The sequence below is a fragment of the Pinus tabuliformis genome, chromosome 3_2 (assembly GCF_031772625.1).
Source record: "Pinus tabuliformis cultivar Carrire ecotype Pingquan chromosome 3_2, CPIR1, whole genome shotgun sequence".
Classification (NCBI taxonomy): domain Eukaryota; kingdom Viridiplantae; phylum Streptophyta; class Pinopsida; order Pinales; family Pinaceae; genus Pinus; species Pinus tabuliformis.
Window position 1 is genome coordinate 5,085,607 of NC_142302.1, and position 72,089 is coordinate 5,157,695.

General features: G+C 37.4%; 1 protein-coding gene and 2 long non-coding RNA genes across 3 annotated transcripts; all 3 read left to right on the plus strand.

The window, feature by feature from the left end:
* Positions 1-13,987: 13,987 nt before the first annotated feature.
* Positions 13,988-14,528, plus strand: LOC149179529 (uncharacterized). The gene is made up of 3 exons (XR_016257388.1): positions 13,988-14,120; positions 14,210-14,287; positions 14,411-14,528. It is a non-coding gene; the product is annotated as an uncharacterized LOC149179529 (long non-coding RNA).
* A 7,180-nt stretch (positions 14,529-21,708) lies between these two features.
* LOC149179530 (uncharacterized) lies at positions 21,709-22,174 on the plus strand. The gene is made up of 3 exons (XR_016257389.1): positions 21,709-21,766; positions 21,856-21,933; positions 22,057-22,174. It is a non-coding gene; the product is annotated as an uncharacterized LOC149179530 (long non-coding RNA).
* A 37,606-nt stretch (positions 22,175-59,780) lies between these two features.
* LOC149179531 (heat shock protein 90-1-like) lies at positions 59,781-62,523 on the plus strand. Its single transcript, XM_089418009.1, has 4 exons — positions 59,781-60,082; positions 60,300-60,441; positions 60,565-60,845; positions 60,952-62,523. The coding sequence occupies exons 1-4, from the start codon at positions 59,939-59,941 to the stop codon at positions 62,521-62,523; spliced, it is 2,139 nt and encodes a 712-aa protein (XP_089274135.1). The 5' UTR covers positions 59,781-59,938.
* The last annotated feature ends 9,566 nt before the right edge of the window (positions 62,524-72,089 follow it).

The window sequence follows — 72,089 nt, forward strand, 5'->3', positions numbered from 1 at the left end:
CAAGCCTAATTCAATGGTTTCTCCATGTTCATCATGTCCCTTAATATAAGGGGGTTATGGGTGGGAACTAAATCCCATTCTCTGAGAGGTCTCATTCTCTGACACAAATCGGATGTTATTATTCTTCAAGAAACTATTATTACTAAGGAAAATTCATGGGAAATCCTACCTAGAATATGTCCAGTGTGTCCTGTTTGTGCCACTAATTATTGTGGTCTCTCTGGAGGTTAAGCAGTGGCCTAGAAACCCTCAAGTCTCAAGTTTCTGGTTTTTTTTTCACCTACAAGTATCCTTCTATCGACTCAACATCATCAACATGTACGCACCATATACGGGAAGGAGATATTATTAGGGTCAGGTCTCAGACCTTCGGTTGTTGGATTTAACCTCCCTCATTGTGGCCGAGGACCTAAATTTAACACTTGATAGTAATGAGATTTGGGGAGACAAGGCCAAGTCTGATAATTTGGGCTCTCATTTCATCTGTTTTTTTAACATTTTGTTACTACATGATATCACCCCACCTAATATTGCTCCCACCTAGAACAACAATCGGTCATGGATTGAATGCATTTCAGAGTGCTTGAACAAGTTTTTGGTGAAATAACACCTCGTTATGGGTATGGTGGATTTTAACTCTTTCACCATTCCTTCTTTTGCCTCAGATCACCTCCCAATTCTACTCACTTGGGCTAGGGAATCTTGCCATAAGGCTCCCCCTTAAAATTCAACAAAACATGGTTGGTGCATAAATATTTTGTGGATATTGTCCATCGAGTATGGAAGGACCCTATTTTGCAGCAGAGTACAAATTCTATGTAAACAATTTGCTGCAAACCTAAAATCTTAAGGAGAGAGGTTCGAAAATGGGGAATGACTCAGAAAAAAGTTGAATCACATAAGCTGGAATAAATTAGTCGCTCTGAGTGTTCTCCTCAATAGGGATGATCCATATTTCTCCTCTGAACTTCGGAAACACCAAATTTTGGAGCTAGAAGCCAAGAAAATATTAATTTACAGAGCATAAGAGGAGGCTTAGTGTCTACAAAAATTTGGGCACTGTGGGTAGTAGTTGGAGATAAGAGCTCTAAATTTTTCTGTATATTTGGCTTTATGAGGAGGAATGTGAATGCCATTTGCAACATCTGTGACGAAGGGGATACATTATACACTTCCCAGTCACGCATTGAACATGTTCATGTATCTTGAAGGGTCTTTCCTCTTCCAAATATCTCTCGTTCCAAGCTCAAATGGACTTCATTAATAAATTTCATATGTTGATACAAGAGCCTGAGAATGATAATTTTAGTAGATCGGTCTCCAAGGAGGAATTTCATAATGTCCTCCTTGCATGTGGCAATGGAAAAAATCCTTGGACTTGATGGGTGGGGGGTGGAACTGTATATTAATTTATTCGAGCTTATGTCCTTGGATCTCCTAGCCGTGGCTGAAAATTATAGGGTCAAGGGAGACATCACTAGAACCATTAATGCAACATTTATCACACTAATTCCTAAAAATAAGCTTCCTATTACATTTAAGGACTGTCGTTCCATCTCCCTCTACAACTATGTCTTTAAAATGATCTCTAAGCTCATTTCTTGTAGCCTTAAAATTTATATGATGGATAGCATTTCACCAGAGAAATTTGGGTTTCTCAAGGGGAGACATATTCAAGATGTTGTGACCATTGTGTAGGAATGCCTACATTCCATTAAGGTGGGGTACCACACTGACTGGGAATTCTTATGATTAATTTTACATAAGATCGGTTTTTCTCAAGTGAACATCAATTAGATTATGGCATGTCTAATTACAACCAATTTTATTTTTATTATCAACGAGCTCCCGAATTCCTTTTTTAAAGCCTCCAAAGGTCTACTACAAGGATGTGCATTATCACCCTTACTCTTTCTTCTCATCATGGAAGCACTTAGAAGAAATATATCTGATTACAGGGAACGAGGATTGATTAAGGATATTGAGATGACTCGACAAATCAACATATCCCACTTGATGTTCGTTGACAATCTCCTTTTTGGTGGAGTGATTTATGTTCCCAAATGGGATTACTTCCATCTTATCCTTTTGTCCTTTGGCTCTGCATCGGGACTTGTCTTGACTAAGGGGAAATTTAAATTGATTTTTTCACATTTGGAAGATGATGTGACTTCACAGATATGTGATATTTTTTGAATCACACCTCTGCCATTGGATTTTGGTTTTGTTTACATTAGGTTTTAACATAAAGACTAATCATTATTTCAACTCAGATTAGGGCTGGATTATTTAGAAATTAGAGCACAAATTGGTGATTTGGTCATACCACGGGGGATTAATCGAGTGAACCTCTGACATATCATGTGCGTTCGTGGCATATTAAACAATACCCTTAATTTGGCTACATATTGGAAAATCCCTCTAAAAATCACATTATTTAACCGCCTACCAATATGAACCCAATACATCTTCCCAATTTAGAAAACCCCTACTTTCACTAGATATTGTAGGTATCCATTTTTTCATTAACATTTTTTATACCCCTTTATATTTTTTCATTAAATTTAAGCTCCCTTTTTTATATTTTCCAATATAAAAACCCTTTACCCCCTATATATCCCCCAATATGAACACACATGGTATGATATTTCTCCCCCAGTGAAGCCCCCGTGGGTCATACAGGTGGCTTACAATTGGAGGTAGAATTATTCTGATAAGATCTGTCTTGAAGTCCGTATCGGTCTACTGGAGGCATTTATATATGACGCCGATGGAAATCATACATAAGATAGATGCAATTATGGGCAAATTTTTGGGGACCGACAATAATCAAACTGGGAAAATCCATCTGGTTCGCTTGCTCCTAATTGCTAAAATTGTTGAAAGGGGGGGCTACGGGTAATGGACACACTCTCTTTCAATATGGTATTAATCTACAAGAGTTATGGAGAGGCCTGTCTGGTAAGGGCATCTGGTCACAGATCATTAGAGGTAAGTATTTGGATTATAAGGAATATGATGTCTGGATCAAAGATGGCTCGGAATTTTTACATACCTAATCCTTCATCTGGTGTAGCATGATGAGCAAGTTACATTGGTTATTCAATGGCCCTTTTTGGGAGGTTGGGAATGGCACAAAACTTGAAGTTGGCTTGGATGCCATCTAGGGCTTACAAGGAAATCATTTTTTATCTATTCCTATGATCCAACATCTTCATGGAATAGGTATGTTTTTCTCTCTCATATTGCTAAAGGCATAGGTACACAGTTGTTTATGAGAAGAAACAATAGGGGTTTATACCGGCACAACCTATTCAATTAATGTTTATGCAAAACTTTCCCTTCGTGAACATTTTTCACTTGTCAAAAAATATGGGGTTGAATTCGATAAAGTTGCGCAGTCTTTGAGAAAAATTATGGTTCCATTAGCCCAGAAAAATGTTTCTCTTATGGTGGAGTCTCTGTTAGAGCTTTTGGATGAGGAGAGCTTGTGTAAAGACACAAGTCTTCCTTCTCACGAGTGGTCATATGATCATATTGCACTTTTGGTAGAACTTTGATGTAGGTCCAGGCCTCGTGGCCAGCATAACACTGCCAACAATGATGGTCAATTTCTTCGCCCGAGAAGAACATAAAAGTTTTTCAGTTTCAGGGATTTAAGTGAGTTGTCACTTCACCTATGTGCAATGTGTTCACGGTTTTGGATTTGTATTCTGCAATTAACTTTTCATCCCTTCCTTGTCATTTTGTGATCGTGAAGATGGTAGTTCGTAACATGAAGAATTGTTAGCTACATTTTTCTTGAGTGTTTCGGATCCCTATAAATTGCAAGGATAATATGATAGAGGATGGGGTTCGAGAAAAAATTTAGTTGTAATGTGGCAATCAGAATTGGTCAAAATTATTTACATGTATGACACACATTAGTTTTACACTCAAACATTTAGCAATGGAAGAGAATTGGGGGTTTCTTTGAGATTTTTCCATCTAAAAAAATGTAAGTTAGGAAATTAAAAAGAAAAATTAATATGGTTTTATTTTTTGGCTTTTGCTAAAATGTTTTTTATTTTTATTTTTTCCAACTTTATTTTCTTTAAAATAAATTTTCTGATCATATATACAATTAAGAAAAAATTTATAATTAAAAGATACAATTGTTACTATAATCAAAATCATATATAGAACACTCTTATGCGATGAAGAGTCAGGCCATCTGAGGATGGAGTCGTGGACGAGAAACCTGGTGCGATCGCATCCTAACACAAGATAGGGCTTTTGCAGTACAACTAGTACACGCATTCCTTACTCCCCACGACCATGACTAAAACCCTACCATTTATTGGATATTTGCAGCTGTTGATCCCCTCCTGTGGTGATTACTCCAGAAAACTGTGGCAGTTGGCGTAACCCCTGGGTCAACAATGGAGATTGACCTAATAGACTACTCTGAGGACCCCCTCAAAGGTATATCCATTTTCAACAGGAACAATATCTCTAAGGTATTCTTCCCTTTCAGTAGAGAGATAACCGAAGTCATTGTTTCACTTCTGCCACTCACAAGTCCATCTAGTGCAGTCATCAATCTACCTAAAGTGCCATCCTCTTGGCCGCCCTACAAAATTCCTCCCCCAATGCCGATCTCCCTACAATTTGCAGCCAAGAACATAGGCCCTGATCCAGTAGCAGGTTCTTCTTGACTCTCATCCCTCCAACCCTTTGTCACCTCGCTTTACCCCTCACAGTCTCACCAGGGAGTGTCTCCACCCCTTCTAACTCCCATCATCTCGTCCTCAGCTCTTGTTCCCCCCTCTGGCTGCTATATGAACGTTGCCCCTCTCTCGGATGCCTTCCTTACTGGCCTTGACCTAACTCCCCCAAACCCTAACCCTAATCCTGCTACCCCTAATTTCAATGGAGCTCAAGAGTGCGCAAAATCCGCGGAGCTGAGGCCTGGAAAGAGGTTAAGGTGAGTTAAACCTAAGGCGTAAGAGGTTTTCATTAACTAGGAGGAGGACTTCTAGTGGAAATATACCATGGACATGGATGCGACAGTCCTAGTGGGCAGAGTTAGGGGACATAATTACTCTACCACAAGACTAAAGTAATGGGTCGTGGAAATATGTGGCCAACATCTGGTTGATCTGCCTTTCGTACATACCTCTGTTCGTGGATGGTTTTTTCTGCATTTTTCACAAGAAGAACATACAAATTGGGTATTTTCCTTCTTCTGACATATTGAGCACGCCCCGATATTGATAAGAAGGTGGAGTCTACTCTTTGACCCAAACAAAGAATAACTTGGGGCTGGGCCAAGTTGGGTTCATCTCCCCGATCTGCTGCTCTATTTCTAGACTGAGGACATCTTTAATAGAATTTGGAACTCCCTATGCACCTTTTTAGATTATGATAGATCATACCTCTCCACTGGGGATATGGCTTATGCACGAATCCTGGTACATTTAGAAATTAGAGGAGGGCTACAGGAGCAAGTCACCCTGCATTGGAGGAATTACAATCTTACCTAGATCCTTGACTACAAGGGGGTCCCCTTTCGGTGTAGATGATGCCACAGAGTTGGTGACCTCTACAAATATTGCCCTCTTCTAGCGAGATCGAACACTGGAAAATAGGGAAGTCATCACCCACAATGAAAGCTCAGACATAGGCAGATCACTCGGAGGAGGTAGAGCATACAAACACTAAAGCAATTGGATCCAGGCCGGTCTTGACAACACCTAAAGAGGCACAGGAAAACATCTCTCTGGCCTCCTTCACCTCCATTGACCAGTTCTAAGGTGGCCGCTGGAGTTGCGCTATCTTCGGGTACGTCAAATTATGATCCTTTCTCTACAACATTTACTATTTCTTCGACATATAATGATAAAGCTATGGGAGGAGGTGTCATCTTATTTGAAACCTGGAATTGGTCCCATCACCCACCGATACCACCTTCGCTCACATTCTCGGTTCCAGTAACCAGATGCTATAGGCATTGGACTAGTACCTTCCCCCACGTCTTCAAAACTCCATTGAGGTAGACCATCCTCCCTATCAAAAGCTAAACATCATATAGGGATGGAGATTACCATGGTTAAACAACTTACTCTTGACAGGGTCCCTAGAGCACATAATCTCCTGGATCCATCTCCACCATGAAGGTCATCTCTTTCAACTGCAGAGGGATTGCTAGGCCCAAGAAATAACTAGCACTGCGAAGGCTCCTCCAGACTTAGCTGATCGATATATTCTTTATACAAGAAACACTGGGTGCTGTCGATGCTATTTGCCCTCTCCTGGAATCCATGCTTCCCGGATGGTATTTTCAAGCCATAGACGTAAATGGCTACTCTAGTGGCATTTCTATAGGATATAATCCATGCTCGATAAAGTTGATTAGCACATCGGGTGGCATTGGATTTATAGGGGCAGATACCTTCTCTACTGAACTAGGAACTGATATCAGACTGATAAATGTCTACAGGTCTTGCCACCATCGAGACGACTTCTGGGAGCATCTTCTGACATCCAATATCCTGCAACCAGATAATATCATTTTGGATGGAGACATTAACCTCTCTCTTGGTTTTTCTGAGTCATGGGGACACCATGCCCAAGTCAATCCTCTATCAACCTTATTCAAACACCTTCTAGAAACCCACAGTCTCATGGACATCCCCTTGCAAAGTTAGTCCCGACTTGTAGGAATAAAAGGTGTGGGGAGAATAGCCTTACTAGAAGGCTCGATCACTTGCTCATCAAGGAGCAATTCCTAGAGAGAGGATATACATATCGCTAGTGGCTTGGCTCGGGAGGATTACTAGACCACTTGTTGATATACCTTGATATTCGGGGAGATATAATTAAACCACGACCCCCCTCCAATTTCAACTCCACCTGGTTGAAGTATAATTCCTATATCCGCCTTGTCACAGACTTTTGGAAGGCCCACCCACCTGCTGACAAGAGGAACATCACTGATGGTTTCGTCAACAACCTAAAAGAACTGAAGATGCTATCAAAGATTTGGGCTCATAGCAAGACGATACAAGAAGAAAAAAATCTAAGAGACATTAAATTTGAAATTGTTGATATGGAGGATGAAAGTGGGGGACTCTTCCCATCAAATGATCATAGGGATGAGCTCACTGCCTTAGTAACCACGAGGGGAAACATCGTTAAAGAAAAGGAGGAAACTTGGAGATTGAGAAGTAGAGAAATATGGCTGAAGGAGGGAGATGACAACTCAAAATTCTTCCATAAATTTGCAAATGGAAGAAAGGAAATCAACACTATCTGGAAAATGAAAAATGAGTAGGGTATTGTGGTGGACATCTTCCCTCATTTGGCCACTCTCGCCACCTCACATTTCAAACAAGTCTAATAGGCTCCTCCCATTGCAATCCCAGCAGAGGTCATTGGAGTAGCACAACTTTTCCCTCGCTTCGTCGATCAGGAGGATGCTATGGATCTAAATAGAGAAGTCACTCTTGGGAAACTGGAGGCCACCTTGAAATCGTTTAATAGAGACAAGAGCCCCAGTCCAGATGGTTGATCGGTGGATTTTTATTTGGCTTTTTTTGATATCCTAGGAGATTATTTACTCAAGGTCATCGAGGAATGCAAGATATCTAGGCAAATGCATGGGGCTATGAATTCCACATTCATCACCCTTATCCCCAAATTAGGAAATCCCTTAACTTTCAATGGTTTCCATCCCATATCCTTGTGCAACTGCATATACAAAGTCATCTCCAAAATCATTGCAAATTTCATCCATCCCATTCTTTCCACCCACATCTCCTTAGCACAATTTTCCTTCCTACAAGATTGACAGATACATGAAGCTATAGGAATGGCCGAAGAAGTATTTCACTCAATACAGACAACGAAGATCAAAGGTATGATTCTCAAAGCTGATTTGTCTAAGGCATTTGATCGGGTAAGCTGGTTATATATCAGAATGCTCCTAACACATTTAGGATTTCCCGTGGGAGTTATAAAATGAATAATGTTTTGCATCACTAATATATACTTTAGTGTCCTAATAAATGGTGTTGCTTATCCTTTCTTTCACTCTGAAAGATGACTCATGCAAGGATGTCCCTTATCACCCCTACTCTTTCTAGTAGTTATGGAAGGGCTCAACAAACTAATTAAGGATATTCACCTTAGAGGGAAGCTCACAAGAATAAGGATCGTAGACAGATGCATGATAAAACACCTCCTCTTTGTGGATGATGTGTTAATATTCTTGAATGGGGGATTAGGAGATCTGACTACTATAGAGCACTCTATCAACCTATTCCAAACTGCAACTGGAAAGACTATTAATAACTCAAAATCGACCATTACTGTATCTGACTGCTCCCCACATGAGATCCATTTCACACTACAAAGGTTTTCCTTCACCCTGTTCCAGTGGGAAGAAGGCCTCTGGTACCTGGGATACAGGTTGAAGCTGCTCGGGTAAGCTGGTTATATATCAGAATGCTCCTGACACATTTAGGATTTCCTGTGGGAGTTATAAAATGAATAATGTGTTGCATCACTAATATATACTTTAGTGTCCTAATAAATGGTGTTGCTTATCCTTTCTTTCACTCTGAAAGATGACTCATGCAAGGATGTCCCTTATCACCCCTACTCTTTCTACTAGTTATGGAAGGGCTCAACAAACTAATTAAGGATATGCACCTTAGAGGCAAGCTCACGAGAAGAAGGATCAAAGACAGATGCATGATAAAACACCTCCTCTTTGTGGATGATGTGTTAATATTCTTAAATGGGGGATTACGAGATCTGACTACTATAGAGCACTCTATCAACCTATTCCAAACTACAACTGGCAAGACTATTAATAACTCAAAATCCACCATTACTGTATCTAACTGCTCCCCACATGAGATCCATTTCACACTACAAAGGTTTCCCTTCACCCTGTTCTAGTGGGAAGAAGGCCTCTGGTACCTGGGATACAGGCTGAAGCTGCTCAGCTACAAAATAGTTGATTGGACATGGTTGATGTTTAAACTAGAAAGGAGACTTAATATATGGTATCACAAGTATCTCTCCAGAGCCAGAAGACTAGTATTTATCAAATATGTTCTTGAGCCTACCGTGATATACTGGATGTCAATAGCTTGGATCCCAAGGGGCATCCTTACAAGAATACAAAATATCTACTGCAGATTCTTTTATAAAGGAAAACAAACAGGGAGTATTTTTGCATGGGAAAAATGGGATCTGTTGTCCACACCAAAGAAATGGGGAAGCTGGAGCATTAAAAAATTGGAAGATTTCTCCACAGCACTAGCGACCAAGTGAGGATGGCGATTAATCACTTCTAGCAGTCTCAAGACCAAAGTGACCTCCTCAAAATACATTGATTCATTAAGGTCGATGGATTGGCTAAGACAGACAAGATGGAAAAAAACAAGGATCTCAAACATTTGGAAGGCGGTACTGAAATCATTGTCACTAATCCGTGACGGGCTTACCTGGAGAATTCATGATGGGACATCTATTCGTATCGGCCTTGGCCCTTGGATAGGATGCAGGAATGCACATTTATTACTAGAAGGACTAATACAACACCTCAAAGAGTCTGGCATCACCCACATCAGTCACATTACTAACCAAGGGAGATCTACCTTCCTACACCAAGCTTGAAAATCTACCCACAACCTGCCCTTATCACATCAATGGAACCATCTGTGGATAGCATCAAAGTGGCTCTAACTCAATCTCATATCCGAAACTTGAAAGGGGGGGATGAGATTATATGGGAAATTGAAAAAATGGTTGGTACTCTCCCAAAGATGGATATCTTCACCTCGCCAATAGGCATAGACCACAACATATTGATACATGGTGGAGAGGTATGTGGAAGCTCAAAGCGCCCCCTAGAAAAACATTGCTCATGTGGGCAATTATAAAAAACAAAACCCTGACTGGAGAAAACTTGATCAAGAAAGGGCAACGTGGGCCCTTTTGGCACTGCCTAAGCAAATACAGTTCAAAAATAGTGGATCACCTATTTCTCACTTGCCCCATCACTATTGACGTCTGGAATACTACGCTTTCACATACCCCTACACCTAACTCATGGAGAGGTCAAGCTATCAGGTAGGTTTGGGCCAATTGGTGGACAACAACATCCCTGCCGAATGCAAGGAACCTCCCCCTCCTCATTAGCTGGGAAATTTGGATTGTTGGGAACTGCATCGTCTTTCTAGATATCACCCCTCACTGGTCCTCCATCTCAGCTCGAATCCTAGTTGACTATAGTAATATACCTAAATATGATGATAACACACCACCTAGACATATCATTCCTAAAACCATTTATCACTCCCAAACTTGGGCTTATTTTGATGGATCAGTGCAAAAGGCAGGATGTGGGAGGGGTGGCGTACTTTACTTAACTGACTCCCATTACTATCACATACAAATGGGACTTTGAGGAGGCATAAAAAACTATGCAGAACTCATCACAACCAAACATCTCATTCATTTTTCTATTGAAAAAACTGCAGGAATATACAATTGTTTGGTGACTCAAAAATTGTCTACAACTGGATAAAAAAAACATCAACATGTCATGATTACACTCTGCAACAAATTTTGGATTAGGTTCATAGATATATATCATCTTTTGATAGTTTTGCATGTTGTCATATCTACTGGGAATGAAACTCACTCGCTGACCAACTTTCCAAAGAAGCAGCGATCCGGCCACGCGACATTTGGATGATATAGGAACAAAGATATGGGGAGCACTACCTGTATTACCAACGCCCTTATATGGACCATGTTGTACAGGATCACCGGGAGCTTGATATCATATGATATGCGACTTTTTTCCTGTTTATATTTATTTTCTTATATATCTACAGATTCATGTTACAGAAAATACTCTCTTTGTAGAGTAGTTTACATTTTGAGAACTAAATAGTACATATCTAAGGAAATGTCTCCATGCATGAAGAAAATATATATATCTTCTTTAATATTTTGACAGGCTTACAGCCTTTTAAAACTGCATATGCACACAACATCTATAACATGCAACTTTCCTTAATATTAATGAAAATTACGATTTTTCCAAGGGGAAAAAATCAAAATCATATACAAAATTGTTCCCAATAAACTCTTGGTTTGATTTAATAAATCATATATAATGTTGTTGTGGATATAACTCATTAGTTTGATACAATAACCCATATATTTTAATGGAAGAAAATGACACTATCACTTCAAATTCCATCTGCTTAGAATATCTTTACTAACCTACTTTATCATAAGTTAATTTTCTTTATATAATACTATTTGTATTAAATTAAACAAAATGACAATTTTACTCAAATATCCTACCTAATTTGTTAACAAAAACAACCCAAAAAAAGGTATTTTACTAGTGCTTAAATGTACATATAGCACTCATTTCAAAATCAATATACTCTTATGTATAGGTAATAAAAATGAAAATTATATTTTTATTATTAAAAAAACAAAAACTTATATTTTTAGATAATTAATAGGAGTAAACTGTTAGTGAGTTATGGATTATTAGAGGATGCATGATGGTGTAGTTTTCATAAATAGTAAAAAAATTGTATAGTATTGAGTAATGGTCATCTTGAATATTAACTTAAATTTAACAATAAAAGAATTTTTTATTATGTGAAACTAAGTAAACAATAATTTTAGAGATGAATATTTCTATGTAAAAATACATATAAAGTAAATAAATAAATAAATTTAGATTAAAGATGATGTCTCATACCTTTTAACTTAGTATCACATACAATTGATAAATATATCATAGAAAGATAAGCCATATAGAGCATATGCTTAGACACTTTATTACCGTCTCTAGTCTTTATTAGATCTATTATTTACATTTTTCTTATCATTTCAATGGTTTATATATTAAAAATTTGTAATTATATTTTAATTTTCATTTAATTTTACATTATATTTACGTAGAGATAAAATAATTACAAGTAAGAAGTAAATATGTATTTTTTTTCAAGATAGAGAAGATATGTAATTTCTTGTAAAAATAATTTTTTTTGTTGGTCGGTTTTGGATAATTTTGAACCTCATGGATTAGTAATTATTTCATAACAAGGCATTCCCCAATTGAATTACACCCCATCAGCTTGTAAAACTAATATTATTCATATTAAATAATGTGTAATTAATTTTATGTTTAATTGAAATATAATGTTTAAAACAAAAATATATTAATAAAAAAATATTATAGTGAAATATTTATTACATTCTAAATATGGGGTTGATGTATATCTTTTAAATAACAAAATATATATATGTGTGTGTGTGTGTGTGTTATAAATCAAAAATTTCAATATACATATTGAGTAAAAGATCATATATATCTATATACATATCTATATATATATATATATAGAGAGAGAGAGAGAGTTCTTATTCCATTAAGAGATTATTTCTAAGTTGGGAAAGAATTCATTTAATATTTAATATGGAATTGACATGTAATATTTAAAATTATATTATTAAGAAAATAAATACATGTGTTATAAATGCGAATATGAAGAAGCATGTGTTAACATTTAAATGTGGAGAATATGAACCATAAATAAATAAATATTTCAATGTCAGCTATACATATATTATTCAAATCCATATATTATTCAAATCCTCGTGGTTAAAACCACATTTTCTATTAAGAAGTGATGAGCTCAATACGATGGATACTCGTGTTGATGAGAACTGAGTCGACCTTCCGCGACCTTGTCCCCCATAGAAATAGGATCTACAAAATTGGTATGGCATGTTCAGCCAAACAATAGACTTTATGAAGCTAGGTTCCTTAAAGAGAACCACATTATGGGGGAGTAAATAGGACAATAAATTGTGGTTTATAGAGCCTGAATGTAGAATGTAAACTAGGTATTTAGCACGGAAAATTTTAGGGGCAAATTTTCACCCTTGGGCTAAATTAAGGGGTTTTATTAGGTACGGAGGTTAGCCCATTTTATTTTAAGGGAGAGGGTAAAAAAAGTAAATTTAGCCCTTGAAATTAGGAGTTACAATTTTCAACAAAATGTATTTATGATAGTTATAAAAAAAAATATAAATACATCAGAGGTATGGTAAATGAATAAAAGCTCTTTTTATACATACTCCAAAGGTATGGTAAATAAATAAAACCTCTTTTTATATTTAGTCCATAACCCTCTTTCTATTTAAGAAGGTTGAAAAACGAGGTTTCATTTAAGTGAATCCTATGGGCCAAATACCATATTTATAAAAGAGGTATGGTAAATTAAAAGAAATATAAATAAACAAGAGGTAGGGTAAATTAAAAAAAATATAAATAAACAAGAGGTATGGTAAATAAATACAACATTTGTTTTTTATATTTAATCCATATGTCACCTTATATTTATGAACAGGCAAGCGTGTAAATAAATAAAAATATAAATAAAGTGGATGTCACATCTCTACCCATTTTAACTTTAGGTAATATAAAAAAATTTCTTGGTTACGGTAATAACACCAACTATATACATATAATTGTACACATAGTCGATATGATTTGCTGAAACACTTTACCATAACATATGTCAATGGTTTGATTTAATAAAGGCTGTTCAGATTAACATTGTTATGAAACATCCGCGCCTTAATATTTTGCTGCGAATAATTTAATACTACGCAACTACGTGTTTTCGATTCCGTGCTGAATGTAAGAGCTGGCAAAGCCATCTCATAACACCTGGACTTGACATTTAAGTGGACTGACCCGTTCACGTGATCGGGGTATGGCTTCCCGTGTTGGGAACTTTCCCGCTTCTCCTCTTTGGTATTCCCACATTGCTCAACGGTGGGCAAACGTTGCTAGAGATCAATGGAGGAAATAGCTCCACGTCTCCTAGGTTGGCTTGATGCGTTTATAAAGCGAATTCCTCCGGATACTTCGCGATTTCCTTTGGTTTTGCTCGGCGTCTCATTGCCTCCGCGCCATACTGTCACTGCTGCAAGTCAAACCCTCGACTCTGTTACAATTCCTTCAGCATGTATCACTGCCATGGCGCCATCGTTCCAGGGATACAAGTTACCTCGCCGGTTCGGTAAGATCTCTAACTGTTTGATAAAGATTACAAAGTTTCCTATATTTAATCTTAAGGAACGATAATTACTGAGCTTCCCTCTTTGACAGGTTATGAATGGCGGCCTTTGGAGCTTATCGGCGGTATGCACATTCAATCAGATGTTAACCGGTCGAAACTCTTCACAGGTGCATAATGAATCTTCTCCTACACCCGGTGTATCTTATGGTTAAACAGTATTTGTCTTATGCCGTAGGTTAATCTCCGAGCGATTCTGAGTTTCCAACCCTACCTCTTCATGGTTGGTGCAGATGACGGAGAACCAGTTTCTTTATGACTGCTGGGTTAAATCCCTTTGTTTAATTACCGCGGACCAGAGGAGGGTCAGTCTCTAGTTCATGAGACTGTACTACTCGGCCGCTATGTAAATGGCTACCTGAGCCTGGTTTCTTTTATGTTATTGAGCTTTCAGCTTAGGTTAATATACTTTATAATTTCTCCGCATATGTACCTAGCTCTGGACCCATTATGGGATGGCGGCCCTTTGTTAAAATGCGGCATGATTATATTACAGTTAATGACTACCATATTTTGTACAATACTTTGAAGAACATATCTCATATATTTCTTGTTTATGTAATATGATTTTCTCGTCATGATATGCATTTATCTTGTCCATGGATTACTCAGATCAGTACTCTGTTGTGCATTTGCTTATTTCCATTCAGTCTTGGAACGCCATAAGAGATTGCACCTGCATTCGATTCGATGGATGCATGGTCGATCTCGGCTTGAATTTCTGCGGATATTCAACTGCTCGGACCATCTACTTTCAACGCATAAGTTATGGTTGTTTCTATTTTTACCAATCCGAAATTGTTCCATATGAAATGTATATATAGCTGGTTCTACAGATTACATATGAATGTCAGGGTTTTATCTATATATATAACATTTGTTTGTCACAGTAAGACTTATCTCACGCCCTTACTGCTCTTAGAACAGGACTATCGTTGTTATTATGGAGTGATTTCCACTCGGCATCACGAGGGTTTATCATTTACGTTGTTTACTGTTCTGTTCAATGCTTTCATTTAAAGTCCATATATGTATATAAGTGCTGTTTGTTTGATCTTATCTATTTCTACAAGGAACAGAGCGGAATGCTCTCGCATGCATTGCATCTTTTGAAATCGAACCCGAACCTTTTGGCTCAGGGTTACGATGCGAGGAAAATATATACTATGCTTCTGTGATAGTCTTCGAGCCTCTGCATGAGGGTTTCGAAGAGAATACAGGTCACTGATGGCTATGCCGGTTACGGCGCTGATGTATTTTAACTCTTGGTTTATTGGTTTACGTTCTTCTCTTTCTACTGAGCACGAATCCGTTCAATACCGACTCGGTTATTCGTTCCAGACTTCTGCTTGAAACCCCGACTTAAAGTTTGATATCACGGCTCTCTATCTTCTGCCTGTTTGTTTTACAGTACGAGGTCGACATACTCAGTCTTGAGATTATCAGTTACTCAGGAAGTAATGGTTTATTCTTTTCTTTAAAAAAAATAGGTTAGAGTAACCATACTACCGCAGAACTTCCACTGTTCGTTGTTATTTAGATCCCTTGCCTGGCCTAACTTCCACAGGGACAGGATACATTTCCAGAAACCCCTATCGATGGCATTATAGCTCTACTGTTCTACGAATAATACACCATTTGACATAAGGCCCTAGTTTCTAAATATCACTTTAAATTCCCAAATATTAGGTCTTATAGCCAAGGTAAAAATTCTACTGTTCGTTCAATCTTTACATGATAAGAGTAATAGAGGTTTGCAAGTGTTCTGGTCTAATAGCCTAATATCGGCAACAGAAAATATTTAATCTACCATTCTGATAAAAACCACTACAGGTATAGTAGGTTCCGGTACTTACCTGGTCACCGTGCGTAATGTATTTCTTGTAGCAAGCCTCCTGCAATTTCCTGTGTTAAGCTCATTAACCGCCCATCCTTGAGACTTGTCCTTCGGGACCTGAGTCTCCCCCCGAGCTTACTCTTACCGGATCCCAATCCTCAGTAAGACAGCACCTAGTGTCTTGACTATCTGGTCTTTACCAAACTTAGTTCAAAACCAGGTATGTTTATTTTCTCTTGTTTCTCCTTTCTGTCTGTCACTACAGCACACCTTTCTCCATCCACCTTCTCTCCCCTGTTAGGGTGCTCCCTGATCCATTTAACCAATGCCAAGAATTAGTTGTAACTGATATGTAATTTAAAATTACTTTTACGCAGGTTTGATTAACTGATTGGTAATTTAAAATTACCTTACGTGGGGTTAATCACAATAGGTATATTACATACTCCCCCCCTTAACAGGAACACCGTCCTCGGTGTTCATCTTTCGTCGGAACTTGATATTTTACTCGTGCTATTACCATCCAATCCACACAAAGTGTGATCCTTTCTCTTTGAAATCAATGATTTCATTCCAAGAAAAGACGACAACCAAAATAGTAATGATATAGTCTTAAGAAATATCATTAGTTATAAGCATCAATAGTCATAATCATTCGTAATTGCAAAAATATGCAACTTCTAATCACCACCACCTGGCCCTTATTCATTCATAATAAACAATTCTCTGTGTCAACTTACCATAACTTACCATCTTATGCTTGAAAATCATGAATACTTTCATGTAAGCCAGTTAATAGAGGTTGGACAATTCTTCAACCTTCCATGGTAAGTAGTTCCTGCAATATATGACTAACAAATTCAACCACATTAGTCACTATATTTTGAGTCAAATGAGACACTTTTGACTAGCAATCAATTGTGCAATGTTAGATGCTTTCTAAATCACAGTTCTTTTACAAGTACTTAAAGAGCACTAACACTAATCATCAAATGATAAATCACTGCTCACGTGCACACTGAACGAATTCTCACTAAAGACATCCGTAAAGTACTTCAAGAAGTACCAAAAGAGCACCTAGCTCTCTAATCATCAAAACAGTCAATCACTGCATCAAGCAAGAATTGTCTTAGCTCCCACTAAGATGTTCACAACATTAGTAACACAATAAAGGAATTAACATTTCCATTTATTCTTTATTGAGCACTAAGCTCATTTCTTATTAAATGTGCATAACATATTTTACACAACTATATGTAAAATTCATTTTTAACATAACATATAGCTGATTAGTTAATTCCTTTAGCCATGAGTCCACAATGGACTAAAGAATTCCCAACCCATGGAAACTGGTTCTCACAACCAAATCGAGTCATTTTCACATCCAGACAGTTTCTTTGATAGAGACCTTACCAGGTCTAACATGGAATTCCACTGGCCAACCAGCTCAAAAATTCCAGGGAGAGTAAATCTGGGCAGACAAGTACCATCAACCCCTCCGGGCAGGTAGCTGCCATCAACCCAACTCCGGGCAAACAAGTACCATCAACCCCTCCGGGCAGGTAATTGCCATCAACCCAAGGCATTCCAGCCTTTCACAATCCGGGCAGACAAGTACCATCAACCCCTCCGGGCAGGTAACTGTCATCAACCCAAGGCATTCCAGCCTTCCACAATCCAGGCAGACAAGTACCATCAACCCGTCCAGGCAGGTAACTGTCATCAACCCAACTATCCGCAACTGTCTGGCATGTTAAATTTCTCTTTTATTACTCTTTCTCAAAGTAATTTACACAATGAACCATATGAACATTATCATTAGCACAACAAACATGCATGTATACCATGCATCTACACTTAACCCTCAACATGGGTCCACAACATCAAGTTTGATGGGAAACATATCCATCATCCACGTTGTATGCATGCAAATTTTCCAAATAACATAATTCATGCATATCATATAACATCATTCTTTCTCATTTATAACTGCATTTCACATTGCAGCAATTTATGTGATGAGTTTTCTTGTTGCCATTAAGCTACCACTACTTAATCCCATCAGCAACGTTAGTTATAAATATGCATCAGTTAACACGTATTCCATTTCCCAGAATGTTCATGCATACAATATTGTCATGTATAAAAACATATGCAAATACTCATTAATGTATAAATGTCAACAACAGTTGAGTTAATACCCTCAACATTCCCAATTTTGCCATAGTCTGTTGTTCCAATTCAAATCATCATTAACGGAGTATTATCTTACCTTTACTATGGCTAGCTTTAGTCATGCATCGTTAGTGTAATTAAACATAATTTCTCTAACATACAAGAACATAACTCTTATGTCACAATGACTAATCTTTGTGCATACTATTGCTTATCATATAAGCCCTTCTTTAATGTATGCAACACTTATTCCCTTCACTAGAAGACCACCATCATTTCATACGACAAACCACATACCTCTTTCTTAAGGAAGTCATTTTAATCCTCATTTCTCTATCTTCCGATGTGAGGATTTCGCAAGATTCCCTTTCAAGAAATTATTAAAGATGTCTATCTTTCGGCATAAAAACCAAGATACAAAAACAAGGTTTACTTATCCTTTATGCATCAAATCAAGCAATCAACACAGCTCTTCCAACAAGACAATCTCTCCAAGAGATTATTATTTTCAAGGAAACTATCATGACCACTTTCTCTAAGTACGCACAGTCTCATAATTCCAAAGTCAAAATAGCTACCAATATGCAACATGTGTTCTCCTAACACAATTACTTTACTTTAATGCACATAGTTCTTTTCATGAAACAAGTAAGGATTTTGGTTCTTGTATGAACACTATTCTAATGTGTCTTTAAAGGAAAGAACCTCTATTCCATTTTCAAGAACTCTCATAAAATCCTTTATCTTCATACATGAAGTATGCATACTCTTAGGATGAGACTATATTTATGTATATATGTAATATACTCTCTCCTCAAGAAATTAGGGATAAATATCTATGCGCCTAGAAGCACATCCTTAGTTATCTTTTATCATGCATGTAATGCATAATCATTTCACTAGAACTTAGAGACTAACTAGAATCATAATGCAATTAGCATATATATATATATATATATATATATATTTCAAGAAGCTTTTATCAAATAAAGATACATATTTTAATTCAAGCAAGCTTGGCCACCTTCCATGCTATGTTCTCAGGACATTTATATACCTCATCCTCTTTCTCAAGAAGATACTTGGCTATATTTAACAAGGATTTTATAGACCAGAGACAAGCATTTCACACACAAGACTCACGTGGAGTCTTTCTAATAGGAACTACCTATTTTCTTTACCAAGAAAACATACAAGATAATCAATCTTTAACTGCATGCCTTAACACATTTTCTTTACCAAGAAAATCTATAAAAGAACCATTCTTTTATTGCATGCATTCAAATACTTTCTCTACTAAGAAATCATATAAAACATTCATACGTGTTCTTCAAGTAAGTGAACAAGACACTTATCTTATCCTTGGATCAACATGTATAACTTAACAAGTTAAACCACCCCTACCGGAAGCAATTTCTCTACTTATGCAATTAGAAGCATAATCTCGTAAGTGTCACACATGCACCAGAGTTACCACTTGATGCTAGATGCAACAACTATCATAACACTACTATGTGACCATTTCAGAATAATGAGTTCAAGGAGACATTATGAAAATCATTAACATCAACACTCTATAGTTATCATTTTCCAACTCCTTAAGCATGGTCAAAGGAATACTCACATGCACATCGAGCGCTTATCTAGTCATCCCAAGACTTAGAGTCTTCCGCAAGATTCTAACACTCAAAGCTTGCTTTATCTGGTCATCACCAGACTTAGTGATTTCTTTTTCCCATCTCCGTCTGTCCCTACAGCACGGTCTTCTTCCTTCTCCTTGCTTCCTTTTCCTTTGGAAGCATCTATGGTTGGGGAAGGTAATTAGAGTTTACTGACAACTGTATTAACACAGGTAGTCTATTTATGAATAATTATCACATGTAATTATACCATGAATGGGTCCTAGAAATGTTACCCACTGAACATGCCTCTACCCTTAACTTCACACTGGAATGCAACATGCATAAGAAATCCATCATTCCCATAGTAGAGATAAATTCAACCATCATTTAATCGAGGCTCCAATGGTTTTTGTCTCCCAACAAGTAATGATTAACATCAGCACATACCATGCTAATGGATTTCAGTCAATTAGAAGGTAATCATCATTAAAACTATTAGGACATAAGCATATACTATTCATCATGCATTCTCATGGTGAATAAAATTAAGACTCTTCTCAAAAACAACTAGGACTATAGCACAGAGAGAGTAAGAATCTTCACACACACATTCCATGCATGTGACATCAATCAACTTTACTTGTTTACGAATTGTAGCAATCTTAGTCCAATTCAATTAATGCATATAAGTTCTATGGGTTAGTCATACAACACTAACCAATCTCAACTACCAATCACCTTCATGTATCCATGACAAGGCTAAATCAAAAGTTAGTTATGACACTCAAGTCTCGCTGTTTGACCCATTGCATGTTTTTTTTTTCCAATATCTAAAGGGGTTCTTCTAATGTCTTTTTTTTTTAAAACAATTTTTTCATCCTATTCAAGGATGTTCCCCCTGATTTATATTCATGCATTGGCCTATTAAGTTTCGTTCATTGTAATTTCAATCTAGTTCAATATATGCATTGTTGTTATTGCCATATGTGCAAATCAAAAGTTGGTAGTTGATCGTCACTTCCTCAATGAGTGTTCAATATTGTTCTTAAGTGCGACAAAAGTTTCATTGTCTTTTATCCTCATCAGGAATCCAACGTTATGAACGTAGTTATGCAACAACTTATCACCTACTTTTCAAAGAAGTTATAAACATGAATCACACCTGTCATGCCAAAAGTAGTGTACGACATAAATGAATATACGAATGATTAAACTCATACCTGAGTTAATGCCTACTGATGGCGTACTTCAATATCCTTTCCGCTTACCAATTCCCAAAGGCGCCAGTATTGCAACCTTTAGCTCTGATACCAATTGTCACATCTCTACCCATTTTAACTTTAGGTAATATAAAAAAAATTCTTGGTTACGGTAATAACACCAACTATATACATATAATTGTACACATAGTCGATATGATTTGCTGAAACACTTTACCATAACATATGTCAATGGTTTGATTTAATAAAGGCTGTTCAGATTAACATTGTTATGAAACATCCGCGCCTTAATATTTTGCTGCGAATAATTTAATACTACGCAACTACGTGTTTTCGATTCCGTGCTGAATGTAAGAGCTGGCAAAGCCATCTCATAACACCTGGACTTGACATTTAAGTGGACTGACCCGTTCACGTGATCGGGGTATGGCTTCCCGTGTTGGGAACTTTCCCGCTTCTCCTCTTTGGTATTCCCGCATTGCTCAACGGTGGGCAAACGTTGCCAGAGATCAATGGAGGAAATAGCTCCACGTCTCCTAGGTTGGCTTGATGCGTTTATAAAGCGAATTCCTCCGGATACTTCGCGATTTCCTTTGGTTTTGCTCGGCGTCTCATTGCCTCCGCGCCATACTGTCACTGCTGCAAGTCAAACCCTCGACTCTGTTACAATTCCTTCAGCATGTATCACTGCCATGGCGCCATCGTTCCAGGGATACAAGTTACCTCGCCGGTTCGGTAAGATCTCTAACTGTTTGATAAAGATTACAAAGTTTCCTATATTTAATCTTAAGGAACGATAATTACTGAGCTTCCCTCTTTGACAGGTTATGAATGGCGGCCTTTGGAGCTTATCGGCGGTATGCACATTCAATCAGATGTTAACCGGTCGAAACTCTTCACAGGTGCATAATGAATCTTCTCCTACACCCGGTGTATCTTATGGTTAAACAGTATTTGTCTTCTGCCGTAGGTTAATCTCCGAGCGATTCTGAGTTTCCAACCCTACCTCTTCATGGTTGGTGCAGATGACGGAGAACCAGTTTCTTTATGACTGCTGGGTTAAATCCCTTTGTTTAATTACCGCGGACCAGAGGAGGGTCAGTCTCTAGTTCATGAGACTGTACTACTCGGCCGCTATGTAAATGGCTACCTGAGCCTGGTTTCTTTTATGTTATTGAGCTTTCAGCTTAGGTTAATATACTTTATAATTTCTCCGCATATGTACCTAGCTCTGGACCCATTATGGGATGGCGGCCCTTTGTTAAAATGCGGCATGATTATATTACAGTTAATGACTACCATATTTTGTACAATACTTTGAAGAACATATCTCATATATTTCTTGTTTATGTAATATGATTTTCTCGTCATGATATGCATTTATCTTGTCCATGGATTACTCAGATCAGTACTCTGTTGTGCATTTGCTTATTTCCATTCAGTCTTGGAACGCCATAAGAGATTTCACCTGCATTCGATTCGATGGATGCATGGTCAATCTCGGCTTGAATTTCTGCGGATATTCAACTGCTCGGACCATCTACTTTCAACGCATAAGTTATGGTTGTTTCTATTTTTACCAATCCGAAATTGTTCCATATGAAATGTATATATAGTTGGTTCTACAGATTACATATGAATGTCAGGGTTTTATCTATATATATAACATTTGTTTGTCACAATAAGACTTATCTCACGCCCTTACTGCTCTTAGAACAGGACTATCGTTGTTATTATGGAGTGATTTCCACTCGGCATCACGAGGGTTTATCATTTACGTTGTTTACTGTTCTGTTCAATGCTTTCATTTAAAGTCCATATATGTATATAAGTGTTGTTTGTTTGATCTTATCTATTTCTACAAGGAACAGAGCGGAATGCTCTCGCATGCATTGCATCTTTTGAAATCGAACCCGAACCTTTTGGCTCAGGGTTACGATGCGAGGAAAATATATACTATGCTTCTGTGATAGTCTTCGAGCCTCTGCATGAGGGTTTCGAAGAGAATACAGGTCACTGATGGCTATGCCGGTTACGGCGCTGATGTATTTTAACTCTTGGTTTATTGGTTTACGTTCTTCTCTTTCTACTGAGCACGAATCCGTTCAATACCGACTCGGTTATTCGTTCCAGACTTCTGCTTGAAACCCCGACTTAAAGTTTGATATCACGACTCTCTATCTTCTGCCTGTTTGTTTTACAGTACGAGGTCGACATACTCAGTCTTGAGATTATCAGTTACTCAGGAAGTAATGGTTTATTCTTTTCTTTAAAAAAAACAGGTTAGAGTAACCATACTACTGCAGAACTTCCACTGTTTGTTGTTATTTAGATCCTTGCCTGGCCTAACTTCCACAGGGACAGGATACATTTCCAGAAACCCCTATCGATGGCATTATAGCTCTACTGTTCTACGAATAATACACCATTTGACATAAGGCCCTAGTTTCTAAATATCACTTTAAATTCCCAAATATTAGGTCTTATAGCCAAGGTACAAATTCTACTGTTCGTTCAATCTTTACATGATAAGAGTAACAGAGGTTTGCAAGTGTTCTGGTCTAATAGCCTAATATCGGCAACAGCAAATATTTAATCTACCGTTCTGATAAAAACCACTACAGGTATAGTAGGTTCCGGTACTTACCTGGTCACCGTGCGTAATGTATTTCTTGTAGCAAGCCTCCTGCAATTTCCTGTGTTAAGCTCATTAACCGCCCATCCTTGAGACTTGTCCTTCGGGACCTGAGTCTCCCCCCGAGCTTACTCTTACCGGATCCCAATCCTCAGTAAGACAGCACCTAGTGTCTTGACTATCTGGTCTTTACCAGACTTAGTTCAAAACCAGGTATGTTTATTTTCTCTTGTTTCTCCTTTCTGTCTGTCACTACAGCACACCTTTCTCCATCCACCTTCTCTCCCCTGTTAGGGTGCTCCCTGATCCATTTAACCAATGCCAAGAATTAGTTCTAACTGATATGTAATTTAAAATTACTTTTACGCAGGTTTGATTAACTGATTGGTAATTTAAAATTACCTTACGTGGGGTTAATCACAATAGGTATATTACAGTGGAGGTATGGTAAATAAATAAAACCTCTTTTTATACTTCAAAGGTATGGTAAATAAATAAAAATATAAATAAACTATAGGTATGGTAAATAAATAAAACCTATTTCTATATTTAGTTCATAACTCTCTTTCTATTTAAGAAGGCTCAAAAAAGAGGTTTTATTTAACTGAATCCTATGGGCCAAATACCATATTTATAAAAAAGTATGGTAAATTAATAAAAATATAAATAAACGAGAGGTATGGTAAATAAATTAAACATTTTTTATATTTACTCCATAAGCCACCTTATATTTAGGTGAAGCCTATGGGCCAAATACCATGGGCTGAATTATTTTTTTTTCTCAATAAAAACTAACTCTATTAAGAGGACGTATGGTACAATATGAAGTTACAACCAAGAGAAGCAAGAAAATGGGTAGCTGAAAAGGATAGACTATCCACCTCGACCCCTAGGAGAAAACAAGAAGAGAGCACTGCTAAGCAAGAAGTAACAAGAAGAACAGAGTAACAAGAGCATAATAAAGGATTCTACCCAACGTGGGTAGAATCAACTATTCGACATTTTTTTCCTTTCTTTTTACCAACTTTGACCCAATCAAGATGACTCTGTTGAGCTGGCATGATTTGCAAACTGAGCTCAACTATTCGACATTTTTTTCCTTTCTTTTTACCAACTTTGACCCAATCAAGATGACTCTGCTGAGCTGGCATGATTTGCAAACTGAGCTGGGTTGACGGAGATGTATCCTTCTCTGAATATGAGGGAGAGGACTCATGAGTCTTTTCTGTGAGTTTGGGGGGACAGTAGATTCCTCAGGACCAGTCGAGGGTGGATCCTGTGCCAGCTTTGCGTCCATTCCTTTTGCATCCCCTTCCTCTTCATCTGAGCTGGAATCAAAATCATCCATGGGGGGAGGATCATGAGGTTTCCAGCTTTTGGATTTCGGCTTAGGATTGGCTTTCTTCTTTTGGGCAGGAATCGAGGAAAAATAGCTCTGAAGGTGCCCTGTGTGATGGCAATTTCGGCAGTGAAAGGCTGTGTTCTTGTAATCCAGGGTCTAAGTCCAATGGAAGTCTCCAATTTTGAGATTAATGTGATCAGGTAGACCTTTGCTCATGTCTATTTCTGCACAGATTCTGGCGAAGGTGTATATGCCCTTTTCCCCTCTAGAGGTGTCTGTGGCTAGAAAGCGGCCTAGAGAATTGTCGATCCCTTGGAATATAGCAAAGTACCATAGATGCGCCGGGAGATTAGGAAGTCTGACCCAGATGGGGAGCTTGGTGATGATTTCTATAGAGGGATCGGAATTTGGGAACCAAGGGGTGAGGAATAGACAACCTGGGAACCAAGGGGTGAGGAATAGACCTGCTGAGCCCCAAAACCATGGGCCTTCAGTTAATGCTTTTTGGTAGTCCTCATTGAGAGCAAACACTACAATGAAGAAACCCTTTGAGTAGAGAAGAACCTTTCAATTGTTGGTCTAGTTAGAGTGAATCCATTGGTAGAGATTTGATGTGTGTGGCCATAGCCCATTGAACCTGCAAATAATGGCATGCTCTACATACTTTTGGATTTGCTCATCGAGGGTTGGATGCATTATTTCAATGGAGGGGCCGAATTATTATTAATACCATAAAAAAACATTATTAACCCTAATATTAGTATTAATAAAAATAAAGATGGCACATGGTATTTGTAATGCCCCGGAAAAAATGTAAATATTTGGTTTACTGTGGTAAATATAAACTGAACCAAAATGTGTTATATTTAGGTGAATCCTATGGGCCAAATTATTATTAATACCGTACAAAAAAACATTATTAACCCTAATATTAGTATTAATAAAAATAAAGATGGCACATGGTATTTGTAATGCCCCACGAAAAAAATGTAAATATTTGGTTTACTGTGGTAAACTAAACCTGATATTATTATCTGTTTGAAATTTAAATATATTTATTTTCATTATGAGAGATAATAAATGTTTCTTTTAAAAGCTGGTAAAGGAGGAAGCGGTCCTCTTGAGGTAAAAAGACAGTTGCTCTGAGAGCAACCCTAACTACCTACCCTAATTGGAAGAGTTTCCAGAGAAAAGGAGGGGAGGGGAGGAAAATATGCGTTGTAGGGACAGGCAGAAAAAAAAAAATAATAATAATAATAATAATAAATAAATAAATAAATAGAAAAGAAAGGAGGCTAAGTCTAGTGATGATCAGATAGTCCTGCACATTGTGCAAGTAACTTGCGAAAGACTATTGTCTAGAAAGTAAGCAAGGGGGGAGATTCTGGTCCTGAAAGACGAATCTCATGGCCAGGTACGTAAAGAAACCCTTGAGGGAAAGCTGTTGTGTGAACTTTATAACATATCATATTTACGTTAAAAGGGGTTGCGGAAGGTTTTTCCTACAATGAATAGTAGAGGAAATACGAGAGGAGAGATGGGTGTCCTCCTAAGAATATCTTTACAAATGTAAGAGTTAGTAGTCTGTGAAGAGATTTCTTCTTATTTATGAATTAGAAATAACTGCAAGAGAAGTTTGTAGGAAAAATTATCCATAAATTAAAGGCAGAAAGCTCAAAATTTATAGCAGACTCAGAACTAGCATAGACAAGGGTCCATATAATAATTAACAGAATGACCGTTTACGAGTTCTTTCCTTAATTATGCTTGAACACAAAGAAATGCAGGAAAATCTAGAGAGTAGATTCAAACCCTCGGAGCACAACCAGAGGAGGGACATTTATGAAAGATTTAAAAGAAAATGTTGAGTGGCAAAACAGTTTCCGCAAGCATAACGAATCCAAAACCAGAACCCTTTCTTTCCTTACATGCTTGTAGCTATATTATTAAATGACAGCAATGCAAATCATGTAACTATATAATATTGACAGCAGAACGAATCTTGTAGCTATATAAACATGTATTCATGATAAAGTTAGATAATAACATAACTAGAGTGCTGAGGAGCGAATTGAAGTTTAAGAGAAAGCGTAAATGTGTTACGCACAGAAGACTAGCAGTATCATAGGGCTAGACCTGAAAGCAAATGCCAACATTCAACAAACCTGCTAGGAATAAAACATTTAACCGTGCTGGAGATTTCTTACATAGAATCTCATGAAAACACATAGTACAAACACAATAGCATTCCATGGGGTCAAAACTGAACATATAAATTACACTGTATAAACCATAGGAATATTTCTATAACTCAAGGAACCCTGAAGGGGTTAGAACATTGCAGTATAAAAAGGAGTCACAACGCGTGGTAGAAATGGCATGCATTTAAAAACTTAACATATACTCAGGTCACAAGGACCTTAACAAAAAACTGGAAAATGAATATACGAAATTGTGCTTAGCTAATAAATAAAACTGTAGCAAGCCAAAGGGATTCAACCCAGGGTTTATAACCAGAACAATCCTCTTTAAATAAATATAATACATAGCGTAATAGCAAATTAAGAGCAAGCCCAAGGGCATGTCAAATTTAACAATGTGCCAGGATAACCAGGGCTACAGTTCTGAGGAATAATTCTGAGAACAAGATTTCACAAACCCTGAAAGGAGCAGAGTAACCCTGACCGGCGTATAGACTTCGCCATAAATCTGATACAATAAACGAAATAGGAGTCATAAAGACTTGGGCTAGAGGGCCATTTTAAAATAAAAAGGAAGAACCCTTTCCTTTCAACATCGGAATGAGCAATCTATCAATAGATCCAGAGAATTGACAACCATCAGGGGAAGTATTTCCAAGAAAACTTACCCGTTAGCCATTCGCAGAAGAGGTAGAACCTGGAAAACCTGGGGAGCATTGTCCAGAACCCTCGGGTGATTGCTAGAGGCTGGCATCATGACCCTCCACCATAGAACAAAGACAAGAAAGAGAACTATCAGAGATTTGGACAAAAAAAACTAAAGAAAACCTCAATGGAGGAAAAGAAATTGATGAGCTTAAAAATTGCATGATAAAACCCAGAAGATGAATGCTGTAATAACCAGGTCAAATTTAGTTCAGAGCTTGGCGGTGTCCATGGAGCAACTACATTCATTCAGTGCAAAGGAGTTCTAGACGATTCGGCGCCAGGAAGGTAAGTCAAAGATGAAGCATCCTGGTGAAAATGGTTTGGGAAACTCAACGCTACCGGATAAACAAGGGTGGAGCATATCGAACCAGCACAGCCCTCAGATGGGCATCCATACACCCACACCATCGATGAGGGGAGAAGCCCGAGGGCACGAAGTCAGAGTGTACTCTGACCATACCCCATCACGTGACCGAGCCGGTGGACATTAAATTCCAAAGCCAGATGTAAAGAGTCGACAACACAACATGAAAGCCGTCATCAAATAAACTATCCACCGGAGAGATTTTCTGATAACGCAAAAGAAAAAAAAGAACAATACCCTTTGATATTTCTAGAATGATGTATGTGGCATTAAGAAATTTAGTAAGATTAACATGTAATATTTAATAAGCACGTATGAGGTAGAATAGGGATTGACTATATGTAAAAAAAAAAATTTGGTAAGTTTATTTCATGTAGGTGGGTACATTACAAGTGGTATCAGAGCCAAGAATAAAAAACTGTGGCCTATGGGAAATGAAGCAAATTAACAGATAAAGTGCATACATTTTATTTTCATCTCTATTGAGCAGTTAAAGAAAAATAGTTAATGCATTTACCCTTCTTCTGTTACTTTTCTAATGTTAAGTACAGGAAAAAAAAATACTGACAATATGAGAAGAGGAGATAGTGCGTCACATAGGTTTGTGGTGAGGTTTGTGGTGGGTCAGGGACCTATAACTGGTCCTGAAAATAACCCTGAATTATGGGTATAGCTTGGAGAGGAGGCTTGCAATACAAATCTTGCAATTTTATAGACAGTACAGGAGTTGAAAAATGAAATGGCCCGATTGTGGGTGGATAACGTGAGGTTAACCATGGAACAAGAGAGGATCATAAAGAGCCTATTTGACAAGCAGAATCAGCAACCACTGAATCCCAGCGCTGAGCAACAAAGGGTGTCAGAGGAGAAGAATCACCACATAGAACCAGAAGAGTCAGAAGGAAGGGAGGAGGAACGATCTGATAATGCTTCCGAGCAACAGACATCAAAAAGGTAATGGATAGAGTTGCAAGGGGAGTTTCGTAAGATCAAACTGCCACACTTTGATGGAGAATAGGAGGAAGCAACTGAGGAATGGTTGATTAATATGAACAAATATTTCCAGCTATATGAATACGATCACAACCTCAAGGCATGATTGGCCATTTTCCAATTACAGTGAAAAGCCACCCTGTGGTAAGAAGAAGTTAATATGGTAAGAGGAGTAAGTGAAGAAAATATCACTGGGGAAAAGCCCCTTCGAAGAAATGATTAAAAGGGCAACAGAACAAGATATTGTTTATCAGCAAATAAAACAACAAGTTCAGCACCCAACCGGCAAAGAAAAACAACCAGGTTATGCTTTGGATGCTGCTCGAATGTTGTATTACAAGAAAAGACTGTATGTGCCCAATCAGAACAACATTAAAAATTTAATTTTAGATGAGTATCATAAGAGTCATTACATTGGACACCCAAGATATCAGAAAATTATCACTGCACTCTGAAAAGAGTATTATTGGTTGGGTATGAAGAAAGATGTGGCTGGATATTTGGCACGTTGTCTGGAGTGCCAAAAAATTAAAGCAGAACACCAACAACCTGCGGGGTTATTAAAACCATTACCCATTCTGGAATGGAAGTGGGAAACCATCTCTATGGACTTTATAACGAGTTTGCCTAAGTCAAATAAAAATAACAATTACATCATGGTGGTGGTGGACAAGTTAAGTAAGTCAGCACATTTTATACCGGTGCAATATACTTACAGAGCTGTGCAGATCGCGCATGTTTTCATGCAAAATATATTTAAGCTGCATGGGTTACCAAAGACAATAATCTTAGACCGTGATGTAAAATTTACATTAGTCTTTTGGAAAACATTGTTTGAAGAATTGGGGACTCAGCTAAATTTCAATACGGCTTATCACCCTCAAACTGAACGGGTGAACCAGGTGATGGAAGACATGTTAAGAGCTTATGTGATGCAGCAACCAACCAAGTGGGAAGACTACCTGCACTTGGTTGAGTTTGTGTAGAATAATGGCTATCATACATCATTGCAAATGAGCCCATTTGAAGTATTGTACGGGCAAAAGTGTCATACACCCTCAAGCTGGGGTGGACCGGAAGACAGAATCATGTTAGGTCCCGAAATGCTTAAGGAAATGGAGGAAATGGTTAAGAAGGTATGCTCTAATCTAAAGGCAGCTCAGGATAGGCAAAAGAACTTTGTTAATCGGAAAAGGAGGTTTAAGGAGTATCAAGTCGGTGATCATGTGTATGTGAGAATTCGAGCAAAAAAGAGCATGTTACGATCGAGCGGGTGGACTAAGTTGGCACCCCGATTCTATGGACCTTTTTAGGTCTTGGCCATAATCGAGCCGGTAGCATACCAGCTCGCCCTGCCAAGTCATATACGGGTCCACAACATTTTTCATGTTTCTGTGTTAAAAAAATATGTTTATGATCCTAAGCATGTAATCAGCTGGCAGGATATACAGGTAAGGAATAGCTCCGGTAGATCAATCTAAATGAGTTCTGTTAAAGAAAAATTGATTTAAGATGTTGCTTGTTTCAGGTCGAACCGGAAGGAGAAATCTTGGTCGAACCGCTGAACATCCTCAACCAGAGAGAAGTAATGTTGCGGAAACGAGCTATTACCCAAGTTAAAGTACAGTGGCAGCACTTTGGGCCTGATGAGGCCACTTGGGAAGATGGAGAACTCATGAAAAGAGCTTATCCGGGGTTGTTCATGTCCAAAAGACATCGGGATGATGTTCAATTTCAGGAGGGGTAGATGTAATGCCTCGGGGAAAAATGTAAATATTTGGTTTATTGTGGTAAATATAAACTGAACCTGATATTATTATCTATTTGAAATTTAAATATATTTGTTTTCATTATGAGAGATAAGAAATGTTTCTTTTAAAAGTTGGTAACTTCTCAAGGAGGAAGTGGTCCTCTTGAGGTAAAAAGACAGTTGTTGTGAGGGAAATACTAACTAACCCCCCTAAGTCGAAGAGTTTCCAGGGAAAAGGAGGGGAGGGGAGGAAAATCTGTGTTGTAGGGAGAAGCAGAAAAAATAAATAAAATAAAATAAAATAAAAAATAAAAAAAGGAGGCTAACTCTGGTCATGATCAAATAGCCCTGCACATTGTGCAAGTAACTTGCGGAAGACTATTGTCTAGCAAGTAAGCAAGGGGGGAGATTTTGGTCCTGAAAGATGAATCTCATGGTCGGGTGGTTGAGAGGTAGCAGAAGCCCCAGGTTCGGGTGAGCCTTCAAGAATATCTTTACCAGCTAGAGAACCAGGTACGTAAAGAAACCCTTGAGGGAAAGCTGCTGTGTGAACTTTATAATGTATCATATTTCTGTTAAAAGGGGGTGTGGAAGGTTTTCCCTACAGTGAATAGTAGAGGAAATATGAGAGGAGAGATGGGTGTCCTCCTAAGAATATCTTTACAAATGTAAGAGTTAGTAGTTTGTGAAGAGCATTCTTCTTATTTATGAATTAGTAATATTGCAAGAGAAGTCTGTAGGAAAAATTATCAATAAATTAAAGGCAGAAAGCTCAAAATTTATAGCAGACTCAGAACTAGCAAAAGACTGTCCATGTAGTAGACAAGGATCCATATAATAATTAACAGAATGACCGTTTAGGAGTTCTTTCCTTAATTATTCCTGAACACAAAGAAATGCAGGAAAATCTAGAGAGTAGATTCAAACCCTCAGAGCACAACCAATGGAGGGACATTTATGAAAGATTTTAAAGAAAATGCTGAGTGGAAAAACAGTTTCCACAAGCATAACGAATCCAAAACCAAAACCCTTTCTTTCCTTACATGCCTGCAACTATATTATTAAATGACAACAATGCATATCATGTAACTATATAATATTGACATCAAAACAAATATTGTAGCTATATAAACATATGAAGACGAGTATTCATGATAAAGTTAGATAGTAACATAACCAAAGTGCTGAGGAGTGAATTGAAGTTTAAGAGAAAGCGTAAACGTGTTACGCACAGAAGACTAGCAGTATCATAGGGCTAGACCTAAAAGAAAATGTCAACATTCAACAAACTTGCTAGGAATAAAACATTTAACCGTGTTGGAGATTGCTTACAGAGAATCTCATGAAAACTTGCAATACAAACACAATAGCATTCCATGGGGTCAAAACTAAACATATAAATTACATTATATAAACCATAGGAATATTTCTATAACTGAAGGAACCCTGAAGGGGTTAGAACATTGCATTATAAAAAGGAGTCGGAACGCACGGCAGAAATGGCATGCATTTAAAAACTTAACATATACTCATGTCACAAGGACCTTAACAGAAAACTAGAAAATGAATATACGAAATTATGCTTAGCTAATAAATAAAACTGTAGCAAGCTAAAGGGATTCAACCCATGGTTTATAACCAGAACAGTCCTCTTTAAATAAATATAATACATAGAGTAATAGAAAATTAAGAACAAGCCCGAGGGCATGTCAAATTTAACAATGTGCCAAGATAACCAGGGCTACAGTTCTGAGGAATAATTCCGAGAACAAGATTTCGCAAACCCTGAAAGGAGCAGAGTAACCCTAACCGACGTATAGACTTCGCCATAAATCTGATACAATAAACAAAATAGGAGTCATAAAGACTTGGGCCGGAGGGCCATTTTAAAATAAAAAGGAAGAACCCTTTCCTTTCAACATCAGAATGAACAATCTGTCAATAGATCCAAAGAATCGACAACCATCACGGGAAGTATTTCCAGGAAAAATTACCCGTTAGCCATTCGTAGAAGAGGTAGAACCTGGAAAACCTAGGGAGCATCGTCTTGAACACTTGGGTGATTGTTGGAGGTTGGCATCATGACCCTCGACCATAGAACAAAGACAAGCAAGAGAACTATCAGAGATTTGGACAAAAAAAAAAACTAAAGAAAACCTGAATGGAGGAAAAGAAATCGATGAGCTTAAAAATTGCATGATAAAACTCTTACCAGAAGATGAATGCTGTAATAACCAGGTCGAATTCAGTCCAGAGCTCGGCAGTGTCCATGGACCAACTGCATTCATTCGATGTGAAGGAGTTCTGGATGATTCGGTGCCAGGAAGGTAAGACAGAGCTGAAGCGATGCCTGGTGCAAATGGTTTTGGAAACTCCATGCTATTGGATAAACAAGGGTGGAGCATATCGGACTAGCATAGCCCTCAGATGGGCATCCATACACCCACACTGTCGATGAGGGGAGAAGCCCGAGGGTTGAAGTCAGAGTGTACTCTGACCATACCCCATCATGTGACCGAGCCATTGGACATTAAATTCCAAAGCCAGATGTAAAGTGTCAACATCATAGCATGAATGTTGTCATCAAATAAACTATCCACTGGAGAGATTTTCTGATAATGCAAAAGAAAAGAAAGAACAATACCCTTTAATATTTCCAGAATGATGTATGTGGCATTAAGAAATTTAGTAAGATTAACATGTAATATTTAATAAGCACGTATGAGGTGGAATAGGGATTGACTATATGTAAAAAAATTATTTGGTAATTTATTTCATGTAGGGGGGTACATTACAGTATTGACCCATGGTATTCACATGGAATGCAGCGTATTTAAAGGGGGGGAATTAAACTAGCATAGAGCCATCTTTACTCTGGATCAAATATCGTGATATGCAAACTAACATAGAGTGAAAAAATATTTGATCCCTCTTTGGGATTGGTAGATCAAGAGCAAGAATAGATCTTGTAATTTAATGCCACTTAAACATTTTAACTTGGTTAAAATAAAAAAATAAAATAAAAATCAATTATTAATTTTATTGATTTTTATAAATTACTAATAGTAGTTTTTAAGCTCCAGGTTCATGATAACCCATGGCAATACCATGGTATTCAAGTGAGCATAGACTATTTAAAAGGGAAATTCTATCAGCTTAGATCCATCTCAATTCTGGATCTACCAATTATGATAATGAAGATATTAAATAGACTTAGGAAATTATATTGTAAAAGAAATCTTAAAGTGAATGGTTAAAGCTACATTTAGTCACTTCACAAAATTTAGTAAAAAATATTGATATCTCCATTAATATTGGTTTCTCTGATTTAACAAAAAAAATTAAAAACAATGAAATCTTAACTCTTTCCGCATCACCCTCGCAGAAGAGAGACACCATTTTTCAAACATTCTCAATATGATATCTTCATGAAAAAGTTAAGGTACTGATCTTGGATTAGTTGTTTGAAAAATATGTTTTTTGTACAACCTTTCAGCTTCTTTTCTATTTTTAGTTTGTCATAATGATTTATAGGGGTTGGGTCACTTCACCATATTGTCCTAAAAGGCAGAGATTGTTCACCAAAAAGGAAATTAATCCACATGTTACAATGTTGTTAAAAATGGTATGAAGGTAGAGAATTATGCTAATAAGAAATTTAGATTGGGAGAGAAAGAATTAAATTTTATTATCTAATTGAAGATTTCCAAATAAAATAATAATAAATCTACATTTATATATTTATATATTCATTGGAAGGCTTCTGACAATGGTCACCTCTTTCCATTAGATCCCCTTCAAGACTTTGGGATACCTACTACTTCATTATATTATATTGTTGGGGCTTTCTACTTGTTGGCGTGTTGGGGTAAACAAACTTGATGTGTTTTTTCTTTATCTCGTATTTGGAGTCTATGGAATAAGAAATAAATTTGATAGCTTGGAAAAAGTGGTAGCTTGACAAAAGTGGTAAATAAAACATTAATCTCTCCTATCATGACAAACATGGCCACTAAAACTTGCAACATTGTTTGTAGGAAGTGAAAATTATGTTTCCTTTTTCCAAACATGTATGTTAGTATATTATAGTTTAATGAATATGTTTTATTATTATCATATATGGTTTCATACTCTAACAAAACATTCACCAAGACTTCACAATGTTTTATTATTCAGTGTAATATTTTCCAAGATCTTACAAGATTTTATAATTTAATGAAAGATTCACCGTGACTTTACAAGATAATATAATATGGTGAGAGATTCACCAATATATATATATATATATATATATATATATATATATATATATATTAGTGATAAAATCGCCTCCCATCTTTCCTATGTATAATGGGAATTCGCCCATTTATTATACATATAAATTTAGGGTGGTTCTTAAAATTTTCCCTGGTATTCAGTTGCTTCCTCTTCTACCAATTACAAAGCTCTTGTTGTCGTATTTGGAGTATGTCATGGAGTTAGTGGATTGGGCGAGCAAAGATGGAGATGTTGACATTGAATATGGGTGGAAGGGATTTATATTTGTGTTCAAAGGAGTATATGATACAATAGTTTCCCTCCAAAAGGCCTAGTCTCTCACCAGCTATAGTGATGATAAATCTCTAACAAATTTGTTGTGGTTGATGTACAAAAGAGGTCGATCACATTCACTATTATAGACTCATATTTGAGTATACTAATTTTCATAGTCATGTATGGTTTTGTTGAGTTTGTCTTCTTTGGATTTTTTTTTTAAAGTTGGAATGTCGCAATAATTTTCATCATCAAACAACATCATTGTTTACAATACAATATATATGATTTTGTGACATTTGAAACCCTTAATCCATTGACTCGGAATAGATTATAGTATTACTTCTTAATCAGAATTAGAAAACCATGGGTCAAAACAACATGTGCCATGAAATTTCTAAAAGAAAAAACCTTTTGTTAAAAATTGCTAACATGGACATACAAAACCTGTTAAACATAAGCATTGTGTAACATCCCCAAATATATGATCTAACCAAAGTGATCAATAAGTTCTTAGAAACCTATTTTTGATTGAAAAACCATGCTAAAGGGCATAATGGTTTCTCCTAGCATAATCGTGGTACAATACCACTTATCATGGTGATGCAGGAGCATCCAACTAAGGGAACCATGACCGGGTGTTGGTCTCAGCTAAAGGGGAGAGGTTCATTATCTTTTAGGTTTCATTTATGTTTGCTAATTAACTTGTTTTATTTTATTGTCAGTTAATAGGTATTTAGGGATAGCATAGTTAGGTGGAGGTGGCTATAGCCAAACTGTTGGTTTGTCCTTCTTTTATTTATTTTATAGTTATCTATTAAAAAAAAAAACAACATAAAGAAATATATTATCTATGTATTCCACAAAAAGAGAAAACTAAAACAGCAAGATAGTTATCAACTGTTTAACTGAAGAAACAACTACAAATAGTTTTCATAACTATATTTTAACATTACAAAACAAATGTACCACAGTGTAGAAGGGTTCGACATTCCTGCGCAAAAGAATAATAAAAAGAGAGATAACTTTCATTCTTGAATCCATCTGTCTAAATACTATTTTATTATCTAATTTCTATCATCTATAACGTGAAGAAAACTATATAATATACCCGAAAGCCTTCCAGAATGCACAGAGATCAAGTTCCAGTAATCAAGTGACAAACAAAGATACAACTTTAAAAATGAAGATAGACAGAGGCACAATATCAACGTGGAGACTGAACATACAATTCCAGTTATATCGAAAAACTACATAAGTACCAAAGTAAGCTACAGTAGAAGTTGTTCGTTAAAAAAATACAACCACAGAGAAGAGCATTCATAAAAGAGGTAATACTGTACATCAAAAATTTCTTTCATTCATCTTTAAAAGCATTACAGTATCAAAACCTGCATTTAAACTATACAAATACAAGTTCTAAAGTCCAATGACCCTAAGGCCAAGCAAACCCTCCTCCAAGAGCAGAACGAAGAAACGAGGGTTAGGGTTATAACCCTGAAATCATTACAGACCACTGAAGAATCAATGAAATCAAATACAACTGAACTCGAAGGCCAAATTTCCATCAACCAGATGACGATACAACAGAGACCCAGGTCGACTGACTACACTACAAAAGGAAACAACTAAAGAAACCCTTGACTAAACAAGTTGTAGCAAGGAATGATCCTATCGGTTCCGTTCGAAGGAAGGGCTGAGTAGTAGTCCAACCAGAAGTCACAACGACCTGCATAGAGACCATAACAAACATTAGCATCATCAACTGAAGGTTAAAGGAGAAAATGGACGACTGACAGTAAGGGAGAAGAAACACTGAAAGGACTTACCAGTTCAACAGCCAACGCTGGACGAAGGAACCCACACTTGGGTCGCGGCCATTGCAAGAAACCCTGCTCACAAGGAGCAACAACTATTAGCATACAAGAAAAACTGTGGAGACAACATTTAGCAGAGAACAAGTTAATACCTTGCCGGAGTTGAGTGAACGCAGAGGAAAGGGTCCTTTTGAGGCCGCAACCTATGTTCACAATACGCAGACAAGTCAAACAACAAAAAAACCATACAGGCAGCTAAAGAAACCATTAAGAAAGCTCAACAAAACACATGATGAACGAAGGAGAGACAATGAGCACCAGACCACTGAGAGAGAGAGCAAAGAAAGCCTCACAATAAAGCCAACAATCAAGTGCTAGAGCTGAGTTAACAAGAAATGTGAACACAAACACTAAGCATAGTCACCCACTTACCAACAAAGAAGCCCATAATCGGCGTGAACAGAGTATCAGCTTGAAATAGTTATAGTCACCCACAGAACCAGTGAGCAGAGCTCTCACACCAAACAGAGTAGAACAAAAATGATGGAGAACAATGAAAGAGTTAGGGTTTAACCAAGGGTGGGAAGGAAACCCAAGGCCAGGACAACTATCCTCTTAGCATACAGGGTAATCAATACAAACATCAATGCAACCAAAATATCATTGCTAATCCTTATTTACCAAACTAATCACATAATTGTTGATTAAATCATTTGTTGATTAATTATTATTGTGGTGATTAAATCATAAGTCACGAGCTGGTCCCATCATAGTGGTATCAGAGCAGGATTTAGAGTTTCCTTGAGAAATGGGGGTAGGAAGACAATGTCGTGAAAGAGGTGCCTGGACAGTAGTAGAGGAAGGATTGCGGGAGGAAATAAGGATCCTTACTGCCCGTTTGGAGGAAGTTAAAGTAGGAAGGAGAAGGGATCCAGAGATAGGAGATGATAGCGAAGAAGAAGCTGCAGTGACAACAAATGGATCGCATGAAGAAGGATCGGAAATGAGATTGTTGAGGTCAGTCCTATTGGCTTGTAGCAAGCCCAAACCAAAAATTCCAAATTATGACGACAACTTGTCCATAGAAGTTCTGTTGGACTAGATCAACAAATTGGATAAATATTTTGAGTGTGAAGAGGTTATTGAGGATTGGAGAGTTAAGTTCACTGCAACAAAGCTGAAGGGATGCGCAGCCCTGTGGTGGGACAGTGTCCAAGAGGAGAGGAGAAGGATGAACAAGTTGCCAATAAATAAATGGTCAAGGATGGTGGCCAAGTTGAGTGGCAGATTTCTACCCAAAGACTACTAGGTTGCACTTCATCGGCAAGTGTAGAATTTGAAACAAAAAGGGATGACAATAAGAGAGTATATTTAAGAATTCTACCAGGTAAATTTAAGAGCTACTTATACAGAGGACGCCCCGGAGAAAATAGCAAGGTATGTAAATGGTCTAAGATTGGAAATATTAGATGAAATTAGCATTCTTTCCCCGAAAAATATAGAGGAAGCTTACCAGAGTGCCATGAAGGTAGAGGAAAGATCACCAGAAAAAAAATGCTAGGAGAGGATGGGGAACCACCAGAGGAAGAGCACAGTCTTATGGTAGAGGACAAACTGCCAGCAATAGTGAAGAAGGTAGCAGTTCCAAAACTTCTGGGACAACAAAAAAAGGGGATAGCACTAGATGTGGTAGGCCATATTAGCGATGAAGAGGGAATGGCCAGGGTAGAGGAGCTAACTATTAGTGTTACAGGTGCCACAAGTGGGGGCACAAATCTTTTGAACGTACTGAAGCAGAACAAGCTGGTCAAAGAGCAGCATTTGTTGCACAACTAGAGGAAGTAGAGGCACCACCTCACGAAGCAGAGAATGTGCCAGAAACTAGGGAAGCCTTGGTGCTAAAAAAGTATTGTTGAAACCAGCCAAAGAAAAAGCTAAACAAACTCAAAGGAAAGAATTATTCTGGACAATTTGTAAGTTGCGCAGAAAATGCTGCAATTTGATTATCGACAGTGGGAGTACGAATAATCTAGTTTCCACAGAAATGGTAGAGAAGTTGGGTTTGAAGTGGTTGAAGGACCCCACTCCTTACAAGGTATTGTGGTTGCAGAAAGGCCATCAGCTGTTGGTTGAAAAACAGTGTGAAGTTGAGTTCCATATTGGTAGGTATAAAGACAAGGTTATTTGTGATATCATGCCAATGGACATATGTCATATACTACTAGGAAGGCCATGGCAGTATGACCGGAAGGTAGTGCATGATGGGAAGACAAACTGTTACAAGTTTGTTAAAGAAGGGATCAAGCACACACTTGTGCCCATCAAGGAGGAGGAGACAGTAGAAACAAGTGGAACGAGAGTGTTACTAATGGGTGGAAAACAACTTTTGAAGCAGATTGAAGATAGTGAAGTGAACTATGCTGTTGTGAGAAGAGAAAAAATGGTGTTGTTACACACAGAGGTGTCAGATTTGCCTGTGGAAATTCAGAAAATGTTGCAGGAATTCAACGATATAGTAGTGGACAATTTACTAGATAAATTGCTCCCCAAGAGAAGTATAAGTCATCATATTAACTTTATACCTAGAGAAAGTCTACCAAATAAGGTAGCGTATCGGATGAACCCCAAAGAAAATGAGGAAATCAGAAAACAGGTGCAGGAATTGCTAGATAAAGGGTTGATATGGGAGAGTTTGAGCCCGTACACAGTTCCAACAATTCTCGCTCCCAAGAAAGGAGGAGAATGGAAAATGTGCACAGACTCAAGGGCCATCAACGAGATTACCATTAGGTACAGATTTCCACTGCCACAAATGGATGACATGATGGACTGCAGAAGTGGGGCAACATACTTCTCAAAGATTGATCTAAAGAGTGGATATCATCATATTCGAATCAAGGAAGGGGATGAGTGGAATACAACCTTCAAGTCCAATGAATGGTTGTATGAGTGGCTGGTAATGCCATTCAGACTGAGTAATGCACCCAGTACCTTTATGCGACTGATGAATGAAATGCTGAAAGAATTCATTGGAAAGTTTGTAATAGTGTATCTTGATGACATATTAATTTTCAGCAAGACGAGGGAGGAACACTTTCGACATGTTCGAAGTGTGCTAGAAAAATTGTAGCAGAATAAGCTACTGATAAATCTGAAAAAAAATGCACTTTTTTGCAAAAATAACTGGTTTATTTGGGTTTTGTGATTGCAAAAAACGAATTGAAGATGGACCCAGAGAAGATTGCAGCAATTATCAATGGCCATCCCCAAAAAGTCTGTTTGAGGTACATAGTTTTCATGGGTTGGCAAGTTTTTATCGTAAATTCATAAGGAATTTCAGTGAAATATATGCACCTATGTTGGACACTATAAAGAAGGCAAGTTCGCCTTTTTGTTGGACTGAGGTAGTAGAGAGGAGTTTTCAGCTACTGAAGAGGAAGATCACAGAAAGACCGATCCTAAGATTGCCAGATTTTAAAAATCTTTTTCAGGTTTGCTGTGATGCAAGTGGTATGGCCACTGGAGCTATACTTAGCCAAGAAGACAAACCTATTTCCTTTTTCAGCGAGAAGTTGAATTAGAGTAGGCAGAAGTATTCATCATATGACAAAGAATTTTATGTTTTCATCCAAGCACTGAAGCATTGAAGACACTATCTACTGGGGAATGAGTTTGTTTTATTTTTGGATAATTCTGCACTGTAATAGGTGATGCAACAACATAGGCTGAATCACAAGCATGCTAAGTGCGTTGAATATTTACAAAGTTTCACCTTTATGTTGAAACACATTAGCGGGCAGGCCAACAAGGTGGCGGATGCGTTGAGCAGAAGAGCCTTGCTCTTGCAGGAGAGTACGATACAAGTGTTGGGCTTTGAGCATTTGAAAGACTTGTATCAGACTAATGTGGATTTCAAAGAGGCTTATGAAGCCTATCAAAATCCTTTGTTGAGAAATAGTAGTCCGTGGTTGGACTATAACTTGTAGGAGAAGCTATTGTTTGGAGGGGGACAGATATGCATTACCAATTGTTCAATGAGAGAGAATATCATTCGAGAGAAGCACAGTGGAGGTCTAGCTGGGCATTTTTGGCATAGACAAACATTATAATAGCTCAGTCATTTTTATTATTGGCCAAGAATGTGAAGGGATGTACAGAGATTTGTGACCAGATGTAAAGTGTCTCAGTTGGCGAAAGGACATAGTCAGAATACGAGACTCTACACACCATTGCCCATTCCAAGTAGACCATGGGACTCAGTCAGCTTGGACTTTGTCTTGGGTCTAACAAGGACACAACGGGGTTATGATTCGGTGATGGTAGTAGTAGATCGGTTTTCAAAGATGGCACATTTAATCCCTTGTACAAAAACCAGCGATGCCACTCATGTGGCCTACTTGTTCTTCACAGAGATTGTCAGGCTACATGGTATACCTAAGTCCATTCTTTTTGACAGGGACATGAAGTTTACAGGGCACTTCTACCGCACCTTGTGGAAGAAGATGGACACGCAGTTAAGTTTCAGCTCTGCTTATCACCTACAGACTGACGAGCAAACAGAGGTGATAAATAGGAGCTTGGGGAACTTGCTATGAAGTTTGATCGTGGAAAATTCACGAATGTGGGATTGAGTACTTGCCCATGTGAACTTTTCTTACAATGACTCACCTAATCACAGCATAGGTTACAATCAATTTCATGATCTAATATGGCATGCATCCTCACAAAGTGCATGAGTTACGAGATCTAGGACAACAGGAAAGACATAGTGTTGATGGGGAAGATTTCACCAAAGCAATGAATGATCTACACGAGCAAGTGAAAATGAAGTTGCAGGACAACAGTCAAAAGTATAAGCAGTGGGCAAATTTAAAATGGCAAGAGGTACAATTTAATGTGGGGGATGAAGTCCTTGCGCATTTACACAGGGAACATTTTCATAGAAGTGCATACAAAAAATTGAAGTACAAAAAGATAGGCCCCTACAAAATTCTTCAGAAATTTTTAGCCAATGCTTATGAATTACAACTGCCACTAGGAATAGGCATCTCACCCATCTTTAATGTAGCATACCTGCTTCCATACACTGCTGATCTAGAGGAGGATAGTACAACACGGCCTACATGGCACACAAGAAGGAAGTGAGACTTGGATGAGACAAATGCCTTACGCTTAGCCCCTTGAGATCGAAAGGACCCTCAACACTCAAGTGGCCAAGCGAACTCGGCAGAAAGAATATCTGCAATATCTAGTCAAGTGGAAGAACTATCCCATTGAGGACAGTTCACGACTTAACACCAAACAGATACAACAGGTAGGCTATTCAGTCGAGAAGCTCATGGATGGGAGTCATGAATCTTTCTGATCCCAAGAGCCTGATACAGGAGCATCCAGCTAAGGGCACCCTAACCGGGTGTTGGTCTCAGCTGAGGAGAAGAGGTTCATTATATTTTAGGTTTCATTTATGTTTGCTAATTAAAAACAGTGTAGGAACTTGTTTTATTTTATTGTCAGCTAATACGTATTTAGGGACAACACAGTTAGGTGGAGGTGCTTACAACCACACTATTGGTTTGTATTTCTTTTCTTTATTTTACAATTATTTATTTTTGAAAAGAAAACAACAACAGAAATAAATATATTTTCTATGTATTCCATAGAACGAGAAAACTAAAACAGCAAGATAGTTATCAACTGTGTAACTAAAGAAACAACTGCAAACAATTTGCATAACTGTATTGTCACATTACAAAAAGAATGTACCACGGTGTGGAAGGGGTTAAACATTCCATCACAAAAGAATAATACAAAGAGAGATATTTTTCATTCCTAAATCCATCTGTCTAAATATTGTTTTATTATCTAATTTCTATCATCTGTAACATGAAGACAACTATATAGTTTACCATAAATCCTTCCAGAATGAACAGAGATGAAGTTCTAGTAATCAAGTGACAAACAAAGATACAACTTCAACAATAGAAGATAGACAGAGGCACAATATCAATGTAGAGACTGAGCATACAATTCCAGTCATATCGATAAACTACAAAAGTACTAGAGTGCGCTACAGGCGAAGCCGTTCATTAAACAAATACAACCACAAAGAATAGCATTCATAAAAGAGGTAATACTGTAAATCAAAGATTTCTTTCATTCATTAAAAGCTTTACAATATCAAAACTTTCGTTTAAAATATACAAATACAAGTTCTAAAGTCTAGCGACCCTAAGGCCGAGCAAACCCTCCTCCGGGAGCAAAACGAAGAAACGAGGGTTAGGGTTATAATCATAAAATCATTTAAAACCATTGAAGAATCAACGAAATCAAATACAACTGAACCCTAAGGTCAAATTTCCATCAACCAAATGAAAATACAACAGATACCTAGGTCGACCGACTACACTACGGAAGGAAACGACTAAACAAACCCTTGACTAAACAAGTTGTAGTACGGAATGATCCTACCAGTTCCATTCGAGGGAAGGGCGGTGTAGTAGTCCAACCAGAAGTCACAACGACCTGCACAGAGACCATAACAAACATTAGCATCATCAACTGAAGGTTGAAGGAGAAAATGGACAACTAACAGTAAGGGAGAAGAAACACCGAAAGGACTTACTAGTTCAATAGCCAATGCTAGATGAAGGAACCCACACTTGGGTCGCGGCCATTGCAAGAACCCTTGCTCGCAAGGAGTAGCAACTGTTAGCAAACAAGAAAAACTTTGGAGACAACATTTAGCAAAGAATGAGTTAATACCTTGCCAGAGTTGAGTGAAAGCAGAGGAAAGAGTCCCTTTTGAGGCCACAACCTGTGTTCACAATATGCAGACAAGTCAAACAACAAAATAACCATACAGGCAGCTGAAGAAACCATTAAGAAATCCCACTAGAATGCGTGAGGAATGAAGGAGAGAGAGTGAGCATCGGGCCACCGAGAGAGCAGAGAAACCCTCACAACAAATCCAACAATCAAGTGCTAGAGCCGAGCTAACGAGAATGTGAACACAAAAATTGAGCACAGTTACCCACTTACCAAAAGAGAAGCCCATAATTGGCGTGAACAGAGTATCAGCTTGAAATAGTTATAGTCACCCACAGAACCGATGAGCAGAGCTCTCACACCAAGGGCACGAAGGAAACCTGAGGCTAGGACAACTGTCCTCTCGACGTACAGGGTAATCAATACAAACATCAATGCAACCAAAATATCAGTGCTAATCCTTATTTACCAAACTAATCACATAAGTGTTGATTAAATCATTTGTTGATTAATTATTATTGTGGTGATTATATCATAAGCCACAGGTTGGTCCCATCACCTGGAGCTATTAAAACAACAACATATGAAGTTGTTTATGGCTGAAAACCCTTGTTAGTAACCTCCTATTTTCTAAGCGTCTCTAAGGATTAGACAATGGATAAAACACTTCATAACAAAGAAGGTGTTCTCTACAAATTTAAAGAAAATTTGCTTATGGCTCAAAATAGAATGAAACCACAAGTAGATTAGCATCTCTCCAAATTTTCTTTTATAAAGGGGGATTAGGTGTTTCTTTTCTTGCAACCTTATAATCAACCACCAAGCAAAGGAAATAACCACCAAAAATTAGCACCAAAATTCCATGGACCCTATAAAATCATACAATATGTTTTAAAAAATCCTATATTTTACCTCTTCTAGCAGACTCTATGTTTTTTCCTACCTTTCCCATGTCCCACATGAAGAAGGTCATCATATGAAAGTGCAAGGGGTGCACTAAAGTATTAAAAAAATATGAAAAAGACTCAATTTAATTATTATTCATAGTAGCGTTGAATGCTAAATAATGTCAAGTGCACCAATACATGATTCAAGTATTAATGTAGTGGAAAGATATGTAGCTTGGATATGCAACATGGCAATCAATAACAATTCTGCAGCACTTTCCTCATCTCTAGCATTGACAAAAATGTTTCTCTTGAGGGGCGAGGATATTTTCATGTCTTATCCTAATCACCATACCTTAAACTATTTAGAAGTCAATCAATTGATGTATGCAAACATCCACTTTGAATAATGTCCATTAGACAATAGTTGATAGTTATTTAATATAAACGGGTCCACTTTATAAGGAAAAATGGGTATTTGGTACGCAATAATGATAGGTCAACAAGTATTTATGGTTTTCTATTAAGAATCTATTTAACAAGAATAAAAGTCTATGAAATGTTTGTCTTATTTTGTTATATTTGGAGTTTTGCTTAGTGAAAGGTTTCCCCACTTTAATAGGAAAGTAAAAAATATTTTATTTCTTCTAGTTAACATAATACAAAGGTATATTTCCTATATTTTTTTTTAATCAACATAATAAACCAACAATTTCCTCACTACTCAAAGAATTAAATAAGGAGTTTTATAAATTTTGTGGCCATTTAGCTATTTATCTATGTAATTTTCCATCTGTCATCTTACTCTCGCAATAACCAGATGTTGCAATGGAAAATTTCCATCAAAAAGTAAGAAACCACTAAAGTGGAAGCTTCTTCTTTGTACTCCAACATTTTTTTATGTGTTTCTTGTGATATGAACATTAGCCTCATTCATGTAGTAGTGTTGACTAGAGTAGTGGAATATCACAGGAGGACTCATTTTGCAGCCCGGGTAACTTGTTGCTAGGCTCAAGGACCTCAACATAGATTAAACATGTGCCCGCACAGGAACCTATCAATGGTAACACTAAGTAGTGGTGAAAAATCAGATAGACGGGTAGGACACATTGCTCACAATAAACCAAAAATTTCCTCAATACTCAAATAATTAAATAAGGAGTTGTATAAATTTATGTGGTCATTTAGCTATTTATTTGTGTAATTTTCCATTTGTCATCTTACTCTTGCAATATCCAGATGTTGCAATGGAAATTTTTCATCAGCAAGTAAGAAACCACTAAAGTAGAAGCTTTCTCTTCATACTCCAACATTTTTTTTGCTTTTCTTATGATATGAACATGAGCCTCATTCGTGTAGTAGTGTTGACAAGACTAGTGGAATATCATAGGAGGACTTGTTTTGCAGCCCAAGGAACTTGTTGGTAGGCCGGAGGACCTCAACATAGACTAAACATGTACTCTGACAAGAACTGAGCACTGGCGGTACTAAGTCAGTTGCTCATGGACAACGTTGCTCTGATTGTAGTTTTGGAGGAAAAGGACACTAACCATGGGATCAATGCCCTTGCACCAGGAAAACATCAACTTATTTGTGTGGCTATTACACACAAATGGAAATCAAGATCTCAAGGATGTCAAACTCTCGCAGGTTTGTACTCTTCTGAAAGGACTAGAGAAAATAGTTATCAGTGTAGACATACCTATGTTATTCTATGGTGATTTCAGCTCAATTCCTGCAAGTTGCCCCCATACTCTTCTTGCGATGGGAAAAGTTGAATCCTCACATCCAAACTTAACAACAAATCCCCTTTGTATATTATGTCATGCAAGCAAGGTTTTCTACCAACTACCTTTGGTTAGTGTTTATTCTTCCTTTGCAAGAATGGTGGGAATAACACAAGGTTTAGACCATCAACAAAGAAGAATGGACATTGCAACAAATGAACCTTTATTCGCCAACTGTACCAAACATTTTTTGAAACTCTTGACTATATTTTGTATACAATGGATTCACTTGTGGCGGAGTCCCTATTAGATCTTTTGGATGAGGAGAGCTTCCGTAAAGACATAGGTCTTCCTTCTCACGAGTGGTCATATGATCATATTGCACTTTTTGCAAAATTTTGATGTAGGGCTAAGGCTCATGGCTAGCATAACAATTCCAACAATGATGGCCCATTTCCTTGTGCAAGAAGAACATAAAAATTTGTCAATTTTATGGATTTAAGTGAGTTGTCACTTCTCTTATGTACAATGTGTTCACGGTTTTCGGTTTGTATTCTGCAATTAACATTTTATACCTTCCTTTTCATTTTGTCATGGTGAATATGGTAGTTTGTAACATGAATCGTTAGTTACATTTTCCTTGAGTGTTTTGTATCCCTATAAATTCCAAGGGTAATATGATAGAGGATGGGGTTCGAGAAACATTTTAGTGGTAATGTAGCAATAAGAATTGGTCAAAATTATCTACATGTATGAAACACATTTGTTTTACATGAAAACATTTAGCAATAGAAGAGTATTGGGGGTTTCTTTGAGGTTTTTCCTTCTAAAAAAATGGAAGTTAGGAAATTAAAAAGAAAATTAATGTGGTTTTATTTTTTTGGTTTTGCTAAATTGTTTTTTATTTTTATTTTTTCCAACTTTGTTTTTTTTTTCAATCACTTTGTCAATCATACATACAATTAAGAAAAAAATTCTAATTAAAAGATATAGTTGTTACTATAATCAAAATCATATATAAAGTTGTTTCCAATAAACTCTTGGTTTGATTTAATAAATCATATATAATGTTGTTGTGGATATAACTCATTAGTTTGATATAATAATTGTTAAAATTGGCAACCAGGTAAAAACTTCATGTGGGTCATATTATTCATGGCTAATAATATTTTTATTAGATTCCTCTCGTCGAGAGGTGTAGGATTGATATAAAGATCATCCAATTCCGATAAGTATTCATGGAGATATGAATTTATTTTGATTATTGAATTATTATCAAGCCGACCTACAACTCATGTAGGCTCAAAAGCCCAACAGTCGCATCTATTCACCCACCAATGTTGTGTATAAATATAAGAGGACTTTTCCTCATTTGGACTCACTCATCTCATCACATCTCTCTCTCTCTACTGCACAGATATGAGTCTCTTCTCGACTGCGCTGAAATGGGTCTCTCTCTCTCACACATGTGAAGCCGGAAGCTGTTGAATTTGAAGCTGCAACTGCAGAAGTAAAGATTGACTTGCATGGCCTAGAAGATCTCCTCTTTGGAACTGTGTTGTAGGTTCATCTGAACCTCCTTTGAAAGCCGCAACTTTTGGTGGTGGAATGAAGTCAATCCGACAAACAGTTTGCAAGATATTGACTGCCCTAGTTTGAAGTCGGAAACTACTGAAATTGAAGCTGCAACTGTAGAAGTAAAGATTGACCTGCGTGGCCTAGAAGATCTCCTCATCTGAACTGCGCTGTAGGTTCATTTGAACCTCCTCTAGAAGCCGAAACTTTTGGTGGTGGAATGAAGTCAATCCAACTGTCAGTTTGTGAGATATGGTCTGCCCTAGTTTGATAATGAAGCCGCTAATGTTGATGCTACTGATCTAGGGTTTGCTACTGCTGATATGAATCAGATTTATTGTACTATTTCTCTCTGCTGAATTATTGAAGATAAAAGAAGATTTGATCAAAGGGTTTCCCCACACATTGTGGGGTTTGTCCCTGGCTAGCCGCCACATCTTGTGTCTCTTGTCTTGGCTTGTTTTCTGTCGATCGTTTAATGTTCTATCTGCACTTTACTTTATGTACATGTGATTGCTAATCGGTGGAATATAATAAGAAAAAGAATTAAACTGTTATAAGCATAGAAAATACCATAAATTAACATGGTATCAGAGCTGAGGTGAAGACAAAGCCCGAGCAAGAGCAAGAGCAATCATTGAAGAGAAGATTGGCAAGGTTATCCTAAAAGACTATGGGGTCCTCAACACTCTTTCCTGCCGAAGACAAGCTCCGTGAGAAAGCTGACTATCACTGATGGAAGATGTCTATCGATCTAACCCTTGAAGATCAAGGAGTGCTGGACCATGTAAGAGGCAATATTGTTGAGCCTTCATCAAATGCATTTGCTGCTACCTAGAACAAATGGAAAAATGGAGAAGTCAAAACAAAGAAGATCATCCGTGACTCTATCGACAAGCGCTTGGTGACCTACATCTCTGATCTAGACACCTCCAAGGAAATCTACGACAGACTGGTGAGTTTATTTAAAGTTAATGATGCAAATCAAGTTTTGTTTCTTAGAAATAAGTTGAGGGAAATCAAGAAGGGTAAAGATGAAAGTATGCAAGCATACTTCTTAAGAATCACCGAGATCAAGAACGATCTCCTATCTATTGGGGAAACCATTACTGACAGAGAAATGGCACTCACAACTCTCGGAGGATTACCATCTGAATGGTATGTGTTCAGGACTACTCTTCTGAACAATAATGTAATTCCTAGTTTCGAGGAATTAATGGCTAGATGCATTCAAGAACAAACAAGGGTAGAAGAGCAGGAAATTCCCTTGCCTAAAGGTCCTCCTGCTGCTTTTTCTTCTCATGCTAAGAAAAGAAATAATTCTGGGTCTAAATCGAAAAGAAAGGCTAGATTTAAGGGTGGAAGAAAAGGACGATGTTTCATTTGCAATAAAGCAGGTCACTATGCAAGGGAATGCCCTGATAGAAAGGACTCTCACCGTGACGATGATCAAAATCCCTCTCATGGTAATCTAAGGAATGGAAAAATCAACAACAAAGGAAAAAGGAATGCTGGAAATCAAGGAAGAGGGCAACCATTCAAGAAGGCTAGAAATTCCAGGTATGAATCTAATACTGTTGATGATAAGCAGGCTCAATATTATCTACCAGCTACTCTATCTACCTCTGCTCCTTCGGACTCAATGGGAATTTGGCTCATTGATAGTGGTGCCTCAAGACACTTCACTGGTTACAAAGAAACACTCTATAATCTGGTAGAGAAAGAAACTAACCTGGAAATTGTCCTTGGAGATGACATGAAATACCCAGTGAAAGGTGTAGGCAATGTTTCTCTTAAACTGAATCAAGGTAATACGATTCACTTACAAGATGTATTATATGTACTTGATCTCAAAAAGAACCTAGTATCCATCTTGGCAATGGAAGACAAAGGTTATAAGGTAACCTTCAGTGATGGTAAGGTACGCATATGGAAAAATAATGTTAAAGATGCTTTCACTCTTGGGTTTCGAGTTGATTCTTTATATCAAGTCGGTGGAAGTCCGCTAGGTGTCATGTCTTGTGACACATCGCTTCAGTCCGAACTTTGGCATCGGAGGTTTGCCCACCTTCATTACAAAGCTCTACCCGATGTAAGACAGATGGTAACAGGGATGCCTGAATTCCAAGTAGAGAAAGAAGGTGTATGTCCGGGATGTGCCGAAGGAAAGCTCAAAAGGGGACCATTCCCTTCAAGTCCAAGCAAGACCTCTGATATATTACAACTAGTTCAGTCAGACATGTCAGGTATGATGCCTGTGAACTCCTTGGGAGGATACTCATATTATCTCACTTTTACCGATGACCATTCTCGAAAGACCTGGATATACTTCTTGAAAAAGAAGGATGAAGTGTTCCCTTAGTTCCGACACTTCAAAGCCCTAATCGAGAATCAAACCGAAAAGAAGATCAAGATCTTAAGAACTGACAATGGGACTGAATATGAATCTAATGAGTTCCATGATTTCTGTAAAGAGGCTGGCATCAAGAGGGAGACTACTACACCATATACTCCTGAACAAAATGGTGTGGCAGAAAGGAAGAACCGCTCAATTATGGAAGCTGTCCGGGCCATGCTACATGATCAAAGTCTTCCTAAGTTCCTATGGGCTGAAGCTGCAAACACTACCATATATGTACAAAATCGATGCCCTCATCAAGCATTGGGTTCCAAGACTCCTGAAGAAAAATTCACTGGTAAGAAACCTGATGTTTCTCATTTTAAAATTTTTGGAAGCCCTGTATACTTTCATGTGCCGAAAGAGAAAAGAAATAAATTAGGAGCATCTGGAAAGAAGGGAATTTTCGTGGGCTATGGTGAAAATACTAAAGGCTATAGAATCTATGTAGCTGGTCAAAGGGAAGTCATAATTAGTCATGATGTCACCTTTGACGAAGATATGGCTCTCAGCAAGGTGATCAATCTTCCGACTTTGAGGAGCTCTCAAGAAGCCGACACTAGGGAACCGAAAGAAAAGGATGATGAATCAATGCCTGATGTAGAAGAACCCATGGATCCGATTGATCCTCCTCCATATGAGCCTTCCTCTTCTAGGAAGAGGCCTTCATGGCTTAAGGGGTTACTTGATGATGCCGAAGGACATGCTGCACCCCGAGGAACCTTTCGTGAAAGTAAGAAACCATAGGTATCAAGGATACCTGACCATCATGAGCACGATCATACAAAATGAGCCTTTGTCATTCTTAGATGCCGTCAAGCATCAAGTATGGAAGGATGCTATGACTGAAGAATATGAGTCTATCATAAAGAATGATGTTTGGGAAGTAGTTCCCAGACCCCAGGAGAAGACTATTGTTACTTCCAAATGGCTTTACAAGATAAAGCATGCAGCAGATGGAAGCACGGAAAAGTATAAGGCTAATTTTGTTGCTCGAGGTTTCTCCCAAAAGGAAGGTATAGACTATGATGAGATATTTGCACATGTTGCCAGATATATGACCATCCGCTCGATCATAGCCCTTGCCGCTTGACAAGGATGGAACCTACATCAGATGGATGTCAAGACTGCGTTCTTGCATGGCTCGATCAAAGAAGAGGTCTACGTGGAGCAACCCGAAGGATTTGAGATTTATGATCGAAAATCTCATGTATGCAGGTTGAAGAAAGCTCTCTATGGGCTGAAGCAAGCACCCCGAGCATGGTATGAGAGGATCGATAGCTACTTGATGAAGTTGGGATCACTAGGAGTGAAGCCGATCCTAACCTTTACTTTAAGGTTGAAGATGACAAGCCTCTCATACTGGTGTTGTATGTGGATGACCTCTTTCTAACAGGTGCGGACCCTCTCATTCACAAATGTAAGGGGGAGATGGCTTCTGAATTTGAAATGAAGGACCAAGGACTTGAAGTGTGGCAGAAGCCAAGGGAAATTTTCCTATCTCAAGGAAAATATGTGGTAAATATATTGGAAAGATTCGTTATGATCGACTGCAAGCCTGTGACTACCTCGAGGATCTTAACTTTTAGAAGTTATATGGTAGTGATGTCGAACCAGACTTGGGAAATGCCTCTGAATTTGAAAAACTCATTCGCATTGATGTTCTTGGTGAGCCTCCATCCGAACATATGTTTTGCATTTAGCATTGTGAGCTCATATTTGGTTGAGCCTCACTGGATTGATGCCAGGAATCTTCTGAGATGTCTTCAGGACACAATCTCTCATGGATTAAGATACACTGCCGGAAATGTGAGACTACTTGGATATACTCATGTTGATTGGGCAGGCAGTGTGGTGGACCGTGAGAGCACTTCCGGGTACTGTTTTACCTTGGGATCTGCTTCGTTATCTTGGATGAGCAAGAAGCAGAAGTCGGTGGCTTTGAGCACCGCTGAAGTAGGATATATTGTTTCTAGCATAACCTCGTGTGAGGCAGTCTGGTTGCGAAAACTCTTCAGTGAGATGTTTGGATTTACATTGGATACCACTGTGATTCTCTGTAACAACCAGAAGTGGGATTCGTTTGTCAGAGAATCTCGTATTCCATGATCCCTCCAAGCATATTGATATTAGATACCATTATATTTGAGATATGGTGCAACTGGGAGCTATAAGGCTCCATCATATTGGTACAAATGAACAGGTCACCGACATTCTGACAAAACCCCTTGGGAAAGTAAAATTTTTGACTTTCTGTGAACAACTTAGAGTTGTTCAAAGACCCTCCAATGAGGGTCATGTATGATGCATTGAGCTCTGAGAGCTCCAGGGGGGTGCAGGGTGCTTCTTGGAGCAGCATATGACCACAGGATTATTCACTATCCCCTGGTGGTATACATGTACACCCCGTGGCGACATTGTAGCAGGATTGATGTGTTCTCCTATGATGCCTGGATTGATGTGTTCTCCATGGCAGCCTAGATTGATGTGTTCTCCATGGCAATTGTAGCAGGATTGATGTGTTCTCCTGTGAGGCCTGGATTGATGTGTTCTCCATGGCAATTGTAGCAGGATTGATGTGTTCTCCTGTGAGGACAGGATTGATTAGTTCTCTTGTCGAGGAATCCTACCCATGCAGTTTGGGACTCATGGGAAGTACCTCTCATCTGATTAATGAGCAGGGAAATGAAGTTAGGGACCATAGTAGTACCAATGGACGCATCATTGTAACTACCATACTCCCTACGCTAGGATGACCTCCATTGATCTGGGATCAATGATACTGGTCTGGGACCAGTGGTAGGAGTTGTACCATACTATGACGCTGACTTCGGGTTGGTTGAGACTGGTCTGGGATCAGTGGTACATACTCTGAGACTGAATTTGAGTCAGTTGAGGATGATATTGGTCTGAGACCATTGGAGTTGTACCATACTATGACTATGACTTCAGGTCGGTTGAGACTGGTCTGGGATCAGTGGTACATACTCTGAGACTGACTTTGAGTCAACGGAGGATGATATTGGTCTCAGACCATTAGAGTTGTACTCACTATGACGCTGACTTTGGGTTGGTTGAGACCGGTCTAGGAGCAGTGGTACATACTCTGAGACTGACTTCGAGTCAGTATGATGCATCCTTGATCATTTCTTCTTCTTCATAATTCGGACAAAAGCAGAGTAGAACATAACAATGCAAGAGCAGAGCAGAACAAAACAAAACAATACAGATCAGTGCAGGGCAGAACAAGACAAAGCAGAACATGTAAAATAGAGTAGAGCAGGGCAAGGGTCAGGCTGTACAAGGCAGTGCATTTGATGGATGAATAGTAACGGCCAATAGACAGATTGCAGATGAAGTTCTCCATGGTTGAGAGGGAGTGTTAAAATTGGTAACCAGGGCAAAACTTCATGTGGGTCATCTTATTCATGGCTAATAATATTTTTATTAGATTCCTCTCGTCGAGAGGTGTACGATTGATATAAAGATCATCCAATTCCGATAAGTATTCATGGAGATATGAATTTATTTTGATTATGGAATTATTATCAAGCCGACCTACAACTCATGTAGGCTCAGAAGCCCAACAGTCGCATCTATTCACCCACCAATGTTGTGTATAAATATAAGAGGACTTTTCCTCATTTGGACTCACTCATCTCATCACATCTCTCTCTCTCTACTGCGCAGATATGAGTCTCTTCTCTACTGCGCTGAAATGGGTCTCTTTCTCTCATACATGTGAAGCCGGAAGCCGTTGAATTTGAAGCTGCAACTGCAGAAGTAAAGATTGACTTACGTGGCCTAGAAGATCTCCTCTTTGGAACTATGCTGTAGGTTCATCTAAACCTCCTTTGAAAGATGCAACTTTTGTTGGTGGAATGAAGTCAATCCGACGAACGGTTTGCAAGATATCGACTGCCCTAGTTTGAAGCCGGAAACTGCTGAAACTGAAGCTGCAACTGCAGAAGTAAAGATTGACTTGCGTGGCCTAGAAGATCTCCTCATCTGAACTGCGCTGTAGGTTCATCTGAACCTCCTCTGGAAGCTGAAACTTTTTGTGGTGGAATGAAGTCAATCCGACTGTCGGTTTGTGAGATATGGTCTGCCCTAGTTTGATAATGAAGCCGCTAACGCTGATGCTACTGATCTAGGCTTTGCTACTACTAATATGAATCAGATTTATTGTACTATTTCTCTCTGCTGAATTATTGAAGATAAAAGAAGATTTGATCAAAGGGTTTCTCCACACATTGTGGGGTTTGTCCTTGGCTAGCCGCCACATCTTGTGTCTCTTGTCTTGGCTTGTTTTCTGTCGATCGTTTAATGTTCTATCTACACTTTACTTTATGTACATGTGATTGCTAATCGGTGGAATATAATAAGAAAAAGAAGTAAACTAATATAAGCATAGAACATACCATAAATTAACAATAATCCATAGATTTTAATGGAAGAAAATGGCACTATCACTTCAAATTCCACCTACCTAGAATCTAATTACTAACCTACTTTATGATAAGTTGATTTTCTTTATATAATAATATTTGTATTAAATTAAACAAAATGACAATTTTAATCAAATATCCTACCTAATTTTTTAGCGGGGAAAACCCAAAAAAAGCTATTTTATTAGTGTTTAAATGTACATATATCATTTATTTCAAATTCAACACTATACTCTTATGTACAGGTAATAAAAATGAAAAATTATCTTTTTATAATTAAGAAAATAAAAACTTGTATTTTTAGATATTTAATAGGAGTAAAAGGTTACTCAGTTATGGATTATTAGAGGATGCATGATGGTGTGGTTTTCATAAATAGTAATAAAAAACTTGCATAACTATTGAGTAATGGTTATCTACAATATTAATTTAAATTTAAAAATAAAAGAATTTTTTATTATGTGAGACTAAGTAAACAATAATTTTAGAGATGACTATTTTTATGTAAAAATACATAATAAAAAAAATATATAATTAGATTAAAGATGATGTCTCAATCTCCCTTTTAACTTAGTATCACACACAATTGATAAATATATCATAGAAATATAAGCCACATAGAGAATATGCTTGGACACTTTATTACCGTGTGGAGTCCTTATTAGATCTATTATTTACATTTTTCTTATCATTTTAATGGTTTATATATTAAATAATTGTAATTATATTTTATTTTTCATTTAATTTTACATTAAATTTACATAGAGATAAAATAATTACAAGTAAAAAATAAATATGTATTCTTTTAAGATAGAGAGGATATGTAATTTCTTGTAAAAATAATATTTTTTTTGTTGGTTTAACCCAAAAATATTTGAACTTTGAACCTCATAGTTTACTAATTATTTCATAACAAGGCATTTCCCAACTGAATTAAACCCCATGCCCTTGTAAAAATAATATTATTCATATTAAATAATGTGTAATTAATTTTATGTTTAATTGAAATATAATGTTTAAAACAAAAACATATTAATAAACAATATTTATTACATTTTAAATATGGGGTTGATATATAGCTTTTAAATAACTTATATATATATATATATATATATATATATATATATATATATATATATATATAAGTCATAAATCAAACATTTCAATATAGATATTTAGTAAAAGATTATATATATAGAGAGAGCCTCATTCTTGTAGTAGTGTTGACTAGACTAGTGGAATATCACATGAGGACTCGTTTGGTAGCCGAGGAACTTGTTGCTAGGCTCTAGGACCTCAACATAGATTGAACATGTGCCCTCACAAAGAACCTAGCACTAGGGGCATCACACTAGGGGCATCGAGAGACGGTGAAAAAGTGAAAAATATACTAGCCTGACACACTTGGGGCAAGGTTTATCAACACTTTGTACTCATACATAGGTTGTGAGCAATGAGAAATCTAAAATTAAGTTGATCCACTATTACATATACATTTTTTAAAGAAAATCCTTGGCACGGACGAAATCAAAAACAACCATCCTTACTAAATTTGTTGTCGCTACACATGTATGACATTTGATTGATTATTTACAGTCCACTTTGCAATAAGGTTAACATTATCTGCTAGAGACATTTTCCATTCATTGAATCCACTTTATCTCAATGCAATACATGCTATACCAAGTTGGAGTCATACATTTTACCTATCTCAATTTCTTTTCATATAATCTTTTTATAAAATTTATTTTGTTAAAAATAAGAGTTCTTATATTTAGTGATTTAATTTTTTAAGACTATCTTCATTAAAAATAAGAGTTCTTATATTTAGTGATTTAATTTTTTAAGACTATCTTCTCAAATCTTTTATTCCTTTGATGTTTCTTTGAAACTTTAGGGACAATTGCTAGTTTAGGTTTAAAATAATTTGTATCCCTTGTCCCACAAACAAGGCGTCTCATACACCGATTTGATGTCTTGCTTGACCGTGACCTTAAAATTGGATAATAATAGCAATAATTGTGATTTGGTGTGTGTACTATTATGACAGTTGGTAACATATAGATTTTTATTTTTAAAATAATTTTTATTTTTAAAATAATTTTTATTTCTAACAAATTTTATTTCAAAATAGAAATTCAAATTTCAAAAATTATATTTTATTCTAAAAATATTTAGTTTAATATTTTTTGTTTTACTTTTTTTTTTAATTTTCAAATCTAATTAAAAGTCGAAGCATTTTCCCTATAATCTAGTATAAAAATAGCATTTTGAAAATTAGATTCCTCTCCAAAATAAATTTATATTAATCTCTACCCATTCTTATCATAAGCCTATTAATATATATTACTAAATTCATATTAATTTATATATTAATAAGTCCGAAGGGTTAATTCAACTAAGTCCCAATTCTTGAATACCTCGCAGATCTAGAGGTGGGAGGGCCAATTCTCCTTAATGCCCTTCAAATTAACCCTTGCTATGGGCAAACCACGACCCTATTTATAGGGCAAACGACGTTGTCAAATACGTGAGCTCTTGCGAAGCCCCGAGATTGGCCAAAGGTTTCTAGAGACATCCAAAGCCTCCCTCGACGTTCATAGATTGAACATGTGCCCTCACAAGGAACCTAGCACTAGGGACACCGAGTAGCGGTGAAAAAGTGAAAAATTAGATAGACACGCATGACACAGTTGGGGCAAGGTTTGTCAACACTTTGTACTCATACATAGGTTGTGAGCAATGGGAAATCTAGGATTAAGTTGATCCACTATTACATATACATTTTTTAAAGAAAATCCTTGGCATCGACGAAATCAAAAACGACATCCCTATCCTATTCTCCTTATAGAAGCAGGTCTTTCTCCTATTGAAAGCCTGGCTATGCTCAGGTTTCTGTTGTACAAGCACAAGCTCAATAACATAGACAATCATAGACTTCCTAAGCTAGCTTTAAATTCCAGCCAAAACCACCTAAGGCTTAACCGAGGATGGCATAAGGACACAAGGGCCTGGTTAAACTATTGGGAGATCAATGAGAATGATGCTTTGCAAAACATAAATAACATTAAAGATATTGTTACTTCTAAGTTCAAAGAAAAATTGTGGTGTGAGAAAGATTTAGCGTCTAAAAGAAAATTATGTTATTATAAGAAAGTCATCAACCCCACCCTTGAAGATCAAAAGTATCTCTCTATTTTAACTAGCTCAAAGAAGAAAATTAATATTGCAAAGATTAGAACAAATTCTCATGAGCTCCATAGTGAAACTGGCCGTTGGGCAGTTCCTAAAACGCCATGGATGGAAATGATCTGCCATATTTGTGAGAATAGGAGCATTGAGGATGAAAACCACTTCCTCTTAGAGTGCCCTGCATACAACCACATTAGATCTCAATTTCACAACCTTTGTTACAATACTGACCTTCCTAGCCTTTTACAATGCCAAAATTATAGTGAACTCGGGAGACTTCTCTCCAAGATTTTTGAGCATAGGAATAAAATCTTAAATCAAAATAAATAATTTGTCTTTTTAGGTCCGATAGATCATTATTTGGTCTCAGCGGACGTTAACCATCATCATCATCATGACACTTGATTGATTATTTACAGTCCACTTTGCAATAAGGTTAGCATAGCATTATCTGCTAGAGATATTTTCCATTCATTGAATCCACTTTATCTCAATGTAATACATGCTATACCAAGTTGGAGTCATACAATTTATCTATCTCATTTTTTTCATATAATCATTTTATAATATTTTTCTTTTAAAAAAAGAGTTCTTATATTTAGTGATTTAGTTTTTTAAGACTATCTTCTCAAATCTTTTATTCCTTTGATGTTTCTTTGAACCTATAGGGACAATTTCTAGTTTAGTTTTAAAATAATTTGTATCCCTTGTCCCACAAACAAGGGGACCTTAAAATTGGATAATAATAACAATTATTGAAGTTTGATGTGTATACTATTATGACACTTGGTAACATATAGATTTTTATTTTTAAAATAATTTTTATTTCTAACAAATTTTATTTCAAAATAGAAATTCAAATTTCAAAAATTATTTTTTATTTTAAAAATATTTAGTTTAATATTTTTTGTTTTACCTTTTCTTCATTTTAATTTTCAAATCTAATTAAGAGTCAAAACATTTTCCCTATAATCTAGTATAAAAATAACATTTTGAAAAATTAGATTCCTCTCCAAAATAAATTTATATTAATCTCTACCAATTCTTATCATAAACCTATTAATATATATTAATAAGTCCCAAGGATTAACTCCGCTCGGTGGAGTCCTAATTGTTGAGTACCTTGCGGATAGGGAGGTGGGAGGGTCAATTCCCTTCAATGCCCTTAAAATTAACCAATGCTATCGTGAAAAAAAAATTAACCTGGGCACACCACGCCCTTATTTATAGGGCAAACCACGTTGTCAAATACGTGAACTCTTGCGAAGCCCCGAGATTGGCCAAAGGTTTCTAGAGACATCCAAAGCCTCACTCGACGTTCATAGATGGGAACGATCGTGGAGTCGTAGAATCAGATATAATAAGGCTGTTAGGCTTCATCGCTTGGCTGAGGAAACCTTTAGAAGTACGCATTCGCAAAGTTTTGTGCGAAAGATTGATATCGGCGGAGTTTCTGATATATCTTAGAAGAGATTTCTGCATTCGCTCTAGGTTTTCGGGGATCTGAAAGTGTTGAATACTTGTCTGGTTCACTGTTTTATTCTATTTTGATTCGTTGCAATTCCAATTCCAATGGCAGACGTGAACATGCAGAGCGGCGAGGTGGAGGCCTTCGCTTTCCAGGCTGAAATTAATCAGCTGCTCAGCCTCATCATCAACACTTTCTACAGCAACAAGGAGATTTTCCTCCGGGAGCTCATCAGCAATTCGTCCGATGTAAGTATGAAATTTAAGATTTATTAATTTTGAACTTCCATTCCCTTCCCATCCAAAGTATAGGGTTATATTTTCAGAGAATTAGGTGGGGCTCGAAGCTTTGATTACAGGGGAGTAAAATAGGATGAATCAGCAATTCATCCGAGTAAATTAGATTCATCAATAATCAGATGTCAATATATTAAATGCTGATTATTGTTTGTGGCAATGGCTGCAGGCGCTGGACAAAATTCGGTTCGAAGGACTGACGGATAAGAGCAAGCTCGATGCTCAGCCGGAGCTCTTCATTCGGCTTGTGCCCGACAAGGGTAACAAGTGCCTCACTATTATTGACAGCGGAATAGGCATGACTAAAGCGGGTAAGTACACTAGAATTCTGATATATGATTCTTATGATTGTATGCTTATGTTTAATTTAATCAATCTTGAGATTATATTACAGTGGCTGTTTTGTGTGAAATTTTCTGATCTGCAATGCATAGATTTGGTGAACAATTTGGGAACCATTGCGAGATCGGGGACCAAGGAGTTCATGGAGGCTCTACAGGCCGGGGCGGATGTGAGCATGATCGGTCAGTTCGGCGTGGGTTTCTACTCAGCCTACCTTGTGGCTGAAAAAGTGATTGTTACCACTAAGCACAACGACGATGAGCAATACGTTTGGGAATCCCAGGCTGGGGGGTCGTTTACTGTTACTAGAGACGTTAACGGGGAGCCCCTGGGCAGGGGAACTAAAATTACTCTGTTTCTCAAGGAAGGCCAGGTACTATAAACATGCCCTGTTCTAATATGTTTCATCAATTTGTTTCTTTTAACATTTCCTGTGCATATATTTAAATTTAAGGGCATGGCTTGGTTGGGGATGGCAGCTGGAGTACCTGGAGGAGCGGCGGCTGAAGGATCTGGTCAAGAAGCATTCCGAGTTCATTAGCTACCCCATCTATTTGTGGACTGAGAAGACTACCGAAAAGGAGGTAAGCGACGACGAAGAGGAGGCAGAGGAGAAGAAGGAAGATGAAGATGAAGGGGATATCGAGGAAGTGGAGGATGACAAGGATAAAGGGCAGAAGAAAAAGAAGGTGAAGGAAGTGTCACATGAATGGAGTGTGGTAAACAAGCAAAAGCCCATTTGGATGAGGAAGCCAGAGGAGATTAGTAAGGAAGAATATGCGTCTTTCTACAAGAGTCTCACCAATGATTGGGAGGACCACCTGGGTGTGAAGCATTTCTGTGTGGAGGGTCAGTTGGAGTTCAAGGCTATTCTCTTTGTTCCCAAGAGGGCACCGTTCGATCTGTTTGACACAAGGAAGAAGCTCAACAACATTAAGCTGTACGTGAGAAGGGTTTTCATAATGGACAACTGTGAAGAACTTATTCCCGAATACCTGGGTTTTGTGAAAGGTGTGGTGGACTCTGACGATCTGCCCCTCAATATCTCTAGGGAAATGCTGCAGCAGAACAAGATTCTGAAGGTAATTAGGAAGAATTTGGTAAAGAAGTGTATTGAAATGTTCAACGAGATCGCTGAGAACAAAGAGGAGTATGCCAAGTTCTATGAGGCGTTTTCAAAGAACTTGAAACTGGGGATGCATGAAGACAGCCAAAACAGGGCTAAGCTCGCGGATTTGCTGAGATATCACTCGACGAAGAGTGGAGACGAGATGACGAGCCTCAAGGACTATGTGACCCGAATGAAAGAGGGGCAGAAGGACATGTATTATATCACCGGCGAGAGCAAGAAGCCAGTGGAGAATTCTCCGTTCCTGGAGAGACTGAAGAGGAAGGGTTATGAGGTCCTGTTCATGGTGGATGCCGTCGATGAGTACGCAGTAGGTCAGCTCAAGGAGTATGACGGGAAGAAGCTTGTTTCTGCTACGAAAGAAGGGCTGAAGCTGGAGGAGACAGAGACAGAGGAGGAGAAGAAAAAGAGGGAAGAGAAGAAAACCGCATTTGAGAGCCTGTGCAAAGTGATGAAGGACATCTTGGGTGACAAGGTGGAGAAGGTAGTGGTTTCGGATCGCATAGTGGACTCCCCTTGCTGTCTGGTGACGGGCGAGTATGGATGGACGGCTAACATGGAGAGAATAATGAAGGCCCAGGCCCTCCGCGACACCTCCATGTCGTCCTACATGTCCAGCAAGAAAACGATGGAGATCAACCCTGAGAACGCCATCATGGAGGAGCTGAGAAAGAGAGCCGAGGTGGACAATCATGACAAATCGGTGAAGGATCTCGTGATGCTCTTGTACGAGACCGCCCTGCTCACCTCGGGGTTCAGTTTAGAAGACCCAAACACTTTCGCTGCCAGAATTCACAGGATGCTGAAGCTCGGCCTCAGCATCGAGGACGATGCCACAGGTGAGCTGGATGCAGACATGCCCCCTGTGGAAGAGGACGACGCCTCCGTTCAGGAGGAGAGCAAGATGGAGGAGGTCGACTAAGTCTCCCATTGACCTCGTATAGGAAAGAAATCAAATTTTCCTGGAGAGGTTTCTTTTCTTTTGGTGGTCTTGTTCAATGCGTGTCACTGTGTATGCCCCGTTTGTTGTGTTGCATACCAAGTCCGTTTCACAAATTAGAATTTGTTATTTTCTTTCTAGTCATGGGCTGATTTAGAATTCCTTGCTTCAGATTAGAATTATTAGTTTTTGAAACACTAACTTGGTGAGGGATAATGATGAAAAGTATAATGATGGTGTTAAAGAAATGAAAGGAAGGAATGGTTGGCCTTAGCCATACGACATGCTTACATCTTTTTAGAGAATGTCAATACTGATAGCGATTTTAGCAAGTTTATTCATAGTTAGTTTAGAATTTCTTCCATTGACAATTATGGTAGTATTATGTAGAAGTAGTGTGTTTTTAGTTTTAGGGTGTGACATTTCTTTGATGTTTGTTGTATATGATGTTTAGTGTGTTTGGTGTGCGGTATGTGGTGAACATCATTTTTTACTCTTGTATTTTCACATTGTTTATGCTCAATTCACGAGTTCACGATTGAGGGTGTTTTTTATCATAGATTTTATAGTTTGTTATTACGTTTTGATTAAATTGCATATTAAATATTTGTTTACTTTGTATTTATTTATGTTAAATCATCAATCAAGTTGGAGTCGCTAGAGATCCTTGCTATGAGTAGGATTGTTGTTGCAAAAAGCACTATAGATCCATGATGTAAATCACTACACACATGTTATGTATCACTACAAGTCCTTCTCATAGATTGCTATAGGGTTATTGCTACAGATCAACTTTGTTAGTAAAAAACAGAGAAATAAATACATGATAAACACATCACAACAATAATACATGGACATGAATACCATATTTTACCTTAGAAACCCTTGTGAGAAAAGTAGCAGAAAATAAAAGATCTACTATTCTTCATGGTTTAAATGTGTAAATGCCTTCACTTAAAAGTAGCCAAGCCGACCAACTTCTAGGCTTAGCCAAGTGAGCCTTTTTCTCAACTCAAACCTACTATAATGGAGAATCCCTTCAATTTTAAAAGGTTTCATCACATGTAATCCATGTCCTTTAATACCATAGGCCACCAAAATGATGTACCTAGACCTAACAAATTTGAATTTTTCATGGAGTCTTGAATTTACACTAACATTCCCCCCTTTAAATTTGAGAAGTCAAATATTCATGCTCGTTTCCCTTATCACTTAGGTCTATTTGAGATTTTATTGGTAGGGGTATGGAAGCCTAACTACGGCTTATAGTTGTATGCCCAAGTATATGTAATTTACAAATTTCATCTCCAAGTAATTTTTATTTTTTTAATTGTTGTTTGGAAACCATTTTTTCATTCTTTCACATCTACACATTTTCTCACACTAGTTGTTCTCATCAGATTTCGCTTTTGTGGTTGCATTTCACCTTGTTGGACCTCTATGCCCTCTCAATCTTCACATATGTAGTTCAAATCCCAATTAGGGATTATCTATGTTATCTTCAACCTCAACATACATGTGTTTGCAATTGCAACCATCACCTCCTTCCAGAAGCCACAATTTCTTAGCTTTGATAAACACATCACAAAAATAATACAATGGACATGAACACCATATTTTAGTTAGGAAATTCTTGTGAGAAAACTAAATATGAATAATAGATCTATAATGCCCCATGGCTTAAAAGCATCCATGCCAAGCCAACCAACCTTAACCTAGCCAAGTAAAACCCTTGCTCAACTTAGGCCCATTACAATGGAGAACCCCCAAGATTTTAAAAAGCTTCATCACGTGTAATCCACAAGATCTAATAGCATGGGCCACTGAAACCCTATTCCTAATGTTCGTAGAATGCTTGTTATTAATGTCAAAGGGATCACCAACTCAAGGAGTCATATGCGTATGGGTTGTGCCTACTTTCACAGAATACAAGGCAGACAAAAAGTAAAAAAATAAAAAAAATTGTCTACTGTTTTTTCCTCCCTTTCTTCTTTTCCACCTTACCCCAACCTCTAGTCTTGGGAGTGGCCATTACAAAAGAAAGCTGATTTTCACTAAGAGTATCTTTGTCAAAATCGGATGCTTTTGATCCTTGGGTTTGATTGATACCTTTTATTTTCATCCCTGTTAATTGAGATGTTTTATGCTGTGTTTGGCTGTTGGAATCTTCCTCCTCTTTTAGTGAGCTCTTCTGGTTCTTTTGATCCTCTCTTTTTGCTTGGAATGCTACTATTTTTGTTGTTTCTACTTCTTCCTCCAAAGGCACTATGCACTGCCATCCTTTTGGTTGTTTCTGTTAGGGCTGTGCATCACGAACTCAAGAAGTCAATAACACGAGCGTGTAAAGGACTTCAAGCCCTTTTCATTGAGTATTTAATCACCTTCTAACTCCTATTCATTAATAAGAGATTAAATTTACAAGTTGGAAACCCATACTTTCGTCAAGCATACATGAGTGGCCCCACATGAGTACAAGTTGGCCTTTTGCATTTATGTAGGCCCTTAGTCTAGGGTGTTTAGCCGAGTACTCACCTTTATTTTGGTTAATGATAAGTTCAGAATCCCCATGTATTGAAATCCTTTTAGCTCCCAACCTCTTCAAATTTTTCAGTCCTAAAAGCAGTGTTTCATATTCAGCTATATTATTTGTACATTGGAAGTTAAGCTTCTAAGAATGTCCCTTCGCTATACTAGTTTGTGAGTTTGAGATCCAAACACCTACCCCTACTCCTTCCTTGCTCACGACCCCATCAAAATCCATGTTCCAAAGGTCTTCTCCCTCTTAATCTTGTTTCCTAGTATCTAATTTTATCTCCTCTGTCTTGGTCAATTCAACATCCAAGTGTGACACATCCTCATCTACACATTCATCATTATACAAAATAAAGGAGTCCATATTTGAGTGCACATAATACATGGGATAATTATTCAGTTTGTCTTAGCTTCTCACCATATATTTCATTAATGTTTCCCTCCATACACCTCTATGCTGACCAAAAACAGGAATGGTAGAATAGTTCATGTCCATCTACAACATACCATGTAAGTTTTCTCCTCATGATATTGATAGCAGCATCCCATACTTGGGAGGTATGTCTGCCACTACAATATCCATTACCACACTCTTTGTTGCACCAGAGTAACACATAAATATTTGATGAGACCTAAGCATCTCACTTTGCTCGAACCAAAAGAATATAAATCTTTGTAGGGACATGTTATGTCAAATCTTAGCTTCTCCATGATGGTTGTAGGCATAAGATTGTGTGAAGCACCAGAATCAAGCATAGCATTGTGTAGAATTTTGTCACGAATGTTCAAACTAATATAGAAAGGTGGCACACTACCATCTTGAGACTTCCCTTCAACTTCAGGCCCAAACAATAACTCCGGTTAGTCATCAGTTAAGTTAATTTTGTTTGTCCCTTCCCCTATCTTCAGAGCCTTCATGACATGAGATCTAGATGCATTTGTGTTAATTAATTCAATCATAGGAATAGAAATTTTTACCTTGGCTGATTCATTTTCAATATTGAAAGATGTATGAGGTTTATCTATTTTTTTGATATTTACATCCTACTTTTTAGAAGTCTCCTTTTGAGAACCATCCTTTGACTGGCTAGTGGAAGGGGTGTCGCTCTGAATTTTCCTGGGAGGATTTTCAGCAGCCTTTTTACTCCTCAAATTGTATTATCTATGCACCTCCATGATAGCATTTTCGTATCCTTGTTAATAATCATCTGACTCTGAAGGGATGACTTTTGGTTGTGATAGCAAGAATAGATCTTGCTCCTCTTTAGTTAAGAAAATGTGGTCAATTTTACTTTCTTTAAATAAGTTTATTTCATTTTATTCAAGATCCTCTGGTATCTCAGCTTTTGCATAATTCTCTTGGAAAGGAGGACTAATTTGTTGCTGATCAATTTTTCCTCTCTATTCTCTCTGTTTAATTTGAGGTTTATTTTTCCTAAAATTAGGGTTTATAATTGGAGGACCACCTTTATTTTCCCTTGGAGGAGCCTTGTCAGTTATACTTATATTTTCCATCATTATTTCCATGGTTTTAACGAAGGTATTCAACTTAGCACATGATGAAGAAGAAGCAGGTTCTTCTTTAATAGTGACTCTCCTCTCAATCTTTAACCTAGCTATGTTTGCCAACAAGTTTGCCTCCACACCGACTTCATTCCTTTGCATCTCCTCAAGGATAACATGATTTCTCTCCCTCAATTGGTAAGACATCTCTGGATCAAAAACCATCTGGAAATTTGATCAGAGCTAGTCCTAGTGGGGGTTGTACTGCAATTGGGATACAATTGGAAATATTATTGGATCTAGTGCAATAGTCTTGGACTGTTTCACTAGGGGCTCCATTTATATTCTCATATTCATCCAAGATTTGGAGAGGATTCTTCTTTATTTCCCATATTCTGAGGAATGTTTGATGAAATTGTGTGAGGTTTGGGATAGAGGCAGCTGGTAATGCCTTAAACCATTTCTTAACTTCTCCTATGAGACTTTGGGAAAATAGTCTCATCTTCACATCATCATCATCAATTTCTTGCAAATCTAAATAATCATTCATTTTGTCTATATGTTTTTGAGTAGTGATTGGCCCTGTGCCATCAAAATGAGGTAGTCAGATATGATAATCTTGTGGGATGGAATTTAGTCTTCTAGGTAGGACTAGGGGGGCATAACGAGTTGCCATGATAGGTAACTGGCAATGAGAAGATGACAAAACTACAATAGGTGTGGATATGGTGGGTATTAAAGGGGGAGGGGTTGTACTTTGTTGAGTCGATGTAGTGGTGGTAGGGATAGTAGATGAAATGGGTACAATGGTAATAGCGGGAGTTACTGGAGGAGTCGTAGTAATAGGGGGAATCATTGTAGAGGAAGAAGTTGAAGAATTAGGTGGTTGATCAATAACAAATTTATGCACAACCTAATCTAATTTGGTCACCAAAACTTCAATCTTATTAAACTATTTTACAACATCTTCATTAGAGTCTAGATTAACAGGTTGATGCTCCAAGACATAAGGTTTCAAAATACTTTCATCAAAAACTATCTTATGTACAAAAGTGTCTGACTTGGTATGAAAAAGGTTATGCTGAACAGGCAAGTCCAATTCAATATCCTCAAAAGTTTAAAAAAATTCAGGGAGAGAATTAACTCCGGGAAATGGATTATTACTTTCTTGGCTCTCAGTAAGACTGCTCTTTCTGATAAGTTTTTCAGGATTATCTACAACTTTAGGAGGTTTAGGATTTGGATAAGCTCTAGTGTATATCATTCTAGGAGCTAAATCTGTAATATATTATTTACAGATAGAAATATGTACAAAATTTAGGTGGAAAACACCCTTAATAACATCTGTTTCACAACCACACACTTGAAATAGCCTTCAAGCTCTAAAATAAATTTTTACCAGGGAAAAATTCAATTTATATCAGATTTGTGTGAAGTCCCTAGTATGGTTGCCATAATGTTTTGACTCTGTAAATTCCCAAGGGTGTGAGAGAAACCCAAAGGTAACCACAAAACCACTTTGGATGTGGGGATCTATCCCTTCCAACTTGAAAGAGGGATCTCTCTATATGATTTAGAATTGTTTACAAAAATAGTACAGGAATATATGAAAACTAAAACTACTAAATCTCTCTCGAACTGACTTCGAGGATTTTGTTGATGGCTTGGCCTAAAAAAATTGTTGCTTTGTTGCTAAACATGAATACCTATTTAATCAAGAATTTGACATAATTTATCCCATTTGCCTTCATCTGGGGTGGAGAATTTGATTAACTTTCTATAGGCTTCATCCATCTCAGCATATTATTGGAAAGTATGCTTAACTATAAACACATGTTTTATTTTTTGTTTGATAAGTAAGTCAAACTTCAAACCTTCCATGAAAGCTTCACCTGTAATGGTTCCCTTTATGTTGGAAAATTTAGATTTAACTCTTCCTATGGAATATAGATTTTGTTGATAATTATCTAGCTGAACTAGTTTATCTCCAATTCCCTTCAAACTAGAAGCCCCTTTTGGTGCAGTACATTGGACTTCTTGTGGAATTTTTGAATGCTAGACTAAAAATTATGACATTTATTCTCTAACAATAATATTACATTCCTTTTTGTGAGAAATATTCTTACCTCAAGTATTGTCTCAATTCTGTCTGTAATCTCATATTCTTCATGTTCTTCTTTTGTATTTGAATTCAAGGTTCTTATTAAGGCACTAGCTTCAACTGGCTTCTGACCCGCACTTTCCTTTATCCCTTCGATGTCCTCTTTTTATTTATGGACAAATTCCTCTTGCTTGAAAATAATTTCAGTGGCAGGTCAAATTTCAGACATAGCTTCATTAATTTCTTCCCAAAAGTTCTCATTTTCCTGTGCAATTGTCTATGCCATGACATATTCATTTTCTAAAACTTCAATTCTCTGATTTAATCTATGAGTCTTTTGAAGCTCTAACACATACATATTATCAATTTTTAATTTCAGCACTGGGAGGGTTTTAAGCTGAGCTTTCAACTTTTCAATCTCTTGCCCTCTGTTGTTGATGTACTTGCAACTGGAATTGTTGTGAGAGGAATGACTGATAATTTAGTTGACTTCTCTTTCTCTTTTAGCGACTTTTCTATTTCGGTCTCCATTTGTTTAATCTATCCATTATGTTCAATAACAATTTTAAACATATCTTATTTCTCCTTCTCTAGTTGACCAAATTCCTTTGTTTGTGGATTTTCAGTTGATGGAAGTCTGAGTTGTTTCTTCAAGGATTTAATGTCAACATTTTTTATTTTAATGATCTCCTCAACAGCTTTTACATTACTAGGATCATATCCCAGTTTAATGACTAAATCCTGTAAAGACATTGTCTTAGTGTTTTTACCTAAAGAAGACATTTTCTCTAATTTTAATTGAGACTAAATATTGTTGACTGAATCGTGAAGTTTGGATGCTGCCATTGCTGAGTTTGTCAGGGTAGAATATGACATTTCACTTGTTTTCTTATGCAAACCCATGTGATCAATAGGATGGATTTGATCAATGTTAAAATAAAAGATATACGTCTTGTATTCATCTGTACTTTTACAAAAAGGAACTTGAGCTTCAAGGAATGCTATCTGCATTTTCCCTTCCTCGATGTCAAAAGAAGAGAGAAGTTTGTGTTGTGATGAAGTTGTCTACTTGGTTCAACTTGATCATGGACCAATTCTCCTTATTGAGTTGTTTCCAATGGTTCTTGAGAAGCTGGAGATGATGGTGACCCTACGAAAATGTCATCCAGTCGAGGAATAGTAGAAGTATAAGGACCTGTCAAAACTATTGTAGATTGAACATTTTCTTCCTGTGAAAACTCTTCTAAAGGATTGGTTTTCTGCCTCTTTTTATATATTTAGGATTATTTCCCATGAATTTCTGAGACTGAAGGGGAAACATCCTCCCTTGGTGTTTTATACGTTTTTCCTGTGGCACTGGTGTCTGTGATGTCATAATAGAAAGTACATGTTCTTCTGGCTCCTACAATGTGCCTTCATGCAATTGATTTTGATTCATATATTGCTCAATTTTAGGTCTTGTAGTATGAGTGTGAGGAGTAGTTTTAAGCTCTACTCTCAACATTTATGTTACTCCTAAAGGATCATATGACCAAGTGAAACTGAGTTTAAATTTCACCTATTTGAGCAAAAGATCTGCTTCTTTTGTTGTTGTCCTGGTATTACAAATGAAAGGCCCAACCCGTGGTTTGATTTTGAATTGATATTTCCTTTTGGCTGCCACAAAGTGGAGATCATCCATATTTATCATTTGCCTAATATACTCTAATGCAGAAATTCTTATAGGAACAAATTTAGGCAATTTATATGGAGGCAATTTGCATCCATACACCCTAATCTTAGTGTAATTTTGAAGGATCTGGTGATGCTCTTATATGGGAGCTCTGCTTACCTCCGGGTTTAGCCTGGAGGAGCTAAACACATTCCATGTCAGAATTCACAAGACGCTGAAGCTCGGCCTCAGCATCAAGGATGATGCCACCGATGAGCTAGATGCAGACATGCCGCCTCTAGAAAACAAGGATGCCTGCAATCAGGTGGAGAGCAAGATGGAGGAGGTCGACTAAGTCTCGCATTAACTCGTATAAGAAAGAAATAAAAATTTCTAAGAGATGTTTCTTTTCCTTTGGTCTTGTACAATGTGTGTCGTTGTTTATGCATCGATTGTTGTGTTGCATACCAAGTCTATTTCACAAATTAGAATTTGTTATTTTCTTTCTAGTCATGGATTGATTTAGAATTCCTAGCTTCAGTTTGGAATTTTTAGTTTTCGAAACACTAACTTGGTTAGGGATAATGAAAAGTATAATGATGGTGTTAAAGAAATGCATATGGTTTAAGTTGGCTAACGTCTTGGATTTAGAAGGAATCCTTGGCCTTAGCCATATGACATGGTTAAATTTTTTTAGAGATAAGGTCACTAGTGATAGCAATTTTAACAAGTTTATTGATAATTAGTATAGAATTTCTTCCATTGGCAATTATGGTAGTATTATTTAGAAGTAGTGTGCTTTTAGTTTTAGAGTGTGATATTTCTTTGATGTTTGTTGTATCTGATGTTAGTGTGTTTAATGTGCGATATGTGATGAACATTATTTTTTACTCTTGTATTTTCACACTAATTATGCTCAATACAAGAGTTCATGGTTGAAGGTGTTTTTTATCATAGATTTTATAGTTTCCTATCACATTTTGATTAAATTGTATATTAAAGATTTGTTTACTTTGTGTTTATTTATGTTAAATAATCAATCAAGTTGGAGTTGCTAGAGATCCTTGATATGAGTAGGATTGTTGTTGCAAAAAGCACTATAGATCTATGATGTAAATCACTACACACATGTTATGGAACAACACAATTCCTTGTCATAGATTGCTATAGGGTTATTGCTACATATCAATTTTATTAGTAAAAGTAGAGAAATAGATACATGATAAACAAATTACAACAATAATACATGGACTCGAATACCATATTTTACCTTAGAAACCCTTGTGAGAAAAGTAGCAGTAAATAATAGATCTACTATTCTTCATGGTTTAAATGCATAAATGCCTTGACTTAAAAGTAGCCAAGCCAGCCACCTCCATGGCTTAGCCAAGTGAGCCTTTTTCTCAACTCAAACCCATTACAATGGAGAATCCCTTAAACCTTTAAAGGTTTCATCACATGTAATCCATGGTCTTTAATACCATAGGCCACCAAAATGATGTATGTGGACCTACCAACTTTGAATTTTTCATGGAGTCAAATTTACACTAATATTGCCCCCTTTAAATTTGAGAAGTGAAATATGCATGCTCATTTCCCTGGTCACTTAGGTCTATTTGAGATTTTATTGGTAAGGGTATGAAAGACTAACTACTTCTTATAGTTATATGCCCACGTGTATGTAATTTACAAATTTCACCTCCAAGTAATTTTTATTTTTTTTAATTGTTGTCTGAAAACCATTTTGTCATTCTTTCACAT

Excerpts from the sequence above, each read along its gene's own strand:
- LOC149179531 (XM_089418009.1), top strand. The coding sequence starts at position 59,939 with ATGGCAGACGTGAACATGCAGAGCGGCGAGGTGGAGGCCTTCGCTTTC. Across the intron at positions 60,442-60,564 it reads AATAGGCATGACTAAAGCGG|ATTTGGTGAACAATTTGGGA; the intron begins GTAAGTACACTA and ends TGCAATGCATAG. Across the intron at positions 60,846-60,951 it reads TGTTTCTCAAGGAAGGCCAG|CTGGAGTACCTGGAGGAGCG; the intron begins GTACTATAAACA and ends TGGGGATGGCAG.